Consider the following 72,089-nt stretch of genomic DNA (forward strand, 5'->3'; position numbering starts at 1 on the left):
ATTTGAGTAAAAAATGGCTCATTTTCTCAATTTGATATCAGTTGAACGGTGCATCAAAAAGAAGAATCATCCCGTGAGTCAACCGGTTGGTCGACCGGTAAGGTAATTTTTTTTTTTTTAAACCTGTTTAACCTGTTTGAACCTACCTAACCATTGGTTCAAAAATTTTTTAAACCGTTTGAACTAGTAATTTGAACCATTTGAACCAGTTGGTCAACCAGGGGGTCAACCACCATGTGTAAAATTTTCACAAATTTCTGTTTTAATGACTATGCACAGTGAATTGGTGAAAGGAGCAACCCGTACTCAGTTTGGTGAAACGTTTAATGTTTTCTCAATTTGATACTGTTTTGGTGCAACCGTTGGAGCACAAAAATAACTTTTTTTCATCAAATTTAAATTTGATGTTGGATTTGGTGAACCGTTGGAGATGGCCTAAGCAGTGATTTTCCCCGAATTTGGAGTTAAGGAAGCAAGTACTAGTATGCTCCACTTACAACGTCAAATTGCAATTTGAGTGAAAAATTGAGAAAGAAATTGCAAATCTTTTGGGAAAAATTACACATAAGTGGAAATTGGAGAAAACATTTACAAATTAATGAAAAAATTTATAAATTTAATTATAAATATTTCTAAAAAAAAAATTAATTAATTTTTTTATTTTTTTATTTTTTTTTGAAAAACTACATTGATGTGTAGTTTCCCCAATCTTTTATGTATAATGTATGATACATATTCAAAAAGTGGGTGTTGGTGTGTGTGGCATATAATTGTCAAAATTTGAATAATCAAAGTCAAGTCTATTGGGGCAGCATAAACATTTATGTTGTATTTGATTGAGGGATTTGAGGAGGGATTTGGAAAGGAAAATGGAAAAGGTAAGTGAAATATGAATAAAACATGCTTAAATTTCACATAGTTTCACACACCTTTTCCCTTTTTCTTTCCAAATCTCTCTCCAAACCCTCCAACCAAACACACCATTAGGTATGATTTTCTTGCCCGCTTCGCACGAAGGATTAAAGTTAAGAATTGATTGATGGCTTCTTGCCAACTGCATGCCGTGAACGTAGGTGAAGTAAATTGAGTCAAGCAGTACTTTAATAATAGATTCTTTCATTTAATATGTATAATTAAAATTATTTTATAAGTCTAGTTTTTCTTCAGTTCAAATCTTAAATTGAAAGGTATTATTCGGACCCATGAGGTTCATTACATGTCACATTTTAATGATGATGTAAATTGTTCATCTTGTAGGGACCTTCATGTATATCATCTACACAAAAAGTTAGGTCGATTAGATAATCATATTTGTTCAATTTATTATTTTTGTCACCAAAGTCTATTTTTAAAAACGTAGTTATCGTCTCTTTTTTTTTTAAAAAAAAAAAACAAATAAGATAAATTGTACATGTTATAATTATCAAATTAATCTAACTTTTTTGTATGGATGATGTACACGAAAGACTCCATAAAATAAATTATTTGGATCATTGGAAAATGGAAGGCATGGTGAGCTCCACGGGTCTAAACAACACACTCTTTTGGATTAGAGAAAAACCCAACCCTATTTTATATAAGGGTTAGGCTTCTCTCCAATCCAAAAGGTGTTTTTCGGCCCGTGAGATGCACTATGGGTCATGTTTATTTAATCTGAACCGTTCATTCTATAGAGACATTCGTGTATATTATCCACATAAAAAATTAAATCAATTTAATAATTGTAATTTATTCAATTTATTATATTTGTCTTCAAAAATATTGAGAAGTGTATTTTTTAAAAAAGATCATTAATTTTTTGGTAATAAACGCAATAAATTGAACAGATTACGATTATTGGATCGACTTAATTTTCTGTATGGATGATGTATGTGAAGGACTCTACAAATTGAATGATTCGAATTATCAAAACGAGACCCGTGGCAAGCCCCACAAGTTGAAACAACACCTTCCAATTCAAATTTAGACTAAAGGCAATCCAGATCTTCTGTGTAAATTTGTTGTCGTATATGTTAAAGAAGGGGGATTGTAGGCAAATTAAAATAAAGAAAATTTTACAATACACATCCCATTTTGGGGTGTGTACCATATGTTCTAATTATGATATTTGTAATATTTTTTTATGGCTTATTATAGCATTAGTTATGACTTAATTATTGATTCTGTTATGACTCATTATGGTTGAGCTGTAAATGAGCCGAGTCTAATCTAGTTTTAGTATGTTTGAGATTGTTTATTAAGATTTTAGTAAGCACGAGCTGAATTGGCTTAGGTCTGGCTTGAGTTCCAACTTGTTCACAAACCTTCAATGAGTCAAAGAAATTATAAATTTATACTTGCGTATGAGGCTAAAATTATAATTAAAATTTTGATTATGTAATTATAATACAATATATATATATATATAAACATATTAAAATAAAAGTCAATATTTTACCAAAATAATAATATATACTACCACTATTACATAAATATATATAGTTAGCTATTATTTACATATATATAAATTTACCTATTATTTACATTATTTAAATATATAAATAACATATTTATCATATTTTTATACATATTTTTACATGATACTCGGGTAATTCATATATTTCATCAATAAAAAAAATTAAATCGATCTGATAACTATAACTAATTCAATTTATCGTATTTGTCATAAAAGAAAATGTATGGTTTATTTTTTTTTTGTTGTCTATTTTTTTGGGGGGGATGAAAAATGCGATAAATTGAACAAGTTACAATTGTTGAATCCACCTAATTTTTTGTATGAATAAAATACATAAAATATCAAACAAATTGAATGTTTGAATTATTAAAATAAGACCCATAATGGAGCTCACGGACTGAAACAGCCCCGTCCAATACAAAATGGTTATCTTTTGATCTGGTGCTTACATTATGGTCTATCTCTTTCATATGCATCGATCTGCCATGATCTTATTGGTCATCAATTTGACAAAATTGAACCTATAATTCCTAGTGGAGGATCCAAACCAAAACTATCGAAAGATATACCTCTCCATGTTTGATAAAAGAAAATACCTCTCCATGCTCTATTATCTATAAATACCTCTCCATGCTCTAGCAGCTCGTCATCCCTCCATCCTATTACTGTCTTTCATAGCTTTCTATTAATAACAAGCCTACAATGACATTCTTGGCCAATACACTTCCCAACCAGTTTCTTTCTTTCCCAGCCCTTTTAGTCTGTCTCATCATCCTTGCATTGGCCACTTTTTTTTATTATGGTGCTTTTGCTTCTCCCTTAACTGGAAAACAAGGAAGTGAAGCCACGGCTCTCTTGACGTGGAAAGCTAGCCTTCACAACCAAAGTCAAACTCTCCTGTCCTCGTGGGTTGGAAGCAACCATTGCAGTTGGCTTGGAATTGGATGCAACAAGGCCGATAGAGTTGCCCATATAGACCTTCAGGGTTATGGTTTGAAAGGTACTCTTTCTAATCTTAATTTCTCATCCTTCCCTCGTCTCCGCACCCTTGAACTTTTTAACAACTCACTTTATGGGACCATCCCCCCCCCCCCAAAAAAAAAAAATTTGTAGCCTTTGGAGACTCACCTACCTTAGCTTGCCTCTCAACAATCTCTCTGGAACAATTCCGACCGAAATAGGCCAACTAACTAAGCTAAGGATCTTGTACATGAATAGAAACCAAATCGGTGGTTCCATCCCTCAACAGATAGGATTGCTCAACTCTCTCAATGAACTTGGCTTGTATACTAACAATCTCACGGGTTCAATCCCTTCTTCAATTGGAAACTTGGGCAACTTAACCATTTTGTACCTTTATGACAATCAACTTTCCGAATCAATCCCTCAAAAAGTTGGGATGCTGAGGTCTCTCGTTGATCTCAAACTCTCAGGGAACAAGCTCACGGGTTTGATCCCTTCTTCAATTGGAAACTTGGGCAACTTAACCACTCTGTACCTTTATGACAACCAACTTTCCGGATCAATCCCTCAAGAAGTTGGGATGCTGAGGTCTCTCGTTGATCTCGCACTCTCAGGGAACAAGCTCACGGGTTTGATCCCTTCCTCGATTGGAAACTTGGGCAACTTAATCACTCTGTACCTTTATGACAACCAACTTTCCGGATCAATCCCTCAAGAAGTTGGGATGCTGAGGTCTCTTGTTGATCTCGAACTCTTAGGGAACAAGTTTACGGGTTCGATTCCTTCTTCAATTGGAAACTTATGCGACTTAACCACTCTGTACCTTCATGACAACCAACTTTCCGGATCAATCCCTCAAGAAGTTGGGATGCTGAGGTCTCTCATTGATCTCGAACTCTCAGGGAACAAGCTCACAGGTTTGATCCCTTCTTCAATTGGAAACTTGGGCAACTTAACCTCTTTGTACCTTTATGACAACCAACTTTCCGGATCAATCCCTCAAGAAATTGGGATGATGAGGTCTCTTGTTGATCTGGAACTCTCAGGGAACAAGCTCACAGGTTCGATCCCTTCTTCAATTGAAAACTTGGGCAACTTAACCACTCTGTACCTTTATGACAACCAACTTTCCGGATTAATCCCTCAAGAAGTTGGGATGCTAAGGCCTCTTGTTGATCTCGAACTCTCAGGGAACAAGCTTACAGGTTCGATCCCTTCTTCAATTGGAAACTTGGGCAACTTAACCACTCTGTATCTCTATGACAACCAACTTTTCGGATCAATCCCTCAAGTAGTTGGGATGCTGAGGTCTCTCGTTGATCTCCGTCTCTCATGGAACAAGCTCACGGGTTCAATCCCTACATCTATAGGGAACTTGGGCAACTTAACCATGTTTTACATTAATGGCAACAAACTTTTTGGATCTATTCCCCCAACATTCAACAATTTTACACAGTTGACAGCGTTTGAAATAAGTGGAAACATATTCAATGGTCATATACCAGCAGACATGTGTTAGTGGCTTACTTAGAAACTTAACTGCGGATAATAATAATCTCAAAGGTCCCATCCCAAAAAGCTTGAAAAATTGCTCTAGCTTGTATAGAGTTAGGCTTGACAGGAACCAACTTTCGGGAAATATATCAGAAGATTTCGATATATACCCGAACTTGGTCTACATTGATCTGAGTCGCAACAATTTCTTTGGTGAGGTATCTCATAAATGGGGAAAGTCTCATAATTTAACTAGTCTCAAAATGTCCAACAATAATATTTCTGGAGAGATACCATCTGAAATAATGGATTCAACTCAACTATGCGTCCTTGACCTCTCTTCAAATGACATAGTTGGCCCAATGTAATTGAAAAGGATGGTTTCACTGTTCAACCTTAAGCTAAATAATAACCATCTATCAGGCAACATTCCTCCAGAATTTGGTAAGTTGTCCAATCTACAGATCCTTGACTTGGCAGCAAATGATCTAAAGTGGCTTAATCCCTAGAGCACTAGGGGAGTGCATGAAACTTTTCAACTTGAATTTGAGCAATAATAGATTGGGGGAAAGCATTCCTGCTGAAATAGGTCGTATCCATAACCTTCAGATTCTTGATCTTGGTTACAATTTGCTAATAGGTAAGATACCACAGCAGATTGGAGAATTGCAAAGGTTAGAAACATTGAATCTCTCCCACAATGAACTCTCTGGTTTCATTCCATCATCTTTCGATAATATGTTAAATTTGATATCGGTAGATGTATCTTTCAATCAATTGGATGGTGCTATTCCTAAAATGAAAGCCTTCCAAGAGGCTCCATTTGATGCACTCAAAGGTAATAAAGGTTTATATGGTAATGCCACTGGTTTGAAAACTTGTCCAGCAAAAATGAACAGTGGGGTAGCTAAGAAAAATAGTACCGAACTTGTGTTACTAATTGTTCTTCTTTTTGGATTTCAATTCCTTCATTAATCGGAATAGTACTCTTGGTTTTTTGTAAAAAGTATAGGAACAAGAAAAATGAGCCAAGATGACTAAACAATGAAATTTTGTTTGCAATTTGGAGCTATGACAGAAATATGGTGTATGAAGGCATCATTGAAGCGACTGAAAATTTTAGTACCAAACAGTGTGTTGGGGAGGGAGGATGCGGTACTGTTTACCGAGCTGATCTCACAAGTGGTCAGTTAATTGCTGTGAAGAAACTTCATGTATCACCCGATGATGACTTGGCTAATCTGAAAGGCTTTACGAGTGAGATCTGTGCATTAACAAAGATTCGCCATCGCAATATTGTAAAACTTCATGGCTATTGTTCACATCAGAGGCACTTGTTTTTGGTTTATGAGTTCTTGGAAGGGAGAAGCTTGGGAAAGATATTGAGCTCGGAGGATCATGTATATACTTTGATTGGATTAAGAGAGTGAATGTTGTCAAAGATGTAGCAAATGCTTTGTCTTAAATGCACCATGACTGTTCATCAGCAATCATCCATCGAGACATATCAAACAAGAATGTTTTGCTTGATTTACAGTATGCAGCTCACATATCCAATTTCAGCACAACTAGATTTATGAAGCCTGACTCATCCAATTGGACATCATTTGCAGGGACCTTTGGGTACGCTACACCTGGTATGTAATGTTCATTTTATTTTGTCAATCATTGCATATTAAGAGATTTTTAATCTTGGATGTTATTTCTAGGGGTGTTCGCGGATCGGTTTTGTGCGGTTTGCGGTTTGGTTTTGACCCGCCCGCATCTATGCGGTTTAGGAAAAAGTCAACCCGCAACCGCCCGTAGTGCGGTTTGCGGTTTGTGCGGATAGGGTTTGTAAATGTGCGGGCGGTTGCGGGCGGTTTGCGGTTTACACTTTTTTCTTTAAAAATTAATTTTTAAGTTTTTTTTTCCCCATCGAATTTAGGCATTAGATTCATTTTATATATTTGTGATCAATTGATAACAATTTTCTGATGAGTTTACAAATAAAAATTGAATATCACTAGCATTTTTGTCATGAAAGAAATGTATATCAATGCATTAAAGGTTGTACTCAATTAGAATTGTCAATTCAGTAATCAATAATCAAACTAGAAGCTTCATCGATCACCAGAAGAAAATTTTTATTAGGAAAAAGTGGATGAGTCATCAATGAAAATCATATAAGAAACCAAGTTTAGAACTTGATAATTCTACGATATTAAGAAAGTTAAGAAATACTTAAAAATAAGGATCCTAGTGTCATAGAGAACATAATGGTACTCCTGTTAAAGTTACAAAGTTGGTATATAAAAAATAATAATAATAATACTAATTAAAGTGCGGGTGGTTTTTGCGGGTCGCGGCAACCCGCAAATTTGTCATATTTCAAACCGCATCCGCCCGCATTATGTTTACAAAACCGCCCATTTATATGCGGGTTGGGCGGGTTGGGCGGTTCGGATAAACCGTTGCCCACCCCTAGTTATTTCACTCAAATTGAAAGGGTTGTTGAACTTCTAATTGTTGTTTTGATATGAAACATGAGCATGTACATGTTTCTTGTTTTTCTTTTTTCTTTTTCCACCATTGTTTTTTTTTTTTTTTAATAACTATTTTCTTATCTTGGTCATTTGTTTCATTTGGTAGAACTTTCTTATACAATGGAAGTAAATGAGGGATGCGATGTTTATAGTTTTGGGGTCTCACGATGGAAGTGATTATATGGAAGCATCCGGGTGATCTAATCGCCTCTCTATCATCATTGTCATCCTCTTCCTCATCCACATCAACTGTGCATGGGATATTATTGAAGGATATGTTGGATCAACGTCTCCCAACTCCTGAGAATCAAGTGGCAGAACAAGTAGTTGTGGTTGCAAAACTAGCATTTGCATGTTTGCATGCCAATCCACCATCTCGGCCAACCATGAGACAAGTTGCCATGAAACTATCAGATGATCGAACGTCACATTTGCGAAATGAATTCCACATGATCACATTGGGACAACTGATATCAACTGCTCAACCTCTTGAGTATTTGCCTTCTATCCTTGGACTATATGTTGTTCTTGTTTTCCATTTTCTTCTTAGACTGTTCAATTTCAACCCCCTTTTCTAGTCTATTTTTCTGCTCTTTTATACTAATTAGCATTTTAGAAAACTTTTTAATGACTAATTTAAAACCATCTTAAATCTTCATGTTGGTGTATTTAGTGGGCTGTTTTCATTGGATTTTTGCAAGCTTTTTAAATGAATAGTTTCAATAAAAAATTTCTACTTACTTGTATTGAATTTATTTGACATTTGAGCTGCTCATATAATTTATATATTTATAAGCTCTGAATTCCACTTTAGCTTTTCTTCGAACTTGCTTGCTTCGTTTCTTACAAAGTGGTGTTGTACTAAGCAGGCAAGTAATGCCCTTAGCCATCCAATCTAATTGAAAGCCTTTTGAGGTAATTTGAGATCGAAATAAATAAATTTGATTGAGACATTTTTATTTTTTAATATTTTTTTATAATTTATTTTTTTGTGATTTTGAGAGGAAAATTTACTCATTAAATCTTCATATTTAAGTTTTGCTAACATTTTTTTTTTCAATTTTTTTTTTTTTTTTTGAACAGGCTTTTTTTTCAATTGATAATATGGCTAATTTACTATTATTATAAAATATATTTGAAACTGTCATCATCTAGTGATTTTAATTTTTAAAATTAAATAAAAAAGTCAACAATTTCTTTCAAAGTTAGAAATTATTCAAACATGACTTGAATTGAAGAAAGCAAGCTGGAGAGAGGGGATTTATTTTGTTTGGCATAACTTTTTTCAAACTTTTGAACTTTCCTTTTTTCGATCTCAGCAAAGAGTTGTATCAGTAAAAGTGTTATATAAATTAAAGACTTAAGAAGGTCAGTGTAATTATGTCAAAAGTATAAAACTAAATGTATTTTCTTCAAATCTCAAGAGAAGTTAGCGTAATTTACCGAAAACAAATGTAAGAATTTTATGGAATCTTAATCACAACCTGCAGATTTTCAAAAAATGTGGGTCATCTTGGGTCTGCTTTTCCATGTGAACCGGCATGGCCTTATTTTCGGGGGGGAAAGAATGTTGAAGCTATATAGGGCCTTAATATATGGGATAATTACTAATAAGTCTTATTGATTGGATTTATTTCCTCATAAATCTAAAGTGATTTTTTTATTTTTTATTTTTTTTTATTTTTATGTATTTGCCTCTTATTTTAATAATGAGAAAATTTTGGAACTTTATACATATATTTTGTGTTTGTGAAATGATTATTTGGTACTCCTAATGATACTAATAAATTTATCAAAGTGATAAATGATTAGGACATTTTTTACTTTTGTTTGTAAGTTTTGGTTAATATCAGTTTATTTGAGTTGGTTTGCATTAAAATATGATGTGAGAGGTGTAACTAGTTAAATTGTGTTTTTTTATAAATATTTTTAATAAATTTATCACTAAAAGCTAAAATAGAATTTTTTTATAAATAAATTTGATCCATAGAATCTATCCCTTTCGCTGTGTTTGGTTGGGGGATTTGAGAAGGGATTTGGAAAGGGAAAGGGAAAAGGAAAAGTTAGGTAAAATGTGAATAAAATATACTTATATTTCACCTAATTTCACACATATTTTCCCTTTCCTTTTCCAAATCCCTCTCTAAATCTCCTAACCAAACACAGCATTAATGTATAGGCTTTCAAAAAATTAGGACCATAAAAAATTAAGGCTTATAGCAAGGGTTTTATTGGCTTTATGGTTAAGCCGCCCATGTTTCCTTGTTTAATTTTAATTTTTTTTTTTTCATGTTGCTTCCATTTCTTTCACAAGGTCATCTACTCATATTAAGGATTTCATGTTCTGTTTGGAAGGATAAAAGACCATCAAGATCAAGACCAAGAGCTAATGAGTTAGAAGAGGAATTGGCTGGTGCACATATGGTTTTTAGGATTGATATGTGACTGATTGCCTGGACCTGCATAGTGCTATTGCAGCTTGTCTTGTGTATTGGATTGTATGTAAAGGCTTAGAGTTGTTCTCTGTTTTGTCATTTGGTTGTTTTTTGCTTAGTTTCTTACCTACTCGTAGTGATGTGCTTGCATATGATTAGGCTTGTTTTTCAGTGTCAACTTAATTGGGATCCTGTAGTCTTGCTATGATGTAGTCTTGCACACGCCTTTTTTCACTTTATTGATGTTCTATTTGTTTATATGCTAGTCTTCATCAATAAAATTATCTCTTTTACTAATAATAATAATAATAATATAAAGAAAAAAGAGAGGAGCCTTGTGATGGTGTTGTAACGTAGGTATTTGATTTGTTTTTTTTCAAGTTTTTTGTTTTTCTTTCATAAATCTTTTCTTCAAATCCATAAAGTCTTGGTATTGGACAAACGGAAAAAGAATGGAAAGTAGGACACCTAAAGTCTTGGTATTGGACAAACGGAAGCGTTTCATTAAGATTCCTTGCCTTTTATACATGGCAAAGGCAAATCATTGGTCCTACACAATTATTTATATGATTTAGGAAAAAATTATTTTTGCTTCTGGGTCAAATTCATGTGATGTTTTTACTTGATACTTATTCGATAAAATAATGAAACTCAATACTTTTTGTTAAATTTTTCAAAAATCACTTGACAAATATCAAATGATGAATAATGTAGAGTAATGCTCCAAAACTATAAAATAATCACTCATGATTTAGAGTGTATTCCATTATTTTCCACACATTTAGATGTACTAGCATTTGTGCACGTGCTTTGCCCGTAAATTGTTTTTTGAAATTTTTTTTATTAGTTACTTTTTAAGTGTAAGATGCTTGTATAAAAAACACAAGAAAAAATGTTCTTAACAAAATAAGAAATAGTTCTTGTCGTCTATAATGGTGATAATAATAATCTTCTAACAAATTATTTGTTATGAAAAAATTTTAGAAGGAAAAAAAAGAAATAAACAAAGCAGAAACAATACACAATCCTACCACAAAATTACATATATTGAACACAAATTTGTGTAATTCATAAAAGTGATTTAAGCAAATTTGTGTTCAACTTACGCTTCTCTGTGAGATCACTTATGTAAGTTTATGAAAATTTACGTAATTTTGTAGTAGGGTTGCATACGGTATGCATGACACACTAGAACATTACCCGTTGGTTCCCAAGTTTTTGATCTGGAAAAGGAGTTCACAGAGTCTGAGGTATGGAGTGCTCTGAAGGTTAGTGATGGGAATAAGGCCCCTGGGCCAGATGGTTTTAATCTTTTGGCTATTAGGAAGTGTTGGAACTTTATGAAAGGGGATATCATGCTATTTTTCAAAGAGTTTTTTGCTAATGGAAAGCTGCCCTCTGGTCTTATCTCTTGATTTATTGCTCTTATCCCCAAGAATGATAATCCTAGTAGCCTTAATGACTACAGACCAATTAGTCTTATTGGTTCCATGCACAAGATTCTTGCCAAAGTGCTTTCTAGAAGGTTGAAGTTAATTTTTCCATCCATTATTAGTCCTTCGCAGTCAGCTTTTTTAGGGGGGGGATTCATTCTTGATGGGATGCTTGTAGCAAATGAGGTGTTGGAGTAGTGAAGGAGTAAAAAGAAGAAAGGGGTGATTATTAAAATCGATTTTGAGAAAGCGTATGACTGTGTCAATTGGAATTTCTTATTTAATTTGATTAAAAGTTTTGAATTCGGTCTCAAATGGAGGAATTGGATTAAAAGCTGTGTTACTAATGTTAGAATCTCTATCTTAGTTAATGGTAGCCCTACAGAGGAGTTTATTGCTGAAAGGGGTTTAAGGCAAGGGGATCCTCTTTCCCATTTTTTATTTAATATGGTTATGGAAAGTCTTAATATTTTGATTTTGAGGGCTAGAGAGTTGGGAATTTTCAATGGGGCTATTATTGGGACTAATTTGGTAAAGGTGTCACATCTTCAATTTGCAAATGACACCATCTTGTTCAGTGAGCCCAATCAGTAGGAAATTCTTTGTATCAAGAGGTTGCTTTGATGCTTTGAAGCTGTTTCTGGGCTTAAGATTAATTACAGCAAAAGTTCAGTTATTAGAGTTGGAGTGGAGGAGGACATTCTGGATCAGTTTGCTGATATACTCAATTGTTCCAAAGCTGTGCTTCCTATTTCTTTCTTGGGGTTACCTCTTGGTGCTAGTCCTAGACTTAAATCAACATAGGCCCCTGTTATTAGGAAGTTTAAAGTTAAGCTTGCCAGCTGGAAAAGAAGGCATCTGTCTTTTGGTGGGAGATTATCCTTAATTAAATCTGTTTTAAGCAACCTTCCTGTCTATTATTTATATTTGTTTAAGATACCTAGAGGAGTTGCTAAAGAACTTGATCGAATTCAAGCTTCAATTTTATGGAGGGGATCTGAACTTAAGAAAAATGTGGATCTGGTCAAGTAGTCTGAAGTTACTAAAGATTTGAGAGTTGGTGGTCTTGGTATTAGGAGGATTAGAGATGTGAATCTATGTCTTCTGGCTAAGTGGTGGTGGAGGAGGTTTGGGTGTGTAGAGAAGGTCCTTTGGAAAGAGATTATTTGCAGTAAATATAAGTATGCTCCAAAGTCTTGGTTGCCTCCAACTGATCTTCAAAGTAGTGGCTCTAGAGTTTGGTTTGACATACTGTCAGTGGTTGTCTCTAGGCTTATTTTCTTTGATTTCTTGCACTCCAATATTAGTATTGTTTTAGGAGATGGCTTTAGATGCCCCTTTTGGAATGATTCCTGGATTGATGTTGCATGTTTGAAGCTAGCTTTCCCTAGACTGTATATGCTTTCTCAGGATAAAGAAGCCTCTGTTTTTTATATTTTCAGTATAAGGTCCTCATCATCTGGGTGGGTGTTAAACTTCAGAAGAACCCTTTATTCTTGGGAATCTGTAGATTTATCTGCTTTTGTTCATGTGCTTAATTCTGTTCCAGAGTTAAGACCTGGCGTGGAGGATAAATTGGTGTGGAATTTTGGTACCTCAGGGGTATATTTAGTGAAATCAGCTTATGAGTGGCTTTTCTCCATCGACAACTCAGGTTTAATGGTGCCTAGGTTGCTGTGGAAAGGTATTTCTCCTCCAAAAATGCAGTTCACATGTTGGTTGGCATGAATCCAATGCTATAAATGCTAAGGTTTTGGCCACTTTGCCCAAGAATGTCCTAATCGTTTAAGGAAAAAGAAAGCTTTTGCTATCACTATCACTATCACTTGGGATGATGAATTAGATTATGATAAGGATGAAAGTGACAACGAAGCTCAGGCATATCGGGTTTGCTTCAATTTGAGAGTGGATTCGCTAGGTAATTGAGAATATACTTGTGTAATTCCTTTTTGTCTTCTTAGGAGGTGTTTGATTGGAATGATTAGGGTGTGGGATTGGATTGTAATCCATTGGAAGCCATGTATCCGATGTTTGTTTTTTTTTTTAGTCCGCTGAACATGGAGTCCAACTGGACTCCTTATCCCCAATATGTGGGATTACACTGTCCGGGGGGAGGGAGTGGGACAATTTTCATAGGATAACAATCCCATAAGATTAGGTAGTGAAATTACCATTTTGACCCCATACTATTTAATTATGTATTATATTTAGTAAAATTCAATAAAATTTAAATGTCTCAATTTAAAAATAAAATAATTTTATTTAACTTTTTATTGATGTTTTATTTATTTTATTTTTTTTAAAATAATTTTTTATTGATATTTTATTTTAAAATTTTATTTAATTTCATTATTTAAATTTTCATAGATGTTTATTTAATTTCATTATTTAATAATTATTATTTTTTAAAATAAATTTATTTAAAATTTTAATTTAAAAAAAAACATATACTTTTATTGATATTTATTTATTTTTTTTAAAAAAAAATAAATTTATTTAATTGTGTAAAAAATAAAATAGAATAAATTTTTATTTAATCTAGCTAAAAATAATTAAAATATTAAAGATATATTTAATATTGCTATTACGTATTAAACAATTGAAAAAAGGTAAAATATTCTTTTGCTCATTTATCCTTATCCTGTCCGTCCAACCAAAACCAAACATTAGATTCATTAAAAATAGTCGTTTCCAGACATCTAATCCCATGAGGAAACAAACACGTGATACACATCCAATCCAACCAAATAGTTCGAACGATTCACAATCCCAAAATTCAAGTCCGACGGATTCTAATCCCCCTTATCCATTCTATCCAATCAAACACATCCTTAGTGGATTGTTTTGTAGCTTTGACTCGTGATTTTTTATCATAATTGGAGGTTCTCCAATTGTAATTTTTTCACGTTAAATTGTTGTGTCAATTTGCCTTGATTGTTTTGTTAGGATTATTATTTGTTGTTTTAAATTAGAACATAATTATTAATCAATATATCAGGGATTTAAGATTTTTCAATCTTCATCTTCTTCTATCACTTTTACCAAAGCTATACCAAAAGGGTTTTATATTTGTTTATTATTTTATATTTTTGTTTTTTGTTTTTTGTTTTTTGTTTTCTGTTTTTGTTTTTTTTTTTTTTTCGTTTCTGGGATAAAAAAGAACTTCATTTCATGTGAGATATATTACAATGGATAGAAATTGCCATACAAGCAAAGACTACAAATAAGCCATAAACATGCTAGCAAGGCCTCGTTTGGAAATAAGTTTTTTTAAGTAACTTATTAATTTTTTAGCTAAAATATAATGTACAAAAAAAACTAGTATATTTAGAATGATTTTTTGACTTTTTACGAAAAGATGTGCAAAAATAGAAAGAAAAGAAAATATTTAACTTTTTGATATAAATTGTTGATTTTTTAATTTTTTTTAGTAACTTTTTACTTTTTTAACTAAAAAAGTGACTTGGCAAGCACTAGTCTTGATTGGGAAATTAACAAGTTCGAACTAAACTATTTTAATAGTTTGATTCTGGTTTCATTATATAAGTTAACAATTCAGTTATGACTTTAATTTTTCTAAAACCATAGGTACTGGTTTGTTTCTTGATCTATTCTAAAACCGAACTATTTCGATCACTGTCCATACACATTCTCCATTCATGAGTAGTTATTGTTCTTCATTAAAAGCCCAGCTCTTGCAGGCTTGTTTCAATGTGTTTTACATGGTAATTAGGGAGTGTGCAAAAAATCGCTAACTAGTTAACATTGCTAACCTAAACCAACTCATTATTAGAGAAAACCATATACTCAAAATTATCTTGTACTTGCACAGACAATCTTTTCCTAACATTAATATCATTTACTCCCAAAACTAACCCAAACCAACCAACGCGCACCCCTAGTTCCAATACCAAATTAGTTTCAGTATTGAATTTCTGCTCTTTCCGCAAGCACATTGGATCAAAGGGAGGGCATGGTTCTGTAACTTGAGAATCATCATTTGACCAAAAGGCCAACAGCCCAACGGGTTTTTACCCTGCCCGAGGAGGGAGGGTTGGGCTGGACTGGACCTACTATTTCAAGCTTTCCTTGCAGGTTGGCCCAGCCCATTGGCCCGTTGGAGGCAGCCTATTGGTCTAGTCGGCAAGCCCATCAGCAATTATGAAAAAGTAAGGGGAAAATTTTAAAAATGAAGCCGCCAAAATCCAAGCCTCAAATCATTATCCATTGGGCTAAGCCGCCACCTACAAGACCATCTGAGCCAAAACCTGTTGGACAGGGCTTAAGCCTAAGGTTTAAATGATGGCCCGACCTGCCCTAAACCCCCCAAAAAAAAAACAACCATTGGCCTTAGCCTGCACGTAGGCTTGGCCTCCATTCTGTTGCCTGCTACGAATGACTATAAAGGAAAATCCAGTTTATGTATGACATTATAATTTTTCAAGAATGAGACTATTTTGAATAGATTTTGACATAAATAATTTGATAATTGCAAATCCAACAATCATCAAGTAGTTTTGATACTTTCCTCGTGACAAGGTACAAACCTCAAGTAAATCCAGATAATAAACAAACCCACAATAAATGCAAACCTAAAATATCATCAATAACAGCAAATATTCAATTATAAGCCATTAGTAGAAATGAAAAATAAGTTCCAAGCTCATGAAGATGACAAACATATCCGGTTTATCACTTCATCTCAAAATTTGAGTACATAACAGATGAATCAGTACTACAAACTCGAGAAGACAAAGCGTTTGAAAATGTATTATAGAATAATCCACACCTGATTTGCCTAAGTATTAAATATGACTTATGCTACTTCGTAGTTTTCCGTGGATAGAAGTGTCCTCTGAGAAAACTTGGGAGATGGTCCACCTCTAAGAGGCAAGATATTTGTGACCTGCCAAAACATTTACAGTCAATTATGCACAAACATATGAAGGTGTCTCTCAATCAATCCTAGACAACATTATTTCGTTAAAATCTAATGAACATGCACATCTACTGGGACAAAAATACAAAAATCTTTCAGATTTAAATGTTCTTCAAGAACTCAAATGATCTTTTAGAACAACAAATCAAGTTGGTTAAACAAGTGGGATTCAAGCTTGAATATATAAGAAATGGAAACCAAATAACCCCTTCTTTACACATGCTGTGGATCTGTTGTACTTGTATCACCGCATGTTACCTAACCATGGAATCAAATATTCCCCTGTAACTAGCTCTACTTTCCACATTTTTGCAAATTATATTAATGGAGTCGCAAGCTAATACAAAATATGATCTAAGTTTCAACAGTACTCATCCTTCTATGTAATAAAAAAAAATGCAAATTGGAGTGGAATTAAAACAAGAATTTAGGCCATAAAATCAAAATGGACACTTTAAAGAGTTCTTATTTCACTAGGATTTCATTCAACTCTTGCATTTTTTGCAGCTACCTTCTCATCTACTCTAATACAAAGTTCACTATTCAAGGGAGGCACATTTAGTGCATCAACAGTACACACTGCAGACAATATAGATGCATCATGCATATAAATGTCAAGCAAAGTTTAGGCAGTAGTATAACCCCAATACCATATTATTGGTTGAAAAAATAGCATGAAGCAATTATAAATGGTAAAATAGAAGTGAACCTTTAGGTCACTGAATGTATTTGCAGCAGTGAAACGCACTGAAATCGGGAAAAAGACTGATGAATCTGCAGGAGGGACAACAAACTCCATAGATCCACTGCCATGTTTTCCAATACGAATTAGAAACCAAACAAGCATTGCAAATTACAGTTTGCGTATAAAAATCAAGTTCCAAAGATAAGAAACTCCATCTTATACTGACCTACGGTTTGAGTTATCAATGAGAAGTATGGACCATGCCAAAATAGAATATCTGGAGTCATACCTGTGAGAAGAAGCCAGTGTTGTAACCCAATATCGATTACTGATAAGCAAATCAAATTGAACTACATACTCTTGAGAAATTCTATTAAAGGTGCAATCATAAATGGAGGTGTTCATGCTTATATGTGAGGCTGTTTGAGTAATTATTGCAGAGGAAATATCATTTTGTCCCCCAGACTATCACTTAAAAATCAATTGAACCCCTGTTTTTTTAATAATATCAATTTTACACCTAAACTATTTGATTTTGGATCAATTTTACCCCTGCCGTTAGCTGCCATTTATGATCAAACGAAAGTTGTTGACGTGGCACCAAAATTTCAGTTGAAATTTTATTTTCCCCCAAACTATCTCTAGAATATCAATTAGACCCCCAAACTTCATATTGTTCAAAGGTCTAATTGATATTTTGGGGATACTTTTTTTTTTTTTTTTTTTTGGGGGGGGGGGGGGGGGGGGGTGGTTGTTTAAAATGAAATTTCAAATAAAGGTTGAGTGCCACATCAGTAACTTCAGTTTGATTATAGACGGCAATTGACGGTAGGGGTAAAATTGATGCAAAATCGAATATTTTAGGTCTAAAATTAATATTATTAAATGAACATGGATTGAATTGTTTTTTTAGTGATAGTTTGGGGGGCAAAATGATATTTTCTCATTATTGCAAGACCGTTGAGCTATATTTTGAAGAAATTACATAAAAGCTTGATAAGCTGGTATGTCTATCAATTTCCAAAAAGGGTCATTTTCAACGCATTTTGAAGCAGCACAGATGCAATTGAAAATGTACAGATAATTCTGCTGCCAGAACAACAGTAAGTTGTCTGACAATGTTTTCCAGGTTTTACCTTTGTTCATATGCCAAACAGAGCCAACCGATGTGAAAAGTGGAGCAATGTCAGACAAAAATGAGCTTACAATAAAAAAGATAGCCCTTATTTCAATGTGCAACTATGTATGCATATTATAGCTCTAAACCATGTCATTCTAATCTAACCATAATCACTTTCTCCTTAACTATGATTCATTGGAATGAGATGGAATGGAATGATCATTCTATCAAAATGGCCATTCCCACCTTTGGTTCACTAAAAATATTATGAAAAATGCATTGCAAATTGAATCAATATTCATCATTGTAAGGGAATGGCCATTCCGTAGAAAAGCTAAGGAATGTTCATTCCATTCTAATCTACTTTAATTCCAATGAACCAGACCAAACACTACCTAAAAGTGAGATCACCTTTAACTTTACTCCCAAGACTCCATCAAATCATTGCTCCACTCTGAAACACTGATGATCTCCGTACAAAACTATATATACTTTGTAACTATATAAGTTGAACTACATAATACTAAAGTTGTAATTATATAAGTAGGAATTTTACCTCCATTCACCGTCAATCTGCCTGACACTTGGTGCCTCTCTAAGAGCTGGAAGAGGTACTGAAATCACAACATTCTGCAAATCAAACATTGAAGAAGCTTCGTACTCGATACTGACATAAGTTTCATTTCCAGAAACAGAAGGCCAGCAGTTGACTGCAACAAAAAAGAGATCATAGTAAATAAAAAGGGCAAATAAAAAATAAAAACCAGAAAGCTATAAACCAGAAAGATAATTAGCATGAAACATGAACCCACTCGTCAATGGGACAACTGACTCATCTACACTTTGCATTCTCCACTTCAACAGGCCAACACCATCAGTAGATTGACCAGTAGGAAATGGCCTGTTAGAATCTTTGAGGCCTAAAATATTTTCATTGGAAAACAACTCTTTGTTGATGTTAGGATGCGTCTTGAAGAGGATACCTGGATTGCCCCCAGTCTCAATCTGAAAGTAAAGCCGCACAATGTTATAACATGCCATTTATATAAAGCATCAGAATGTATTTCCAGAAACAACACAAAAGGTGGTCTTAAAGTGTAATTAATCTTTGACAACATAAATAAAATTGAGGCAGAAATACAGTTTTCTAATGGGGGAAAAAACTATGAGCCTCAGAGCCTGTCTGAATCTCCACTAGAAATTTAAGGGGCCATTCCCATTTCACATAACATTTCAATGTAAAAAATTCATCCTCTTGAACAAAAGTATTTAGGAATACGGTAGCAACCTTAGAATGATGGTTAAAGTCCTGAATTGTCATCCCATGAAACCTAAAAACAACCAAACAAGAAAAAATATGATGCAGTTGCGAATCTTTTCCTATTTTCCAAATGGCTCCATTCAAGCTGACAGACATTCACACTAAAAAGACCATATACCTTGTGAAAGGGACCATTCAAATTCAAGGGATGTCCAAACAGGCCATACATTATGTACACTACAAAAAATAATCATTTAGCTCTCAACTAATATATCTTTGAACAACTACTCACAAAGCTTACTTTATTGTTGACAATCCATCAAACAATTCTCAGCAACTGAATCAATTAACAGCAGCAAGGGTAGTGCCAAACAAATGTTGATGCCCCCTTTGGGTGACAAATTCTAATAAATTCTCTAGAACACTTCTAATAACATCTAATGTGACAAAGATTTAGAGATTTCTCACATCAAGCAAGGCAACATAAATTCAATCTAACATTAACATGTAGCCCAAATACGCCTAAGAGCAGATATAATGTAGCTTATGTTAAAAAATTCACCACAATCTTTCCCCAATAATTCCCTCGTGTTTAGATTCATTACTCTCTATCTTACACCCAAAAACAAGTAACGTGTACACACACACAGACACACTTAGCAGTCTGTTACCATAAAGAAATACACAAGACCAAAGTGTGTTTCCCCACCCACATTCTCAGAGACTCGCATGAACATGCACACAGGCACACAGGCGCACACACACACACACACACACATACACAAAGAGAGAGAACCTGGACTTGGATGAGCCCATCTTCCTGATTAAGAATTTGAAGAGACAAGGTTCCCTGAACATCAAAGTTACTGACACCACCATCTCGCTTTAGAGTCACATTGAGCTTCTCTTCAACAGACAATGTGATGGGATCAGTTAGTGGTGGCGCAGCTGATCTAGACAGACCAGCACTTGGACGCACATCCTCAAGAATAACTTCACCTTCAGCTTTCAAAGATTCCAAAAACTGGTTTGCCTTTTGTGTTTTACCAAGCTGCATACCAAGACCTTTCGGAGGGGCAGTAGCAGATGAAAGTGGATGACCTAATGATGCAACTACAAACAGTCAATATATCACTAGTAGAGTTTCAATAATTCCATATCATATTTCAGGAAAGAAATATATTTGGCAAATTAAGGGGCAACCAACACAGTTTTGAAAGATGAAATGGCGCAATATAATAGTTGCAAGATTAGGCAATGACTTCAAGTCTAACACAAACCAATATCAAGAACGCAATTTTTAAATACATTCAAGGTGGACGTGTGAAGAGTGGTTTAGTTGTCAGAAACAACAAGAGAAGTAGAAGTTGGAAGCATTGTTATCAAATCACGAATCGAATTGTGAATCGTTCTGCTAAATTAGTGAATTGTGAATCATATCAAATCATGGATCATAAGATTCACTTTATTTAATATAATATATCATTTTATAAATGTATATGCATATAAAATTATACAGTGTTTAAAATAAATAGATATCAATATAACTAAATTGTACATATATATGTACAAATTAATAACATATATTAATATAACTAATTAATTTCTTTTTTTATTTCTTGCAGATAGGCGTACTGGATTGACCAGCATATGCAATATAACTAATTGATTTCTTTTTTATTATCTTTATAGATAGGCGAAAAGAACATTTCATGCATTATGCAAACAAAAACAAAATATAACTGAATCGTGGTGAATTATAGTGAATCACACTGAATCGTAAATTGAATTGCATGATATATGCAATTTCTGATTCAGCGGCATGATTTGAGTCATTTTGTTTGAAACTCATTGAATCACACGATTGTAACAACCATGGCTGTGAGACCTTCAAACATCCTCAAGGGGTCAAGATCAGAGGAAAGAAAATTCATGAAAAAACATAGAATCAGTAAAGGAAAACCTGAGACATGAATCTCAAACATTAAGATCAAGATACTCAACATCAAGATTTTAGAGAGAGAGTTTCTTTGGCAAACAGGCAACAGATCTGAAGAATAGAAATTTAAAAAGATTAGACAAATGGGTCTTTGGTATTTTAAGCCAAAACCCCCAAATCAGAACCTGGAGAATCGAAATCTACCAAAGAAATCAGAACTCAAAACAAGAAAAGCATAAAGAAAGACATAGGAAAACAGGGCCTCAAGTCTATAAAACGATACGAAGAAGAAGAGAAAGAAAAGGAGAGAAGGGGGTGGCGGGTGATGAACATTGAAGGAGAAGAAGACTGCACTGCGAGGGTGGGGTTGGTTGGTAATGGAGTCTCCGGCTTCTCTTCTCTCTCTCTCTCTCTATTATTTTTTTTTTTTTTTTTTTTGCTTAAACAAAATGATGCGTTTAAATCAAAACGACACTGTTTCGATCCACTGCAGGGAAACCCCTCTCCAGTGGACTGCAGAGGATCCGAACACCATACATAAAGGAGATTGCTAAAACCATAGCCCTAAGGGTTGTATCCACATCCCTCAACATTGTGGGTCCCGCATACAGTAAAAAAGGCTGTAGATATAGCAATCTCCTCTAAGAGTCAACAAATTGTATCTTTTTATGATTCACTTATAACCATATAAACACCAGTTGCTCCGTCTGCCTAACAGCTTTAACTCGTGAATGTTGCATGTGCTTTGTGAAGATACATTTTACCATCAGTAAATTGTTAGGCAAGTATGAAAATTACAGCTCTTACATAGTATTAGTATACATTGAAATTAGCCATTAAAGTCATACTACAGAAAGTCAATTATCAACATTTATGTAAGATACACTTCAGAGTCACACTAAAGTTAACCCAGCTTATCAACCAAGAAGGACAATAGCTTTCAATTCTCATCTTCATGTACTAAAACTATTTGTACAACTAGAAAAGGAAAAATGAACAAGAAGTCATCTTGGGAAAAAATGGACAACAATTACGTAAAGAGCCTCAAACAAATTTTACTCTAAAAGTAGAGCATCTTCCAAATAAAAATTAATATCCAGACCGTTTTCCAAATAAAAATAAATATAGGAAAGGGGGAAAAAAGGCAGACAGATCACTATCTTACTCCATTCTATATTATAGAGGGTTTATCAAAGCACTGGTATTGTGCAGCCTTTGCTGTCTTTTGGACTATTTGGCTGGAGAGGAATGCACAGATCTTCGAAGACAAGGATGTGGATTTGGATTCATTATGGGACAAAGTGTGTCATTTGGCTTCATTTTGGGCCTATGTTTCTCTCTCATTTAAAGGGGTCCTACTATTTTTAATCTCCAAGGATTGGGGAGCTGTTTGTCGGTCTTAGTTTTGCTTCTTTGACATGTTAGTAGTTTTCTTTGTTTTTTTTTTTTTCTTTTTCCTTGTAGGACGATTTCTTGTCCTCACTTTGTTCTATCATTTCTTGAGTAATAAATTCCTTTTTGTTGCTATTCAAAACATAATAACAATAATAATAATAATAATAATAATAATAATCGCATCAACAAACTTGGATCAAGATCGCATATTTCTAAATTCACCAAGATGAACAGGGACAAACCTTTCGGCTTGCTAGAAAATGACTCCACATCAGTGCTTAATCCATACCCAGAACCATTTCCAAAACCAGTTCCACTACTAGAAATGCTCATATCACTACCAAAACCACTCTCAATTCTACTAGACCCCATCGACTGTAAAGACATGAACCCTCCTTTTTCACTTCTGTTCTTTTCAATCTGCAAAGCATTTATGCATGTTTTTAACAAGTTAGAACATAGCTTAACAAAAAAACAAACAAAAATAATGAGAGGAGGGGCACTTGCACACAAATGCCTGGGCACCCAGCAATTACCCTGGTTTTATCAATCTCACTAGCTTTACGCTTCATGACATCTTTAGTCTCATCGATCTTGTTCTGCATGACCAATTTATGCAATCTCTCCTCATGACTCTCCATCTCGCAGTACTGTTTAACCTGCGCAACAGTTACATTTTCCTTGTGCCCAAGGGACATGACTTCATCGAATGCAAAAATCAGATCAAAGGCTGTCTTGCAAATGCCATCTTCATCCAGAGAAACAGAATATTCAGGTACCTACACATGGTTAAGGAATCAACCCAATCGACTATGCCTATGACTGATCAATATCTTGATAACCATCACCGCTAAGAATAATTGCAAGGTGATTAGGAAGGTTCGCACGAAGATGCAATGATATAACTTCAGAAGCACACGAGGCGTGACTGGTCACAAAAAGATACCTCTATTCACTATAAAAAAAAATGGACATATGTATCGACAAAACGGTTAGTTCAATAACACAAATAACAGCTGTATATTGTTAGAGAGGATACTAGTTTGGAAAGCACCCTCAGTGTCTCCAGATCTTCAAGAATGTTGCTCTGTCTGTTTGTTATAAGCAGTAAATATAAAGACTCGATTGGCTGGTAAACAAAACGCACACTTTCAGCCTCAACATATGTATGTTGTTTTCCTGCTTCAACTAACTTGATGAAAGCTGCAAGAAGCCCCTCAATTCTCGTCCGCGTCATATCCACATATTGTCTCGAAACAAGTGCTGCCAAAAAAAAAAAAAACAAATAGAGATAAAACCATCAACAGCAGTACCACAAACATGCTCTGGAAGCAGAAGACAAGGTCTGATCCTGATAACCAATCCAACAAATGTCAACTTTCTAGATAATACTCAATGCCAAGTCAGTTTTCCAAAATTGATGCCGAAACTTCTATTCAAAGGCGATGCGGGCTATCATAAACGAATACAAATTCACAGTATAAAACATATGAAACAACAAGTCCAACAAACTATGGTACTACACCTAAATGACAAATCCAGGACAGAGATCAAGAGAAAAATAGACATAGAAGAGCATGAAAAATCCCAGCAAGTTACGACCACAAGACCATCCCATCCCATCCCAACCATCAGAAAGGCAATAATTGTACCATAATGACCAAACCAGGAAATGGTATAAAAGGCAAATAAACTATAAAAGAATTGGATGAAAATTCTCCTCTTTCTCTATGTCCTCGTAATTATGGTTGTTAGAATCTTACGATTAACGATTCAATATGAATTTCAAGCAAAACGATTAGATTTGTGCATTTGAATCTTGAATTGAGAGTATCTTACGATTCAATTGTTATTCTGTTAAAATCCACCTACTCTCCACCTACTTCACCCACTTAAACCTACTCCACTAAACCTAACCCACTACACCACTACCACCTCACCTACTCCACTAAACCTTCACCCACTTAAACCTACTCCACTAAACCTAACCCACTACACCACTACCACCTCACCTACTCCACTAAACCTAACCCACTACACCACTACCACCTCCACTTCACCTACTCCTTACCTACTACACACTCACCCTCTTCTATATATAGGAATCATGAATCATTGTAATAAACATCAATCAATAATACATAAATTATTACATGGTATCAAAGCAAGGTTAAGACCTTAGTATTTCTCGCTTCACCGGCGGGCGGCAACCTTGCCTTGGCCGCCCGCCGGACCTCAACCTATTCCGCTTATTTTCTACACATACCTTGACTTCTTCAACATTTTCTTACACCCCTCCTCCGCTATGTCGGCGGCGGCACCCGCATCATCGTCTAGCCTCTATCGCCGTTCACCTTGCCTCTCACATATCCGTGGTTGTACTCTTACTCGTCGTCGTCGTTGGCGTTTCTGGCGCTGCTTTTCTGCTCGTCACTGCTGTTTTTTTTTCCCGATTTGCTCTCTCTCTCTTAGCCATGGATTTGGGTGTGGGGTGTAGAGCTGTGGCTCTGTTGTTGGTAGCCATGTTTGCTGGCTTGAAGGTTTCAATGGCAGCAGTGTACAAGGTTGGGGACTCCGCTGGTTGAACCATCATTGGGAATATTGATTACAAGGCCTGGGCTGCTTCCAAGACGTTTCATGTTGGAGATGTCATCATTTTCGAATACAATTTTCAATGTCACGTGTTGCAAGTGCCCCACAAAGAATACCAAGCCTGCAGAAGTGTAACACAGTAACATGCATCTTCACATACAGCTTGGGTAATGTGTAACTATCAAAAGCACAAGCTTCTTGGACATCCCTCTCTCTCTCTCTCTCCATGGACCCAACATCATCATCATGCACCCACTCTATCTCCCTCTCTCTCATCTTTTCCCACTTTCAAACCCACTTTAATCATATCTCTCCTTTCTCTTAATTTATTCCATCCACAAATATTTTTCTCTATTTTCTTTATCCATTATTTTCTTTTATTTTATTTTTCTTATTAAACAACACCACAAAATAACACCAACAACATTCCACAACCTTGTCATTTTATTCATATCAGGGGATCAACCCCGATCACACTTTTACATCAAAAAAAAAAAAAAAAAAAAAAGAAAACCCACACAAACAAAAACAAAACTACCACACCCACAGTGGGATTTTTCTTCTCTACTCAACTGCAGGTCTCTTCTTCTTACTTTTATCTTGGGTGTCCCGTGCCAGTCCGGTCTCCGTGTTTCCTTGTCCACCGAGCACGTTCACTCCCCCATACTCCTCCACTGCAGCATATGGCGGACCTCCAAATCGGAACATCACGGTGGCCTTCCGCTTCAGTTCCTTATTTTCTGCCTTTAGCACACTGATCTCTGCTCGCGCATCCTTATACATGCGTTGGAGCAGAGCCAGCTGGGAATTTAAATGCTGCACCTCATTTGTCCTACTCTGCAGCCGGTTCGACAAATTTGTGACCGCCGTCATGGTTTCCACGCATGACTTCAGAGTATACTGATTAGCCTCAATATCAGTTTGCACCGCCATTTTTTGCTCCACCGACCGCATCGGAAAGTTCAATGGAGCAAAACCAGAGGTGTTTGGTTGAGGTTCACTGGCCACCGCACCAGTTATTTCTCTTGTGGGCTCGTTCAGTTCTGGAAAGAGCGTGAGCAGGTTCTGGGTAGCTGGACGGGAAGAAGAGGCCATGTTTTTGGGTTGCTAAGTGTTTCAGCGAAATAGCAATTTCCAACTGGTAATGTTCGGAAGGGTTGGTGACAGAATGGCAACAAAGTGTTCCACAGTTTCTCTCTCCGCAGAGGCAGAGTTTTTTCAGCGAAGGGTTGGTTTCAGAGGTTTCAGAATGGTATGCCTCAGCCTCAGCCTTCGTCTTGGTTAAATAGCCGAGGCAGCCACGCGTATCGCGCGCCTCTTGCCGCCCGACAAACTGGCACGCCTTTTCATGGCACATCTTTTGACAAAGTGGACACGCCTTTTGATGGCACGCCTTTTGATGAATTGGGCACGCCTTTTGATGGCACGCCTTTTGACAAAATTGGGCACTCCTTTTGAGGGTGCAACTTTTTATGGGTCCGACAAGACTCTATAAACTGTCCCGACATTTGATACCGGTTAGCTCCTTTATGGGTCCGACAAGACTCTGTAAACTGTCCCGACATTGATTCCGGTTAGCTCATTTATGGGTCCGACAAGACTCTGTAAACTGTCCCGACATTGATTCCGGTTAGCTCCTTTATGGGTCCGACAAGACTCTGTAAACTGTCCCGACATTGATTCCGGTTAGTTTCTACAAGGGTCCGACAAGACTCTGTAAACTGTCCCGACATTGATTCCGGTTAGTTTCTACAAGGGTCCAGCAAGACTCCGTAAACTGTCACCACAACTGTCACAACATTGTCTGCTACAACGGTCCGACATGACCCCATAAACTGTCTTCTACATCGGTCTGACACCGCCATCCAGTGTCCTCTACACCGTTATGACACCACCATACAGTGTCCTCTACATGGTTCTGACACCCCCATACAGTGTCCTCTACAACGTTATGACACCACCATCCAGTGTCTTCACCAATGGTCTGACACGACCATACAGTGTCTCTTATCCTCTTTTATTTTTATGTATTTTCTTGTTTTGTTACTCTCTCCAAACTCAAGTTGGTTAGTTCCTATCCCCCTTGAGTTTGCGGGGGGCTGTTAAAATCCACCTACTCTCCACCTACTTCACCCACTTAAACCTACTCCACTAAACCTAACCCACTACACCACTACCACCTCACCTACTCCACTAAACCTTCACCCACTTAAACCTACTCCACTAAACCTAACCCACTACACCACTACCACCTCACCTACTCCACTAAACCTAACCCACTACACCACTACCACCTCCACTTCACCTACTCCTTACCTACTACACACTCACCCTCTTCTATATATAGGAATCATGAATCATTGTAATAAACATCAATCAATAATACATAAATTATTACATATTCACTATGTTTCATTGCGATTCATTACGATTCACTATGATTTAGTTTTGTTTGCATAATGCATGACAGCATCATTTTTGCAAAATAAAAAAAGAAATCAACTAATTGTATTGATATATGTGATTTTATTTGTATATACATATATACAATTTAGTTATATCACACTGCACATATTTTTATGTATATGCATATATAAAATTATATATTATGTTAATTAAAGTGAATCTTACAATTCATGAGTCACTATTTCAGGAAAACAATTCCCAATTGATGTTCTTCCTTGGTGCATGTTGCACCACCTCCATCACCTCATCTTTTAATAAATTTAACTTATGAGAGAGACAGACAGACAGACCAACCAATGAAAATAGTATTAAGGTAGTGACGTAGGACAATTGCGAAGAACACTACTAGAAGTTGTGGCAACAATTTTTGATATAGGGCAGCGGTAAAAAGGGTTTTAGCAGCTGATTTTAATCAGTTTTAGCGGAAATAGGCAAAATTTTGGAAGTCCCAACTGTTAGTAAGTATGCGTAAAAGGGATACTGGCATAGGACTTAACTGAATGCGGAAAGCCAATATTTAGGGCCTGTTCTAGGGATATGAACTACCCCTCCCAGACTCCCATATAATGGGGACCAAACTGGGTGTTGTTTTAAATAGGGGGCCATTGGTTCAGTGGTTAAAACTCATCATGTCAACCTTTGAGGGCAACCATTTTGTGCAAATTATGCCAAAGGTTAGGTCTACACCCAATCTTCCCCTCCTACACCCCCATCAAATGGGAACTAACCTCAGTGTAGGGTTTTTTTAGGTGTTTTTGAGTATTAGGTTTGATCAATCAAAAAGGGAAGTAGGTTTGTTAAATAAGCTTTTCAAGATTCAAGAGTAGAATAAAGGTTACTCAGATTTACATCAAAAAGTTTAAGACTTCAAAGCACAAGTTAATTAAAGGAGGAGGGGGAGAAGAAAGAAGAAGAAAAGATTGTGTTTCACCCATGGTTTTAAAAATCGGCCACAACCGTGCATAACATTTCGATAGTCACCGCCACACGTTACAACCGCTATAGCGGTGTGATAGAAATTCAGAGTCATAATGGCTACCACTGCTACATAAAGGCTATAACAATCATTGCAATGCCATTATGCAACCGTCCCAACCATTACACTTCTATTTTCTACAAAAATTTGTATGTGGTGCCATTTTTTCTAGTTGTTCAAATCACCAGACATGCACACGCGCGCGCGCGCACACACAAACACAATCTATGTGAAAATCTTAGATCTACATGCTTTGAGTGTCCAATCTTCAAGTGCTACAAAATTTGAGTTGCTATCAAGGTTAAAGGAGCTTACTTTTCTTTCTTTTCTTCTCTTTTTCAACTTTTCATTACTTTTTTTATCAATAAGCTTTCATTAGTTTCTCACTTTATTCATTGATTGTTAATTTATATCTATCTGGTTTTAGGTTAAATTTAAACAAAGCTTTGATATCATGCTATGTATTCTTACATTAGAATGTTGACTGTTTTTATTATGAACTTACATTTATGAGACTATTCCTTTTAATATTTAAATATACTTCATAATTTTTTTACTTAACAAGTGGAAAGTTATCTATAAGTAAAAAGAAAATTAAATACATGTAACAAAAGAAAAAATCTCTACAACGACTTAAAACTAATATAAAAATTAGTATATATATTGGATCACATTTATAAACTAAATAAAACTCACCAACAACTATTTTGAACACATTAAATGTGATTTTGAATTAAAAATACGGAAATTTGGTCAAAACTCCCTGATAACAAAATTTTCATGCATTAAAGACAAGCACAAACATTTCCTCTTAAAAAGGCCAACACACACAACTATTACCAACATATCCTTTGTAACTAATTTCATATTTCAAACTTTAAAATGATATAACTTTTGATCTAAATGTCTGTTTTTAATAAAATTAGTATTTTTAGAATCCTCTTATTGAGATCTAACAAACAAAATCAATGTTAGTCATAAAATTCTTAAATAATAATAATAGTAGTAGTAGTAGTAGTAGTAGTAGTAGTAAAAATTTTATTGTCAAAACTAATGTCGTCAATAAATTATACTCTGTTTCACAATAAAAATTTACTTTGATTTACAATAAATTTTAATGTGAAATTTTAGCATTTAAATAGTAACATACCATCATCATCACTAAACACCATAGTCACTATAACTCTTACCACCACAAGTACAAATATCGAATAAAAGATTTGTTAAAATAATGAAATGATGATGTTAACAGAGTAAAATATTACTATTAATTTAAAACAGAGTATTAGCAAACAAAAGACATATTACATATTGCCATAGCAAACCAGAGCAAAATTTTACTGTCACCTTTAAACAGAGCACCAATAAACAAAACATTAGCCACATATTACTAGAGCAAACCAAAGTAAAGTTAATCTAACAACAAACAAAAACACCATTATTCAATAGATTCAATAAAAAACAATCATAACAAACGAAATACACATTGTTCAATCTTCAATCTCACTGGAAAAAGCCTTTAACAATTATTCATTCTTTCATCCAAAGAAACAAACAAAATACACATCTCTTGTACGACTCAATCAAAAGCTTCAATCCAAACAATCATCGAAATACAGCAAACAAGGTTCAAAATATAGCAATCATCGAAGTTCTACAACTTGATTTTGGAACCATCTCTTGCAAACTTGTAGAATTTTCAACTTGGAACGTTGAAGACGATATATATATATACAGATTTAACTATATATGTATGGAGAGAGAGAGAGAGAGAGAGAGAGAGAGAGAGAGAGACTTTATCACAGACTTATCGCGGCAAGGAGTGGACCAAGAGAGAGAAAGGGTAAGAAGTCTCTCACTTCAATTTCTTAATGTTAACCAATCCCTCTCAGTTAATTGGCACATCAGAGTTATATATATATATATACATGAATAGAGTATGTATTCAATTGATATCAATGAGTATGCATTCATTCTATTGATAGAAAGTCTCTTTAAGTACGGTTGCTAAGATTAGAAAAAAGAGATGAGATGAAGGAGACAAGTCGTAGATATAGTAGAGGCAACTTCGTCTTCAACGTGATCAAAGATGATTACGACCATACGATTACTATTAGAGGGTATTCTGGTCTTTTGGAACGATATTGTCCTTTCTGACCTAATAAAGTCCTTGGACTTATCTATACTATTATACAAAGTGAACATGTCTTGTGGTGTCCTGAAGACTTTGTTTATCCTCATGCCACGTGGCATATATTTCTCTATTTAAAAAAAAAAAGTTTAGATAGTAAAGTGCACAAGGCTTGAAACCAAGACCTTAGTCCTGGGAAAAAAAGTTCTTACAACTTGAACCCCACACATATTATGATATTAATTTATTTAGCATTTATTTTTATTTTTATTTTTACATACTTGAATTGCACACGCATCACATGTGCCAACCACTAGTTGGCCTATAAGTCCTATGGCCTAAGCTCCCAAAAAAGTTGATTTATAGCCTGTGCTCCAAAAATAAATCCATATGTTCAATTACAGAATTATAGAAGATTTTCAACCAAAAGCAAAGACAGAAATGGTAATTAAAGAATGATAGTTGAAAAAATAAGAAACAATGGTTGTTCCAAAATGGCATTTGCATCAGTAAAGCTACATCACTTAAATTTACCATTTGGATGCTATTATAGCATCTCCACTGGTTATTGTCATTTTAGCAATGCCAAAACTATAATTTGGTATGCATCAGCATCGAAATGCCAAATTTTGGCAATGTTACTCTACTAGGGTAAATGATAGCAATGTTAACCTATTTTCACAACCACACTAGGCCAAATTTTGGCAATGTTACCCTATTTTCACAACCACCATTCTTTCACTACCATTCTGCAATAATGTTAGAATGATCATATTTGTTTACAACTAATAATTTGAGAAACAAAAATGGCACCAACTAAATTACTGCATAAATCACTCCCCTTATTTTTATTTTTTTGTTTTGATAAATATAAATCACTCCCCTTGCGAGTAGAGAGTGCTTTATGCAGTGGTTTAATTTGTGTCATTAGACTTATCCTTTGGGAAAAGAAAATCAAAATCACAATTAGAGAAAAAAAAATAATTGGCATTATAGGGTGAAAAAATTCAACTATTGTGGCTAAAAGGTTGATCTCTTGAAAAGTGTAATCCCTGGACAAAGGCAAATCTCCTTTTTCTCTCACCCTGCTCACTCGTCAATCTCTCATCTCTCTCAACATTTGTTCCATCATCCCTAGTCCCTAATCTCTCACACCCGTTGGTGAAAATGGTGATGGTTGATCTCTCTCTCACCTCAACATTCAGCAGCAACAATTGTCAATCCTCTTGGTGACCCTCTCTCTCACCACCCGCAACCCTCTCAGTGGCATCTTTCATCGTCAATCCATTCAATGTTGGCAACTCCACTCTCTCACGACCCTCTCCTCTCATTGACACTCATTGTCAACCCTTTCAATCTCCTCTCTCAATGGCAATTCTCTCTCACTTATCCACCCTTCATCACAAACACAAGTCGGTGATTTCATGATTTTTCTTAATTTATTGCTTTTATATATATATATATATTATATATATTTCTTCTTTATGTTAGTTTAGTGTAAATTTTTTTATATTTCTTGCGTAATCTATGTGAGCTTTATGTGAAATTTGTTGTTTTGCATCATTAATTTGTTCATGAAAACTTGTCTCATTCTTGTTAAATTTGTTAGTAAATCTCAGTTTTAATTGTCATATGCGTGTAGTGTTCTGGGTATGAAATCAATTGTGGTAAATTATAGCATCGCCAAACCTTGGGTAGTGTTGGGTCAATTTTTGTCTTAAATCTTCAGCCTGCAATGGCACTAAATTACAGCACTTAATCTCAGCCAAACATGCACGAATTACTCACTATGAGGTTTGTAAATAAGCAAACAGGCACGAACACATTACACAAACCATTCCCAACCTTTATTACCACCAGATAATAGAAGGATACAAGAGCATTCGTACAGATAACACAATCTGTCTAAAACTCTCTATGCCTGAACATTTTATAGGCATTTACAAATCAATTATGAGCAGTTGACACCCCCAACTGCTAGGGTAAATTCAAACCAACAAAAGCTGCTACAGAATATAACTGCTGGTAATCGCCTGGAACTGTCTTGGACCAGTCCCTTAATTCTAGCACTCTTTGTCATGGCTTCTTGCAAGCATAACCGCCAATAACTGCCTTGTCTGTCAGCCTTGCATCATGACAGCATAACTGCCATGAACTGCCATCCATGTCAGTCTTTAACCCTACTAAGTTTGACCAGCGAATTTGTGAGTCTTGGTCTGCCATTAAGTGTCAAGCCCACTGATCTGTCTGACCCAACAAGTCCATGCTGCCAGCAGCATTCGGACTAAGTATAGCCTCACATTTGCCCACATGAAGCACCACTTGTCTTTGAGTCTTGTGGCATTGCCACTGCCACATTGTTACCTTGACTTAGGCATGCCTCCCTCATGCCTGACTTGGACGGTTGACATAGGTGCAAGGTGCCACCGCAGGCCAACCTAAGTGTCCAAGTCCTAAGGTGCTAACAGGTAGCCATTATAGCACACCACCAGCAGCTGTTTTAACTGACCATTGGAGAGCAACTCCAGTGGTGGTTGCCATTTGGCAATGCCAAAGCCGTAATTTGGCAAACTACAATATCCAAATCCCAAATTATAGCAATGTTGTTCTAGTGGTTCAAATGTCATTTTGGCACAACTCTTCCCCCTTGTTTTCCCCACCATTCTTTATACCTACCATTCCCTCTAGAAAAGTGCAACAATCAAACCAACAAACTAAACATGTTGGTTCTACAAGTGGAGGACACATCACTCGGGGTAGAATCTTCGGCAACAATCAAATATGTATAGATTACTTTGCTTGTGAGGCTTCCATAATTTCTATCTAAAGAAATGGAAAGAAGCTATACATTCGAGAAGTTTTGCTGGAGTATAATATGATTTTATCGAGTGAGTGTTGTATGTATATTTATAGTCGTTCAAATCAATCCATTGGAAATTTACTGTTGAAGAAAATGAATTCATTGAAATATATCCTATGAAGCATGGACATGGCAAAATCGGAGCCGTGGCAGTGTCGGACACGGAGACATGCCGGGGACACGTACGGGACACGCCATCTGGCATGTCCCTTTAATTTAATTATTTTTTTTGTATGGAACACGCAGGGGACATGCCTGTCCAGATCTGGACACGGCGAGGAGAGAGAGACAGAGAGAGAGTGTGAAGGAAGAGAGTGAGGAGACAAACCTTTGACTCCAGTCGTCGTCGTTGAACATCCAGTTGACTCAAACCATCGATCGAACCATCGATCTCGTCTCGCTCACATCAAACCATTGAACCATGTCTCGCTCGCGTCGTCTTCTCTCTCGCTCGTGTCTGTCTCTCTCCCTCTTGCCGTCTCTGTCCCTGCTTTCTTTCTTATCACTTATATATATATATATATACATATATATATAAGTATATATAAGATAATATTAATAAAATCATATTATTTTATAAGTATATATAACATAATATATACTACTTATACATATTAATAAAAAAAACATGTATATAAAATAAAATAAAATAAAAAATTATCAAAAACATATTATTTAAAAAAGGAAATAAATAAATAAAATAATTAACGTATATTAAAATAAAAATATTTATAATTGAAAAAAAAAATGTCGTTTCCCCTGCCGTGTCCGTGTCCGTGTCCCCATTTTTTAGAAATTGCCATGTCCCGTGTTCGTGTCTGTATCCATGTCCGCGTCCATGCTTCACAGAATATATCCATTACAATTTTACTGTCGAAGAAAATGAATCCATTAGATTATCTTAACTTTGAATGGATCTATTCACTAAATGATGTGTTAGCCGTTGGATTAAATAAATAGACTCAAACACAAAACTTATATTTCACCCCATCCCTCCCTCATCTCACGTACACACGATTGTTTCACTCTCTTCATTGTTCAAACACTAATTGCTCTCCCTCTCACCGAAAGTCGTTCCACACACAAACTAATTCCTCCCTCTGTTTTCTTTGTCTCACCCAAACCCAATGTTTCTCTCTCTCTCTCTCTCTCTCTCTCTCTCTCTCTCTCTCTCTCTCTCATCCTAACTTGCCAAACCCTAATTTCTCTTTTTCCCAAACTCAGAGTTCTCTATCTCAAACCCAAATATGGATATCGGAGATCATGATCTTCAAATAAAAAATCACGATTCAGTTTTATGAGATCACGATATGGGTTTCAAAACACAAATCTAGATTTTGGAGAAGATGATCGAAGCTCTCTTGGTCAGATTTCTCATGATCGGAGTTCAACCTAAGGTGCAACAAATGGAGCTCACAGTTCTCTCTCTCAAGGTCTAGTAAGATCTAAACTACGCATTTTCTCTAGATATTGATTTATTGATTTGTTGTTGAATGTTGTTTTGTTGATTTTTTTTTTTTTTTTTCAAAAAATGCTTGAAATTTCCTCAAATTTCCTAAAAATAGTGAACTTTCTGTTTGTGGGGTTTTGTCAAAAAATGTGAAGGGATGGCGAGAATACAGTTGGGAAAGGTGATGTGACAGCTTTGGCATTGCCAACGTTTGGCAGCCACTTGAGACCAATTTTTTCCCCAACCTGCCATATTTAGTGGTTGCCAAATTTGGCACAAGCTTTGGCATTACCAAATCTATCACATCATCATCCCCAACAGTATTCTCACCATCCATCCATTCACCTTTCCTAAAAAAAAACCCCAACATAGATTTTACCAAAATTTTCCATTTTCAAAAACTTTGAGCAAAGTTGACCCATTTTCCAAAAAATAAAGAATATAAATAAATAAATAAATCAACAAAAAACCAACATTTAAGAAGAAACCAATAGCAAAAAATAGTAAGTTTTAAATTTAGCCAAACCTTTAGAGAGATAACTAAGAGCTTCAATTGTCACACCGATTGAACTTCGATTGTCGCAACTCCAGTTGACCTCCGTTTTCCAAACCTTTAAATTCGAATGTCTCACCTCTGGTTGAGAGAGCTCCGAATGTGAGAAATTCAACCAAGAGATTCAATCGTATCTATGAAACCCAGATCATGATCTCATTAAACCAATGGGTTTGGGAAATAGAAAAACTAGGGTTTGGTAGGTTGGGGTTGAGAGAGAGACCATAGTGACCAGGTAGAGAAATATAAGGTTTGGGTGAGAGGAAGAATGTGCATTTGAGATCAAAGGGTTTGGATGTGAATGGATCGTATGAAAGAAAAGATGTAGTTGAGAGTGTTTGAGACAAAGACAGATGTTTTTCTTTGCTTATTTGATCCAATGACTAACACATCACCCAACAAATAGATTCATTCACTCAAAACTATGAATATCCAACATATATATTCTCTTCAATAGTAAAATTCCAACAGATAAATTTCAACCACTATAATAATACATATTACACTAAATTGATAAAACCATATTGCAATCTCTCAACATCTTCTCCAATATACAACTTTCCATTTCTTGTCACACAAAAATTATGAAATCCTCATAGGCAAAAACAAAGAAAGGGAAATCATTCACCACCAATGAAGATTTAAGGCCCAATTGTTAGCAACTCAGAATCACATTCTCACTTTAGGGGAGAATATTTTAAAATTATATTGCCACTACGAACGATCAGTCAAGGTCACAAGTTTCTATTCTATCCAATCTTCTTAGGGTGCAATCATAAAGTGTTGCAACAAAATTTGTGGGTGTTCAACGCAAGTCGAAAATCTAACACTTTAATTCTCTAATTATAATTATCAAATTAATATTTTTCCAACATTTTACTCACACAAATTCTTCCAAGCAAATTGCATGTATATATAGGATGAGAAGAAACATGTCATTTTGATCATTGTTGGCCAATCTTGCAAGATACTATTATGTGGCAAGATTGCTCCACAATCACAAATAAGTCAAAACTCCACACCAACTACCAATTCAACCACCCAGTCCCCTGTTGATAACTTCATTTATCTAGAACCTCATAATCCTTACACATTTTATCAGTGTCAAAAATTCTATCATGATTAATGTATCATCAACCACTTGAAGAACCATATTTAGTTTGTCAGTTTGATCACTGTGTTTGCCTTCTATGAAACTCTCATGATAACATTTGCATCATCATTTCATATTTCATCGGATGAAGAATCATTAAAATTTCCACTAAAAAATTTTTTTTTTAATTGTTCATTGCAATAGTATAAGAGCAAGTGAAAATCTTCTTATTTATAGAGAAGAATGGTGAATACTAGATGAAGATGGTGGTTGAGAATAGTAGTTAGAAAATGAGAAAATGGTAGGTATAAAAAATGGTGGGTTAAAAAAGAGGGAAAGTGTTTGTACAAGATTTGACAACTGCATGGTTGACTTCCACGTATCTTGTGGGTAACCGAAAGTGGGTTATTTTAGCACAACAAATGGTGGCAGTTTGATTTCCTTGATTATGGTGATAGGGGTAATCGTGGATGGTCAAATCCCATGATTGACACAATCCCTAAGAAATAGGCAATAATACCTATGCATATCTATATATATTACATTTTATATATCTGCATGTGTATTTAATGTCAATTGCAAAAAAAGGCCACGTGGCAATCATCAGGCCAACAGCCATTACTCCTTCATCCAACAGCTATAATTCAAATCCTCCAGCGGCACTTATTTTGGAGAAAGACACTTTGACCAGAGAGGGAAGGAAATCACCTAATTCAAATCCCTTCCTCTTTGGCTGACTGCAACCTTCTTCTGATTTGAGCCACTTTCCCTCTCTGGTCAAATCACATAGATTTTCACCTAGGTGATTTCCTTGGAGGAAGAAACTTTAACCAGAGAGGCAAGGAAATCACCTAATTCAAATCCCTTCCTCTTTGGCTGACTGCAACCTTCTTCTAATCTGAGCCACTTTCCCTTTATGGTCAAATCACATAGATTTTCACCTAGGTGATTTCCTTGCTACTTTCCCTCTCTGGTCAAAGTGTCTTCCTCCAAAATAGGTGTCTTTGAAGGATTTAAATTATAGTTGTTGGATGGAGTAGTGGTTGCTCCTCCTGCAATTGACATTAAATACACATGCGTATATATAATATGTAATTAATATATATATATATATATATGCATAGGTATTATATACCCTATTTCCTAAGGATTGTGTCAATCATGGGATTTGACCACCATGGAAATCAAACTGCCACGATTTGCTGTGTTAAAATAACCTACTTTCGGTCACTCACAATACACGTGGCAATCAACCATTATCTAGTGATCATAATTGCTTTTGTTGATATGGCAAATTTGGGAAAGCCAAATCTTGTGGTGCCAAATTTGGCCCAAGATTAGGGTTTTGCCTAATTTTGGCTCAAGGTTTGGCACACCATTGGAGGAGGTTTTTTTGTGATGGTATAGCCAAAATGGCTTTGGCTCAAGAATTTGGCACACCATTGGAAATGCTTACATCCAAAGTATAGCTTTGGCATTGCCAAAATGGCAAACATTAAGCAATAAGTATAGTATGCCCAATGGTTCATGCTATTTTAGCATTGCCAATGCCATAATTTGGCTAGCTACAATATCAAAAAGCTAAATTTTAGCGATGTTGTCACAATGGTCACATGTCATTTTGCCACAATGCCAACCAACTTTCCCTCTGTTTTGTAGGTGGTGTTTGGGTTTGGTTTTTTTAGTAGTTTTTTTTGTTGACTTTTTTTCATCTTTGGTTTTTTTTTTTAAAAAAAATTTCAAAAAACTTTACACTTTTACATTCTACAAGACTAAGATGAACCCAAAAAAGTAAAAATAAATAAATAAAATATTGATTAAAAAAAAGTTTCTTCTATTTCACCCATCTTTAAAAAAAAAATTGAAAAATATTCAAAATGTGATTCTTTTAGTTGGATGCAAGACCACACCATCATTCACATACAATTCCCTCCATTTAACTCACCATTCTTGAAGACCTACCATACCCACTATTTCTATTCTTGTGCACTATTCCTAACCACGTGGGGTCATCTACCATTCAACATTGTTCTCTACAAATTAGAAGACAATATTCACATCTTCTATACTTTCACATATTCATGTATACTACTACAATGAACAATTGCAAAGAAACTTTTAATAGAGAATTTAAAGTGAAGATTCAATGATGATGCAAATGTTATCAATGGCGTTTCAAAGAAGACAAGCATAACAATCAAACCATCAAACCAAAAATCTTGGTTCTATAAGTGGCCAACAACATCGATCGTGACAAGGTCGGAGGCAACAATCAAATACATAAAGATTACTTTGCAGAGGTTGCTATCTACTTGGCCAGAAAGCATTTTCTAATGAATCGGTCAATATATGTTAGTATCTTAAATGACATCCAACAATATGATGACTACTTTATCCAAAAAAATGATGTTGTCGCCGTGTGTCGTCGGTGTGGCTAGATTATCTGGTATGCAGGAGACAAATATAGCACTTCGGATTCTTCCATACGGCATGCCTGCCAATGTTATGGATGAGTACATGAGAATTGGTGAAAGCACTACAATTTGATCCATGAAGAATTTCTTCATCGCCATTTACGAAGAAGTATATTTAAGATCGCCAAATGAGGTAGATATATATCCAGATTATTACAAGAGGGAGAGTATGAACTGGCATTAGGAGAAATGTTAGGGAGTGACCTCCTATGACTTGTGGATTATTACAAGAGGCAGATATAACATTTAAGGAATTTCCTAAAATGTTAGGGAGCTTGGATTGTATGTGTTGGCGTTGGGAGAAATGTCCAACTGCATTGCATGGTTCTTTCACCGGGCATGTAAATAAACCATCAATTGTACTTGAGGCAGTGGCCTCCTATGACTTATGTATTTGGCATGTTTTTTTTTTGGCATGCCTAGGTCTCGTAATGATATTAATGTTCTTAACATGTCTCATCTATTTTCTCAACTAGCTGAAGGACGTGCCCCTCCTGCTAATTATACCATCAACAATCACCAATACAACTCGGGATATTATCTTGCTGATGCGATCTTTCCGCAATGAGAAACCATCATTTGAACAATATCTCAACCTCAAGGAATGAAGAGACAACTATTTGCGAGAATGAAAAAGGCACGTCACAAGGATGTCGAACAGGCATTTGGAGTGCTCCAAGCACGTTTTGCTATTGTACAAGATCCAACAAAATATTGGTTTCAAGAGGATCTTTGCTCTCATGATCTCATTAGATGGATTTCAAATATCCTGAATTGGTTTTCAAACCTAACTCTATCTCTCGAAGATCACGATTTGGGTTCTGAACTTGCCATTAGTGTTATTTTCTCATGATCGGAGTTCACACGATCCAATCAGAGTTCACAAGATCCAAGCTTTTAGGATCGGAGTTCAACTAGTGATCTCACCACATCACTCAAGGTATTTTTTTTGTTGTTCTTCTTCTTCTTTGTTGTTCTTCTTGTTGCCCAAAATATTTTTTTTATGATTTTTGTTGAAATTTTTCTTCTTATTTGAAGGTTTTTGTTAGGACAGATTGAGGGAAGGTCAAATTGCAGCTGGGGATGGTGATGTGGTAGTTTTGGCATAAGCTTTGGCTTTGCTATAATTTGGCAGCCACTATGGCATGTGTCACGGGGCTAATTTTCAAACAATAAAATTTTCCTGCAATGGCACTAAGTCCCAACACTTAGTCTTAGCCAATGTATAGAACTCACGCACACAAATTAAATTTCATCAAGCATACAAGATAAGCGACACAGCAATTACGGGAACAACCCAACCCTTTATTATTGCACCAACAATTACAAAGGAAGGCCAAATGCCAAACTCTCAAACACTTGATGAATTCGAGTTTGCATGGTCATGCCTATATATAGGCTACAATCAGAACATTTGAAATTCAAACAAGCTACAAAACATAAGAGACACATGCCACCTGGCATGGCAGTTGACACCCCCAACTGCCAAGGGGTTACCACAAATTTAAAACAAGCCTACAGAAATAACTGTCACCAGCTACTCCTTTATTTCAGCCTTCCTTATTCCTTGCCAGCATTTCTGGTTCTGTGCATAACCGGCCCCAACCGCCCCCATATTTTAGGAAGCCTTTGTCTTGCCGTAGACAAGTCGCATTTCTCAAGCCACCAACCAAATAGAGCCCTGAGTGCCATCTGTTGACCTTGCTCAAGACTAACTGCCTTGCTAACCAGCCAAGTTGTGCACCATGCCTTGCTGTTTAGAAAAGTCAAGCCGTCTGATTTTGTTAAACCCCTAAGTATTCTGCAACGTAGCATTAAGGTCATACTAATGCCTTGTACGTGCCATGCTGTCTATACTTTGGCCAAGGGTTAACTACTGCTGCCGAACGACACAACTGATTACCCACCTTCTTGTTTTGGCATGCCTCTCTCATGCCGCAGTCCAAGCCTAACATAGGTGCAAGGTGCCACCAAGTGTCAAGCCACCAGCTCCCAAATATCAAAGTGCTAACAGACCACCTCCACCAGAAGAAGCCAACATCCTCATTGGTAGAGTCTTCAAGTACTCTTGAACTTGTTTTTCAAATTGCCATAATGTTACATCTTTTTTCCAACTTGCATCAGATTCTGGGGAACCCTTCCACTTCACTAAGTAATGGGTCCTTTGATTCTTTTTACTCTGCCCCTCGGTCTTGTGATCAAGAATCCATTCTACCTCTTTGTCGAACTACTTTCTGATCACTGGAGATGCCCTCCGAGTTTGCGTCCTTGTTAGGTTAGTCTGATCCTCATGAAAAGGTTTCAAAAAACTGACACGAAAAGTTGGGTGGATTTTCAACTGATCAGGCAACACCAGCCTGTATGCAACATTTCCCACACTTTTTAAGATTTCAAAGGGCCCATCATATTTCGAAATTAGGCCAGGATGCACTACCTTACTGCTTACCTTCTTCCAAATTTGAGGAGTAAGCTTCAGTAGCACTTTGTCTCCTACTTTGAACTTTAAGGGTCTTCTCCCTTTGTCAACGAACTTCTTCATTCTTTTGCTTGTTTTAGCTAAACTATCTTGTGCTTCCTCAAGCAACTGTTGTTTAGCCCTTGCAAAGCAGTATGCTGCTGGATATCTACCACTAGAGCCTGTTTTAGCCACTTCACGAGGAGTTAGGGGCTGCGGCCCCCTGGCCAACTCAAACGGACTCATCCCGATTGCAGATGATCTATGCAAATTGTAACAAAACTGTGCACTATCCAATAATTCGACCTAATTCTTTTGACTTGCAGTCACGTAATGTCAGAGATACTCCTCAAGTAACCTAGTCATCCTCTCGGTCTGGCCATCCGTCTGAGGGTGATTTGCTGTGGAGAACTTTAATTCTGAACCCGACCAATTAAAGAGCATAGTCCAAAACCTTTCCGAAAACCGAGTATCCCTATCACTATTATGTCCTTAGGCAAGCCAAAGTATTTTACAACATACTTGTAGAATAAATTAGCAGCAACATCAATGAGACAAGCATGAGGAGCAGGAATGAATACAGCATACTTAGAAAAAGGGTCAACAACTACCATGATGGAACGCATCCCATTGATTTTAGGGAACCTAGAGATGAAGTCCATGGACTCTTAAATCCAAGGCTTCTCAGGGACCGGCAATGGTTGCAACAACCCAACTGCCTTCTTCCTTTCTGTCTTGTCCAATTGGCACACCATGTAAGTCTTGACATAGGTCTCCACATCATCTTCCATTTTTGGCCAAACATACTGTTAGAATTTCCCATCTTTACCTTCACCTACTCCACTACACACTCCACTTCACCTACCTCCACTTCACCACACACTCCACTTCACCTAACCCACTATCACCTCCACTACACCTACTACCACATTTTCTTCTATATATAGATTGTATAGGAATTGTAATGTATTAATCTTGTAATACAACAATCTTGTAATCAATAACAATCAATATTACATAAATTTCAACATGGTATCAGAGCAAGGTTAAAGATCTTGATGTTCTTCGCCTTCCGGCGGGCGGCGACCTTGCCTTGACCGCCCGCCGGATCTCAACCAACTCAACCTCTCTCTCTCTCTCTCTCTCTCTCTCTCTCTCTTAACAATTCATGGCAGCTACAACATCCACCAGTTGCACAAGCTTCTGCAACCTCAGACGAAAGTCCCAACTCATTTCTCCAATCTTCGCCAAGAATCATCATTCCCAACAATGGGTTTCACATGAACCCTTCTTCTCCTTCCTCTCCTTGGTCTGTTTCTGGTTTTTTCGGTCACTCTCTTTCTCACTTTGTGTTGGCTTTCTCTTGCCAATCGGCCACCAAGAGATCGGATTCAGACACTCGATTTTCTTACCCACAAATTCAAACATGAAAATCTTCGTCCAGACGTTCAAAGGCACTCACTTCGAAACCGAAGTGAACCCTCAACACACTGTTGCCGATGTCAAGACAAATATGGAAACAAACTCCAGGAATCGACTCAAGGAATCGACTACTGGTCCAACCCTGAGCGCACCGGTTGGCTCACCAAACAAGGCGACTACATCAAGACCTGGCGTCGACAGCAGGATTCGAACCTGCGCAGGCAAAGCCCAACAGATTTCGAATCAGAAAGTCGTAGGTTCGCCCCCTACCTGGCGTCGCCGCTGGTTCGTCCTCCAACAAGGCACGCTCCTCTGGTTCAAGGACTTCTCCGTCACACGCGCCTCCCTCCCCCGCGGCGTCATCTTCGTCGCCACCTGCCTCCCCGTCAAGGGCGCCGAGGACGTCCTCAACAAGCCCTTCGCCTTCGAGCTCTCCACCGCTCGCATCACTGAGAGTTGCGGCTGCCAAGAGGGACAACCCGGAGTTGTTGACGAGGTCAAGGAAAAGGCATTACCTCACTCAGGAGTCCTCATGTGACCCACTTTACAATAAATAAAAGAAAAAATAAAATAAAATAAAAATAAAAAAAATAAAAAAAACTTTCATCATTCCATTCACGCTTTACACACCACCCCCACTCACCTTTCTTTTATTTTATTTTTATATATATATATATATGGGGCAGTGTAAAAGATGGGTTTGAAAAATAGTGGGTATGTGAAGGATGTGATTTTAGTGGGAGTGATGATTATGCTGGGTGTGTGTATCAGTGTGTGTGACAAATGAAATAAAATAAAATAAAGTGTGGAAAAAAAAAAAACAGAGGTGATGGAATCGGTGGGCTCGAGGTGATAGATATATATATATATATATAGATATATATATATATTTTCTTTTATTTTATTGTTTTTGTTTTGTCAAGAAGGGGAACACGTAAACAAAAAAAAATAAAAAAAAAAATAAATAAATAAATAAAAATAAAAATAAAAATAAAAAATAATACTAATAATAATAAAAACACACACACAACCCACAATTTCCATATTTGCAGCACACCCATCTTTTATTCATCTCCGGGATCAACTCCGATCACCGTTTTACACACCAAAATAAAATATAAAAAAAAAAAAAAAAAAAACAAACAAACAAACAAACAAACAAACAACCACATTCACAGGTGGGCTTTTTCTTCTCTACTCTGCCGCCGGTCTTTTCTTCTTGACTCCGTCCTGGGCGGCCCTTGCCGGTGTTGCCTCCGTGTTTCCCATTCCACTGGGCACGATCACTACTCCCTGCTCCTCCACTGCAGCATATGGTGGCCCTCCAAATCGGAACATCACGGTGGCCTTCCGCTTCAGCTCCTTGTTTTCTGCCCTTACCACGCTTATCTCTGCTCGCGCATCCTTATACATGCGTTGGAGCAGAGCCAGTTGGGAATTTAAATGCTGCACCTCATTTGTCCTACTCTGCAGCCGGTTCGACAAATTTGTGACCGCCGTCATGGTTTCCACGCATGACTTCAGAGTATACTGATTAGCCTCAATATCAGTTTGCACCGACATTTTTTGCTCCACCGACCGCATCGGAAAGTTCAATGGAGCACAACCAGAGGTGTTTGGTTGAGGTTCACTGGCCACCGCACCAGTTATTTCTCTTGTGGGCTCGTTCAGTTCTGGAAAAAGAGTGAGCAGGTTCTGGGTAGCTGGACGGGAAGAAGAGGCCATGTTTTGGGTTGCTAAGTGTTTCCGAGCAGGGTTTACAGAGTATTTCAGACTGCCAAAATTCAGAGGTTTCAAACTGGTTTGCACAGCCTCTGCCTTCGTCTTGGTTATATAGCCAAGGCAGCCACGCGCATCGCGCGCCTCTTGACGCCCGACAAACTGGCACGCCTTTTCATGGCACATCTTTTGATAAAGTGGACACGCCTTTTGATGGCACGCCTTTTGACAAAATTAGGCACACCTTTTGAGGATGCGACTTTTTAAGGGTCCGACAAGACTCTGTAAACTGTCCCGACATTGATTCCGGTTAGCTCCTTTATGGGTCCGACAAGACTCTGTAAACTGTCCCGACATAGATTCCGGTTAGTTTCTACAAGGGTCCGACAAGACTCTGTAAACTGTCCCGACATTGATTCCGGTTAGTTTCTACAAGGGTCCAGCAAGACTCCGTAAACTGTCACAACATTGTCTTCTACAACGGTCCGACATGACCCCATAAACTGTCTTCTACAATGGTCCGACATGACCCCATAAACTGTCTTCTACAACGGTCCGACATGACCCCATAAACTGTCTTCTACATCGGTCTGACACCACCATACAGTGTCCTCTACAACGTTATGACACCCCATACAGTGTCTTCACCAACGGTCTGACACGACCATACAGTGTCTCCTATCCTTTTTTATTTTTATGTATTTTCTTGTTTTGTTACTCTCTCCAAACTCAAGTTGGTTAGTTTCTCTCCTCCTTGAGTTTGCGGGGGGCTGTTAGAATTTCCCATCTTTACCTTCACCTACTCCACTACACACTCCACTTCACCTACCTCCACTTCACCACACACTCCACTTCACCTAACCCACTATCACCTCCACTACACCTACTACCACATTTTCTTCTATATATAGATTGTATAGGAATTGTAATGTATTAATCTTGTAATACAACAATCTTGTAATCAATAACAATCAATATTACATAAATTTCAACACATACGAACGAGACAAGAGTGCCATCATGCGTTGTTGTCCTAGATGACCAGCCCATAGCGGATTATGTGTCTCTCTAAGAAGTTCCAATCTCAGTCCCCCAACACTAGGGACATATAGTCCGTCTCCTTTGCCATGGAGAAGACCATCTTCAAGCCAATACCGACAAACAATACCATCTTTTACTTGTTGCACCAACCGTTGATACTCTGAATCAATTGCAGCACTATCCCTGATCCTTTCCAGCAACTGTGTTTCAATGTTGGAAATAGCAACCACATATTCAACTATCTTTCCAGCTTAAGGCATCAACGACTAGTTATGTCATCCAGGTTTGTATCGCCACTCAAAGTCACATTCTTCAAACAGGCCTGCCTTGGAGACAACTGTTTCTGAGTTTTGAAGAATGTATTGGCCACATTATTAGTAAGAACTAAAAATCTAGTCCCCAACAGATAAACGCTCCAAGTGAGAAGGCAATGTACCACCACTGTCATTTCCTTCTCATGGACCAAATAATCCTTCTCAGCAACATCCAATTTTTTACTTTCAAAGGCCACAAGGTGTCCCTCTTGCACCAATACCCCTCCAAGCACTTTGTTTGAGGCATCTGTGTGCACTACAAAAGGCAACTCAAAATTAGGCAGTCGCAAGACCGGTTCACTTGCCACCGCACCTTTCAATTTGTCAAAGGCCTCTTGACAACTAATGGACCAATGCCATTTGTTATCTTTTTTCAGCAAATCAGTGAGGGGAGTAACCTTCTTTGAATACCCCTCGATAAACTTTCTATAGTAATTTGCCAAACCCAAGAAAGATCGCAACTCTGCAACATTGGTGGGTGGAGACCATTCCATAATAGCCTGCACCTTCTTTCCATCCATTTTGACGTGGCCTCAGCAAATAATATGCCCAAGAAACTTGATTTCTTTTTAAACAAACTCACACTCCTTTAAATAGAGTTTATTTTCTAGCAGTCGGGAAAACACTTTTCTAAAATGGGTCCAATGGTCTTGTAATGTTTCACTATAGATTACAATATCATCCAAGTAAACAACTATAAACCGATCAACAAAATCATTAAAAACATCATTCATCAAATTACAAAATGTCGTAGGAGCACTAATAAGGCCAAAAGGCATAACTAAAAATTCAAAAGAACCATATCTAGTTACACAAGTGGTCTTTGCCTCGTCCCCTTCCGCAACCTGAAGTTGCCAGTAACGTGAGCGAAGGTCCAACTTTGTGAAGAAAGTGGCCTTGCTAAGACAGTCGAAAAGATCAGCCACTAAAGGGACAGGATACTTGTTTTTTTATTGTCACTTTGTTCAGGGCCCGATAATCCACGCACATCCGCAATGATCCATCTTGCTTCTTTTTGAAAAGTATTGGGGAAGCGTATAAGGCTTTGGTAGGCTGGACTAAACCGGCTTCCAACAACTCCGACAACTGCTTCCTTAGTTCAGCAAGTTCCAACAGCAACATTCAATAGAGTGCCTTCGCAGAAGCCTTAGCACCAAGCACCAATTTGATTTTGTGATTAGTGGCACGTCGAGGAGGGAGAGATTTAGGCAACTCTGGAGGCATTACATCAACGAACTCCGCCAAGACATCAGTCACTGCATCCGATACTTCAATGATAAGGGCAAGTTTGATCTCAATCAACGCTACAAGAAATGTCTCCTCGCCCTTCCTTAGCCCATTACGCACTTGCATGGCCAACAGCATCTCATCCTTCTTTGCCCTTTTATTCTTGTCTGGTCGCCTAGATCCAGACACAAAACAAGGTTCCTTCTCATCTGAAATCAACAACCCATCCAAATATGGCATCAATGCCACTTTTGCAGCCACAAAAAAGTCGTTCCCAAGAATAAAATCACAATCATCTAATGGAACTTCCATCAGGTTCAATTGTCCAGTCCATTCACCCACTGTTACCTTCACATCCCGAGCCATCCCATGCCCCCGTTGGGCTGCAAAATTCACAATCTTGATTCTGCATGGATTTTTGGACAATCTTTAACTTTAGGGACTACACTACCCTTTCAGACACAAAGTTATAGGTGGCACCAGTGTCAACCATTGCAAACACTTCAATGCCATCCATCAACACCTTTATGTACATCAAACCAGATAAAGAGGTCCTCTCTGCTTGATTACACTCAGCAATTACAAGGGGTTGACTCGAGTAAGGCCATCTGAGTCAGATCCCGCCTTATCATCTTCAGCAACTATAGCATTTAACTTCTCCAGCTTTGGACAGTCTTTGGCTCGGTGAGGTCCATCACAAATGAAGCAACTGGAGTCAGATTTTGTTCCCTTACTTTGTGATTCCTTACTTATCTGTTTGGACTTGTAGCCCTCTTTCCCTTTCTTGTAGCCCTCATTTCACTTCTGGTCTCCCTTTTTCTCCTTCCGTTTCTGTTTAGAAGATTGGGATTCAAAAGTGGATACTTAACTCAATTTGTAGTCAAGTAAACCATCCGCAGCAGCCACGGTAGAGGGCAAATCTTTCACCCCCAACCTACAAAGTTCTAACTATGCCCAATTCTGAAGGCCAAACATGAAGGTGAACAACTTGTCTTCCTCTGACATGTTTTTGATGTCCAACATTAGCGAACTGAATTGCTTCACATATTCCCTTACTGATCTACTATGTTTCAATCGCTTCAAAGCATCTCTTGCAAGGAAGGAACTGCTCTTTCAATTCCTTTAATAATTCCCACGTCTCGATCACAAGACGAGCATCATCCTCCATCCTTGTGGGCCACCAAAGCTTAGCATCCCCAGAGAGATACATGCTTGTGATCATGACTTTCTCCGCTTCAAGAAGATGAGCGGCCTTGAAATATTGCTCCATATCCTATAAAAAGTTCTCAAAGCTCCTTGGCATTGCGAGCATCGCCCAATGCCTTAAGGTCAGGGACTTTTACTTTCGAAGGGACTTCACCATAACCAGAATGCCCACAAACAGCTTTCTTGACGATAGACAATTTGTCTTCCACATTCTGCAACTTGTCTTTCCAAGCATCAGCCATGGTGGCCATGTCTTCCAAGACTCCCTTGAACCGATCTGTCGTCGAGGCCTTGAGGGCAAGAAACCTAGAAACCACGGCATCCAATCGATCCGTCAAAGAGCGACTTTCATCAACTGGCACCCCCACCAAATTCTCCAACTGAGTCACCCATTCTTTTAAAGCATCCATACCAGACACCATTTACGAGCAACCGTGCTATGATACCAATTGTCATAGGGCTAATTTCAGACTATAAAATTTTCTTGCAATGACACTAAGTCTCAACACTTAGTCTCAACCAATGTATGCAACTCACGAACACAAATTAAATTTCGTCAAGCATACAAGATAAGCAACACACCAATTACAGGAAAAACCCAATCTTTATTATTTCACCAACAATTACAAAGGAGAGCCAAATGCCAAACTCTCAAACACTTGATAAATTCGAGTTTGCTATCAGAACATTTGAAATTCAAACAAGCTACAAAACATAAGAGACACATGCCACCTAGCATGGCAATTGACACCCCCAACTTACCAAGGGATTAGCACAGATTTAAAACGCCTACAAAAATAACTATCACCAATTGCTCCTTTATTTCAGCCTTCCTTGTTCCTTGCCAGCATGTCTGGTTCTGTGCATAACCGCCCCCAACCGCCCCTATATTTTAGGAAGCCTTTGTCTTGCCCTAGACAATTCGAATTTCTCAAGCCACCAGCCAAACAGAGCCCTGAGTGCCATCTGTTGGCCTTGCTCAAGCCTAACTGCCTTGCTAACTAGCCAAGTTGTGCACCACGCCTTACTGTCTAGCCAAGTCAAGCTGTCTGATTTTGTTAAACCCCCAACTATGATGCAGCTTAGCATTAAGGTCATATTTATGCCTTGCACGTGCTATGATACCCATCCTTTGACCAAGGGTTGAGTGCCGCCGCCGAACGACACAACTGATTGCCTACCTTCTTGTTTTGGCATGCCTCCCTCATGCCGCGGTCCAAGCCTGACATAGATGCAAGGTGCCACCAAGTGTCAGGCCGCCAGCTCCCAAATATCAAAGTACTAACAGCATGCCACTTGAGAAGAAGCTTTTGCCCAACCTACCATTGGAGATAAGAATGGTCACAGGTCAAGTTTGGGGTGGGTTTATAGAAATCCACCCCTGCCCCATATCATATTGGGGACGGGGCAAATCGAGGGGTGACAGAAGCGAGTTGAGAGGTAGGTTAATTTTTTAAGTTCAAAAATGAAAATATTAATAAAAATTATAGATAATTTAGTATATTACGAATAATAATTTATACTTGGTGAGAGTTATATTATATAAGATAGAAAATAAATGAATAAATATATTATATACATATAAATATATTTAATAAATACAATCGAGGTCGGGTATGCGTGGAATGGGGCGAGGGAAGCAAAACCCATCCCTGCCTCACTTCTTAATCGGGACGGGGAAAATCCGTGCAGGGCAGGGGGGATACGGGTGCTAAGCGGCGCAGGAGAAAACGACCATCCCTAATTGGAGACGCTAAAGCATCTTAGTGCAAATTGAAAAGAGAAAAACAAATTCAATTATAAAGGTATTGAACATTTTCTTCGCAAGCCATACCTCCTTTGGAGGCGTGTAAGAAAAAAATATTTCTCATAACAGTCTTGAACCCTAGTCTATTGTAAGAAATCAGCAAATTCAAATTGCCCAGTGTTTAATGAGCAAGGGGAGATTTACACGATAAAGGTATATATAGATCCAAAGGGAAGAAGGGCTCACTACTCGTGTTCAAAAGAGATTAATGACGCGGATTGCTTCTAACACAAGATTGAACATAACAAGCTCGTATGTACTCCTGAGATCAACCAATAATCGCTCACCACCCCACCCAAACCAACACCTCCAGTAAAGAAAAGAAGAAAAAAAAATTGAAACATTCAATATAAGCCAAATGTACCAAACTTTAAACAATCATTAAGGACAACAAAAACCTATCTCCATTTCCAAGCTATGTTGTCCTCATAAGTATAATTAAAAATTAAATAAATAAAAAGCAGAAGAGAGTGAATGGGATTGGAACGGTTGGAACGAGGATCCTAGGATCAGCGAAAGGGTCTCATGGATCAAATAGTAGGATTGGAACGAGGATCATAAAATTCTACTTTCTATTGAAAATAAGATAAAAGACAAATAAAAATCATGCATATTAAAAATAAAGTGAAAATCACAAAGAAAGCAATCCTACCTACTTACGATCTACGATGATATTATACAATCCCCCATGATCCTATACAATCCTACCTGTGATCCTACTATAACACTAATCCTACCACAATTTGGATTGTTTTGGCAATTCAGTATTTTGAAAACCATGGGGTAACCCCAAAGTTTAACAATTCATGAGATTAGTGTAGGATTAGTTATCCAGCTGGATTAGAGAGATACATAATTCTTTCTTGTGCGTATTTGTTTTGCAATAGATATGGAAATATATAATTTCAATTATATGTATGTTTTGCATTATTAGTTATAGGATTAAAACATCCATCAATTTTATTGGATAGAATGGTTATTAGAAGGGACACTTTTTCATAAATCTCTTTTTATCTACTTATGTTCCATCTAATTCACATTATTTTCTTATATTCCAATAAGTCCTATGAGTAACATATTTACCAAAATACCTCTAATAATATTTACATTTACAGTGTGAATATTCTGTGATGTGAATATTAACATGTCAATGTAAATATTCATATTGCCAATGTGAACATCCACACGTCAATGTGAATATTCATATTGTAAAATATGAATGTTCACATCACTAAATTGTTACCGTTCAAAAAATATTTGTAAGCGTAGAAATGTCCATAAAATACCTTAAATATGAGAATTAAGATTTGATAGATCAAATGTTTAAATAATAGGACTTATTGGAATACAAGAATATCTTTTGGGCTAATTGGGATAGAAACACTTGAAAAAAGATTTTCTAATAAATCTTCCTTATTAGAATCTAATCCGAATAATAAAATTTGTAATCAAAAAATAGAATGTGAATCTCATGAATTAATAATCTCAATCATATGTTATAATCCTCCTAATCAAGCAAGCCCTAAAAACTCTAGATTTTGCCCCACTGCTACGTAACCTAACAGGATAAGTTAGTTATCAAGAATTAAATAGAAAAACTCATGCAATCTAAATTATTTTCAAGAGAGATAGCGAGAGACAGAGACAGAGACAGAGACAGAGACCGAGACAGAGACAGAGACCGAGACAGAGAGAGATATTGACCTTTGCCAGATTTACTTGTAATAGAAACAGCAATAACCACCTGCATTGCAAACAATTACCACAATTAACCCAAAAAATATTCAAAGATGTAATCAAAAATAGGCAAATTTGTCAGAGACCAATCCAAGGGTTTGAATTTAGCAGCAAGAAAAGTAACTTCAACCCTCAGTAAACTTCTATATCGGATCAATAAATACAAATAAAATACCAAAACTCCAATGGAAGCAACAAATAAGCAAAAATTACCATTTTTAACCCAATTGAAGTGCGACAATCACTGGTGAGAAAGCATCAACACGAATTTGTATCGCGCACCTACATAACCAAATCAAGTTAACACACACACACACGCATATATATATATACATACATGTGTGTTACGTATTTATAGATCCAAGTAGTGCAGATGTTATTAGGGTTAATCGATCTGATCCAAAATTTGGCAGCACTAAATGGAATCGAAAACCAATGAATAAACTAATACGAATGGATCAGACTGGAATTAGATCTGTAACACCTACCGGTAGAGCGATAACTCTAGAGAGAGAGTATGAATGTTGCGGAGAGAGAAGGTGGAGAGATCCAAACATACCTGAGATCGGAACGTAAAGGGTTGGTTTGTTAGCGTTTTCATTTCTTATTTTCTTTTTTTGTTTTTATTCTTCTTGAAAATTGAAACCGAAAATTTTGAGAAATTATTTTCGGTTTTAAAAAAATTTGAAAATACAAAAAATATATATGCTTTTAGTTATATTTAAAATAAATTTTCACTTTCTCCTTTCACTCACCACTACCACCCCGTCGATGGATGGCAAGCTTCGGCCCATTTCAGTGACTCTCCGACAAACAGGTGGTAACCGTCATGATCTTTAACCTCACCTTTTACCATTCGGCCGACCACTATGTGACCTTTGAAGACATTTGACCACCGTCGGTCACCACATTCGTTTAACACCCAGCCATCAACTCTAACAACTCCGCAAATATATTTCTCACTTTTTATTTTTATTTAGTTTCAAAATATTTTTGCACACCAAACAAATTCCATTAAGAGATTTATTTTCATTTAAAAGACTTATAGCCCAATAAGTCCACAAAGTATTTTTGTATTCCACCTAATCCCATACATTTGAACTTGTATTCTAATAGGTTTTGTTTCCTAGATTAAAAGTATTATACGGATTGTTTACCGATATAAATTTTTATTATAATATATATATATATATAGTAATGCTAAGAATCATGAAAAAAATATCATGAAGATAATAATGAAAAATTCTCTACATTTAGATTACCCATACAATAAAATACTACACGCTAATCAAGAGATGAAAAATCTTCATGATGAATTTCATGATATATTTTTCATGATCTCTATCATTATTGACATATATATATATATATTATACTTTATATCTAGGAGAGAAAAAATTATTATTAGATATATTTCATTTATGATATAGATAAAATACTGTATATAAATATAGAAGATTATTATTCTTAGTATTTTCTTTGCTTCAATGTAAGAGATTCACTTGATCAAAGACCTTCATTAACCATTGTTTTGCAATCAGGTCCTACCATGGAACAACATTTGGAAAAGAATGTTAGTTGTACATGTAAACTAATGATAGGGATGATAATGAACTCGCAACAGAGATGGTGGTACAGATGATGAACAATCGCTTTTTTGCTATTGTTATACATAAACTGTAGTCTCTTCGTCGGTTTGTATAATTATCAATATTGTGTAGTTTATTCGCCAATTTTATGTCGGGGTTGACTATATACAGATTTTTCTAAAAAGGTGTGTCAATATATATGAACTACTTGATGATTTTTTATATATTATTTAATGATTTGTTATATATTGTTTGTTACTATACTTGTTGGTTGAGCAATCATTTTTATTGCCATTAAACAATCAAAATGATTCAAACTTTTTTTAATCTTATTTCATGTTTTCACGCTACAGTGTAAATGTTCATATTGATATGAATTTAGTTTTTTTTTTTTAAAGCTAGTTATATGTTAATTGTAAATTATGAACATTTGTATTTTGGCATAAATTTTATTTTTTAGAAAGTTAGTTATATGTTTGTTGCTTTTGTTACTATGTTTGTTGATTGAATAATCATTTTTGTTACTATTGAACAATCGAAATAGTCGATTTTAACTTTTGTTTTATGTGTTCACATTACAATGTGATTGTTCACATTGGTATAAATTTAGTTTCTTAAAGGTAGTTGTATGTTAATTGTAAACTGTGAATATTCACATTATATTTTAATATGAGTTTTATTTTTTTTAAGATTAGTTGTATGTTTGTTGTTTATTATGAACATTCACATTGTACTTTGGTATATGTTTTGTTTTTTCGAAGGTTAATTGTATATTATTAGTCATACTAGAACAAACAATAATGTGTTATTTTTGTCACAAACATAGTGTATACATAGAGATTTGAATGTTCACATTAATTCTATAATACAAATAGGTAGTTGCACTCCATATTAATTTTCACATACTCATATAATATGAGTGTGTGTATGGTTCCATGAGGAGATATTATTTATCAACATATATTTGTAATGTAAAAAGTTCACATCAACATTTAGTAAGAGATTTTCAGAAGGTAGACAATTGAGGATTTTAAGAATGTGAGATTTTTTTCCTATGGAATAAGGGAGAGATTTTTTCTCATGGAATGAGGAAGAGATTTTCTTCATAGAATAATAAATTATTGTTATTTTTTTATTGTGTATTAATTTCAAAATAGAAATAAGCACAGAGAATTAGAAGAGTGATTTGGTCGTATTATATTAAATAGAATTTAATAAAAGAATATGAGTCTGAAAGAAAAATAAGACCTAAAATGGAATTTACTAAAAAAAACTCTCTTTTCTATTTTTATTTTTTATAAACAAAAAACTGAAGCCATAACAAAGAATAAAAGATTGTAACTTATCCTATGTTTATACACCAAACGAGATTTTTTTTTTTTTTTTAAGACATAAAAATCTAATTTTTATTTTTTATAAACTTAAAATTGAAGACGTTAACAAAAAAATAATTAAATAAACGAATGTATAGTTTTGCTAGTGGGTTGAGTTAGGAGCAAATTATCCTTGTCGTTTGTGGTTTTCAACTTATCTTTGTCGTACACATAATTTTTTTTCATAGTGGACTTAATTTTTTGAAAAAATAAATTAAAGCTAACATAACAACAAAATAATTTTTCTCCATCTTCTTTGAATTTAAAATTAGATTAAGATATTAATTAAAATATAATTAAGAATTATTTCAAAACATAAAATATAATTATAGATTGATCTAAAATATAATTAAATTACAACATAAATAAATAATAATTCAAGACTGATCAAAAATTAAATTAAATTAAGATGTTAGGAATTACAATAAATAATAAATAATTAAGAATTAGAATTAATTGTTAGATAAAAAATTTAGAAATTATAATAAATAATTAAAGATTTATTAGTAATTGTAATTTAATTTAATTAATGTCATGAATTAAAAATTATGTACATGAGAAATGAAAAAGAAAGAAAATAACTAAAAAAGGCATATGGTTTAAAAATGTTACCATCATTTCACATATGTAGGTTGTACTTGATCCACATTTGGGTTTCTAACCATATTTGAATCATAAGAAGGTATAAAGTGCTCCAGTCTCAAACTATAAGAGGTAAAATCATTTTTTATGTATTTATTTGAAGTTTAAATTATATTTTTTGAAAAATTACACTTAAATGGAATAATTCAAAATAATTGATTTTTTATGAATGTGTAAATTAGAGCAAGAGTAATTGTGTAACACCCTTTGTCGCGTGAGATTTAAGTTTAATTCATGTGGAAAGGAGTTTGATACCTTTTGTGATGGTTCATTTATTTGTCCCGAATTATGTAGATTGTATGTGATTAGTAGTAGTTGTTAAGACTTTGTTGACCTTCTAATTATTATGAATTAGCGGTTTGTTTGATGATGTAAAATATTTTTCATAATTAATGTAATTACTCACCTATCTATTGACCAAAAAAAAAATGTAATTAGCAGTGGTTGTTGGACTTAGCTTAATGGGCTTCGTGGATTGATTGTTAAACTTTGTTGACTTTCGAACTATTACGGGTTAGTAGTATGTTTGATGATGTAAATATTTTCTATAATGTAATTATTTTCCTATCTATTGAGCAAATTTTTTTTTTAGAACAACAGAGTTGTGTCTAGTTCAAGTGAGGTTTGTGGCACGAGACATAATTCTCACTTACTCCGACTTGCATTCTTATAAAAATAGAATTATTTAAGAATAACTACAATATGATTGTTAATTTAAGTTTTTTTTTTGGACAAAATTACCTTTATGGCATGTTTGTTTAGATGGACATGAGCTTGGGATTGGACTAATAGTCCAATAAAATTATTAATCCGATATTTGGTTAAACAATTGAAGTAGAGACTAATTATTTTAAACTTGACTATTAGTTAAGATAGGATACATAATCCAACGAATTCATAGTCCTAGGACTATTAGTCATGGGAATGCTAATCCAGTCCGCCCAAACAAACATGGCCTTAGTGTACTTTCATTAATCATTGCCACTTCTAGCGACCACCTCCAATCGCCATCATTGATGGCCACTACCAGCAACCTGCGACAATTTTTCATTGACTATCGTCGCTTGTCGACAATCATTTTCCAATGACTCTTCGGCGAACATCAGCGATGTAAAATTTCACTTAGTACAAGAAATTTTTACTTTGCTGAAAAGTCATTGAAATTTTTAATTTCAAATGGAATTTTTGCTATGGTAATTTAGTAAAATTTCATTGTTTTCAAAAGAAAAAAAATAAAATAAAATTAATGGATAAAAATTAAAAATTTGAAAAGTCATTTAAAAATTCAATATATTAGCATAATGGTCCGTGACTTCAGTCAATTTTACTCTAAATCAATGAATTTTCAATGGTTTCAAAAGAGAAAATTCTCAAATTGACTAAAAATTATAAAATTAAAATTCAATTGAACTTTTACTGTATAAGCACAGTGTGGTTAGAGAAATTTCTCTTGTTTGGTTAGAAAAATTTCACTGACTTTTACTCTAAATTAATGAAATTTGTCAATTAAATTCAAGGATAAATTATAAGTACATCTCTTGTAGTTTGAAAAATTACAAATATCTCATTGTCAGAATTTTTTATTTAATAAAATTAGCTGAAAAAAATGAAATTACTAACTATTCTCCTATACAATGATAAAATTATCTAAATTATTAATTAAAATAAATTTCTGATATCATTAAAAACTATTAATTGACTTGATGATTTATTAATAAAATAGACCATTTGTTATGAAATTAAAAATCTTATGGGCAAGATGTAATTTTCCAAACTATAGGGATTAAATCATATTTTAAGCAAACCTTGTAATTTACCCTAAATTCAATGACTTATTAATAAATATTCGAATTTAGACCAAAGTCCATGAAATTTCACTAATCAAAGGCCCAAAAAATATTTTTTAAAAAAATAAATGCACAGACGAAATCTACTAAAATTGCAAAAAAGTCGATGGAATTTCATTAACTTATTAAATTAAAAAACTTGGCACCAATTTGAAATTAGTACTTTCAATTTAAAGGGAAAAATGACGTGTGGGTCAATCAAAGGCATATTGAAATTTGGATAATACGTTAACAGAATTGTGCCTGCACAATTTTTGAATCTCTCTATGTACACAAGTTACACCACCACCTCCACAATTGTTGTATGTGTATTTTTATGTTCAGTCACCATCCAAACAACGACGATGTCTTAACTCAGTGTGAAATTACATTTTAGTGACACAATTTCATTTGATGAAATTGCATATTGAAGACGCAATTTCATTATGATATCGTAAATTCAATATGCAATGTCAACTACTACAATATAGCCCTAGATAGTTTCAAAACTGCAATATTTTCAAAATTTGTTTTTCAGATACAATATTTTGAAGGGAAAAAACAAAAAACCTCGATATTGAAAAAGTTCATATATTACTTCATATGGTGTATCAATTTTGTGGGCAACTTTGATGCTTGTTCATATCCTTTTAGTAGACATGAACATTGAATGAGAAAGACACTGAGCACTTGTGTTTGTGTCATAGAGCCATTTTGTTCTATTAGTATCTTCCTTAACATGAGAAAGGGAACAAGAAGCTTTAGAAACTACTTCTAAACACTAGCAAACTCGACAAAAGGCAGCAGAAATTTGGCAGATGCATCCCAAGAGAACATAAGTAAGCTATTCAGAAAAATGGAGTTCTCACTAAATGCAGAAAATTAAAATTAATCACAACATCAACCACTTCTAAATACTAGAAAACTCAACAGATAACGGTACATCCTCCAAAAAAGTTCTCTGCATACACACACAACACACTGGGCAATGTAATCAACCTTTCAGCAACCTCCATACCGTGAAGTGGTTTGACTTTCATTATTAACTCCTCCAGCATTATTGCATCCAAACAACCAGAATTACAGTTACCAGCTAATATATATATCAACCATAATGTGAACAACCCAGAGTAGGTTTTCCTCACGCCTGTTGTTTTTCTTGAGCCATCATCCGTACAAATTCCACAAAAGCTGCAACCAGATAACTAAGCGTTAACCAAACCAAACCAACCTAAGCATTAAGGTGAAAGAAATTATTTAACCATATCTACACATTTGTCCTGTTCCATACACAATAAATAAATAATAAGAATTTGTTTATAAGTTATTGACATGTAGCTCACCAAAGATAATTGGTTGGTTGAGAACTCGATAGGTTAGGTGATGTTTTAAGTGAGAAAACGATTCTCCATAAATTTCCCGACAACTATACCATACACGAAGGAGCGGAACGGCATAAGCTCTATTTTATATCACATAATAACATCAATTTCTTGCGACTGTAAAGCCGTGTTAGCTGGGGCAAGCTTCTTCAAAAAACCAGCAGCATGATGGCAACAAAAGCATAGCAGAAAATCAGAGTGCTCTGCTACAGTACCCAAGCTATGCCACTTTTATATGGTTATATATATATATATATCTTGTATTACCATATCTATATACATTCTTCATAAATATTGCTGTATACAAATGACTTTTCCGAAGAAACTAGAAATCACTTAGTATATTATTAACTATCCATCATGGAAATGAGTTCGATTTCTATAAATTAAAAAAAAAAAGGTCCATAATAAGATGCATCTAATCTGGTATTAGAGGCCCATGTTTTGCCATTACTGGATACTGTTATCTTGCTGCTGATGGTGTGTGCATCATTGAAATATGTGACATTGACATCATATATTATCCACGTTTTTTTTTTGGGGGGGGGGGGGGGGGGGGGTTCCTGACAAGTACAAAAAATTATTAGCAAAACTGCCGCAAGAGTTTCATTACCAGGATCCGAATCATGAGGTCCAGGAGATGCTTCAGGATGATATTGAAGAGACATAAGCTTTAGTTGAGGGAAGGCAAGACCAGCACAGCTTCCATCATTGAGATTGACATGTGTCACTTCCACACCCTTGGGAAGAGTTGCAGGGTCAACAGCATAGTTGTGATTCTGCCAAGGGACGAAATTTGAAAAACAAATGAACCAAATATTTGGAAGAAAAGTATTAATGAACATGTGCATTAATTTGAAGAAAAATGGCTTTTGAAAACATTAGGCACATCAACTATAATGCATCAATAAAATGACAAAACATAAAATATTATTATTAATTAAAAAGAGATGTGTCCAAAAAAAAGCTACAGTTTACTAGAAATGAAAAAAAGAAGAAGAAGAGTATTTACAAGGACTGTAAGCAGATGCAGATCACAATCAGAATCAGAATGAATTCTGAGAGATCCTAATCCAACCCAGCAAGAAAAACAGACAATCTGCATCCTATCCAATAATCAATGGATAACAAAAACTCTTGTCTGAACCTTAATGTCATGAAAAAATGGATCTCTGATCTCATAGTCGGATTTGAGCTGCTACTTTTAATGAGTTAGATACATTGCCTTCAAAAAGGCCCCTCTTGATGTAAATCAATAAGCAGGGGAGGGGAGAGAAAATGGCTCCAAAGCATGGAAAAAAAATCAGTAATTGTTTTAGGCATTATGTATGTATCCTAATTTTATATGAAAATAGAGAACCATATTGCAGTTTTTGGAAAATTTGACAGTCAAAATCAGATTTTGAGTTTTCAAAATTGATAAATCTGGCATGTGTGGATGAGAGAGAGAGAGAGAGACTACAAATCAGACAAAAACTACTAGCCATAGCAATTGATTGACGACATCTATGAAGCATGGATACTTCTAGCAGAGAGTTGTATCCGTATTAAGTACCGATACTCCTCCAATATTCGCAAATTTGCATTTGAAACTCCCTAAATGTATCCTATGTTACATGGACTCAGGTGCCGGTGCATGGACATCTTAAATAAAAAATAGAGAAATGGAGAATACATGTAAATGGATCCAAATTTGGATATGGATACGGGGATATGTTATATAGTTATTGTTAAATATATTTCTTGGATGTTGTTACAATGTGTCTACGATTGTAAACAGTATATGTATCTACGTTTATGATGTGAATATTCATAATTAGCTAATCCTATGCATATACAAAGCAATTATTCAATGAACTAACAATATGAATGTCCACATTGTATGTCACATATATGAAGCTTATTTGAAAATGCAATTTGTTAGTTTGTGAATGTTCACATTCTTCGACAGACAATGGACGTCCTGCCAGATCCCCGTGGGTTTTCATCGCTGTGGGTTTCGCAGAAATCGGAAGTCGTCAACTAGACTGAAGTGAAATCGTAGTAGTAATCAATCGTTGTGAGATTCCCTTTTTGAGAAACCGTAAAATTTTCTTATAAGTTAGGATATATGCTTTTGAAAACCAGATTTAGCGCAATTAGATTGTGTCGGTTTTTCAGTCATTTTCATTGCCACGGGACTAAATGGGTTTTGAGAATACAACTAGGACTTATTAATATATAAGTCCTACGAATGGGATTTATAAAAAAAATCACCCTTCGATTTAATAATGAATAGACCATCCACGAGAAAAGAAAAAAAATGCACGCCATGTAGCATGTCCGACACATGTCTGAGGCGTGCCGAACACAGCTACAGAGACTAACTTGAAGTGTCTGTACTTCATAACCCCCCCTCACCGTATTCAGCTCCTTGAGCCAGATTCAGATCAAAATTCAATAAATTGACTGGGTTAGGTGTTATGCACATATATATATATAATCATACTAGTTCAAATGAGATGTCATTTTAACATGAAACAAACCTGAGCACTGATCTCAACCCGGCCACTCCGGAGGTTACGAACCGGATGATTTCCTCCGTGGTGACCAAATTTCATCTTAAAGGTTTTACCACCCAAAGCTTGACCAAGCAACTGATGGCCCATGCAAATTCCGAAAACAGGAACCTTTCCAATTATTTCCTTGACAGTTTCTACAGCATATGGAACTGCAGATGGATCGCCTGGGCCATTGCTGAAGATAACTCCATCTGGTTTCATCTTTAAAGTCTCAGATGCTGGCCATTTTGAAGGGACAACGGTGATTTTACAGCCATACGATGCCAAGCGCCTTAGTATATTATGCTTGATACCAAAATCATATGCGATGACCTTCATTCAAATAAAGAGCTACACATGAGTAAATGCAACGACCTCATTCAAATATAGAAATACATACAAAGTAAACGTATAAACACACATTTGTAGTACTGTCTTTAAGCACAAACTCAGTATAAGCATACTAACATGAAAAGTCTCTCCTCTCCTGTTGCAGTTAAACTCCCACTCTGAATCCGTTTTGTCAATCCATTCATAAGGGGCATTACAGGACACACCGCTTATTAAATCCACACCTGCAACATTGTGTCAAGAAAACAAAGCACATCAAATTACTAACGTTCCAAATGCCTTTTAAAAGCTAAAAGGGATCCTTACCAACAATGTCCCATGTACGAGACATTTCCAAAAGTTCTTCATCTGTTTTGGTTACTTCTGTGCTCAACACACCTATAAGGCTTCCATCTTGTCTTAATCTTCGGGTAATTGCACGTGTATCAACATCATCTATTGCGTAACAAGAAAGCACAAAAAGCAACTAAAGGTCAACAGCCATTGAAGTTAATAAATTAAAAAACAACTGGTATAGTACTGTCTAGAGAGCCCAATGATGCAAAATAGTACTCACATATTCCCATAATATTCCTTTCAGCCAAATAATGTCCAAGTGGTTTTGTGCATCTCCAATTTGAAGTACTAAGAAACATTTATTGTAAACTATATTAACAAATAAATAATACTTAAAAAGGAAAAATGGTCAGTTCTTAAAACCACGTTAACGGAAGGCAGCATACCTGATACTTAAGCTTCTAATTACTAAACCTGCCAGGAAGCATTGTTGTGACTCTTCATCATCTGCGAGCAAAGGAATCCTAATTCAGATTGCACGTAGTTCTCCAAGACCAAATATGTAAAGACAAAAAGTAAGAACATCACCCACCAAAATTAACACCAGTGTTGCCAATATGGGGGTTTGTCATAAGGACAAACTGGCCAGCATAACTAGGGTCTGTAAGAATTTCCTGATACCTGCAATGTAACAATCATACCAGATATATGATCGTGCACAGCATGTCAATGTATCAAACTGATTAATGAACATAGTTCATAAGTTTACTTCGCTTGAACATGAATACTTCTTACACTTTAGTGGGAAAAAGAAAAAACAAATAAAATATATTGTTAAACCAATTTTAATTTCTGCCACTACCAAAAAAGAATTTAATCGGATCAGCTCACACATTCAAGAGCTATTAACTGATATAAAGCTCCAAGAACAAAGTTCGCTGCAATTAAGTGTCCGTCACCCAATCTGAAAAAGTTATCTGAGGCATAGGAGCAGTAAATTGCCAGACCTCAATCTGCAACTGTAAAGATTCTATATTCTAGAGTAACATTTATTGTGAAAACACAGTTATAGAACTGCAGCCATTAATTTTTTTTTACGTTTTGAGCCTTACCCTCCTGTGTGATATTATATACCTTGACCAGAAAACTTAGGCTCCGTTTAGTTTAGTTTTGGAATTATGATTTGAGTGTGTTGTTGTAATTTAAATGTAAAATTATGGCTTGAGTTTTGAAAAGAGAAAGTTTGTTTGGTTATGAGTTTTGAGAAGAGTTTTTAAAAGAATTTTTGAATTTTGAATTTTAAAAACAATTTTGAGTTGTATTTTGAAACTTTTTTTTATTTAAATATTTAAAAATGTTTAAGAAAATTTTATTTTTTTATTTTAAATATATAATTGTTATTTAAATATTTTTTTGATTTTAAATACTTTATTTTATTTTGTAAATATTTTAATTTTTTAATATTTTAAACTCAAAACACAACTCCACACTCAAATCGTAACCAAACACATAACTCAAAACTCAATTCAAAAACTATTTTCAAAACTCATAACCAAACATATAACTCAAAACTTATAACCAAACTCTTTTCAAAATTATATTTATGAAAAAAATTAAAAATACTTTTAATTTTGTCCTTTAAAATTATTTTTTATTTTATATTTTTTTGAAAAACTATTTTTTTCAAAAAAATATTTTGTTTATTTTTATTTTTGTCAAAAAATAATTGTTGTTATTTTTTTTAGTATTGGCCAAATAATTTGTTATGATTTAGATATATATGGCAATCTAATTTTTTTTTTAAATTTAAAAAAATTAAATATATTTAAAATATTTAAAAATATAAATAAAGTATTTAAAAATATATATATTTAAAAGGGGAATGCACCAATAAATCCCAAATTAATAACTTATGCACTGTTTAGTCCTAAAAGTTTTCTTATAGACTGAAAGGTCCCATCACAATGTTAATAACATCAGATACAATGTTAATAACATCAGAGTCATGTTACAAACATTGGATTTCAAACATCTAATGTTCATCAAATTTCAATAATGTTTGAAAATATATGATGAAAAACATCTAATGTTCATCAGATTTCAATAAATTTTGAAATTATAGAATGAAACATCAGATCATTTACATCATTCACATCATGTTGATGTAAAAATGGGACTAAGTGGAGCATAAGAAAACTTTTAGGACTAAATGGTTCAACGTTTCAAAAACTAGGACTTATGGGTAAATTTTCCTATTTAAAATTAAAAAATAAAATTTTATAAATTTTTAAATATTTTAAAAATATTTTTAAAAAAATATAGCACACAAATGTATGAAATACAGTGCACATTAAAATAAATATTTAAAATATAAAATATTTACCCTAAGAAAATTTTTAAATATTTAAAAAAAATGAATTCAAAAAACTTCAAAATACAACTCAAAACTCTTTTCAAAACTTATAATCAAAAAAAATTTCTTTTTTCAAAACTCATAATTCAAAACACAACTCCACACTCAAATTATGACTCTAAAAATAATTTTAAAAAATAAAATAAAATAATATTTTTTTGATTTTTTTTTTTAAATAGAGTTTTGAAAAGAGTTCAGTTTTGAGTTTTAAAAAGAGTTTTGAGTTGTGTATTTGGTTATGAGTTTTGAAAATAATTTTTGAATTGAATGTTGAGTAGTTTTGAATTGTGTGTTTGGTTATGAATTTTGAAATTTTTTAATTGGAATCACAATTCCAAAACTAAACCAAATGCAGGCTTAGTTTCTAAGTGACCACAATTTGGATACATAACCCAAAAAAATATAAATAGCTTCATTCTATAGTAATATCAACTATCCAGATAATTTCTTCCTCCTTCCTTCTTGTGAAGCTATAAAAAATGTTTTAGGATACCCAAAAGAAATTCTAAAATCTGGTCAAAGGTTACACTGCTGAGTGCTGACAAAAGAAAATAAATTAAGTAATTAAAACATATTTCCTTCCTATTAAGTCTGACATTTTCACTCCCAGTAAGTGATAAAAAAATAAGATTTAGGGGTTGTTTAGGTGTCCTAAAGTATACTTTTTGTCTTTTTTGGCTAAAAAATTGAGAAAAAAAATAAGAATATATGGGTTAACTTTTTGACTTTTTATGAAAAAATGTGTATTAAAAAATTGTATAAATTAGTGTGTAAGGAAAAATTAGGATTGGAAGTTGTGCCGCCGTAATTTTTGACTTTTGGTAAATAGTGATAACTTTTTAACTTTTTAACTTTTTTTTTGTAAATTGCCAAACTTAACCTTACTTACCAACGCAAATAAAATAAATAAATAAATAAAAAGGGTGAAACAATCAGACCTTGATGTAGTAGAATAGATAGATTAAGTGATTGTTAAATGGCCTATTATTATAGTCTATAAATAGGTGAGGTAATATTCTATTATACTTAATTTTTTATTAATAAATATACTTTGTGATTGGAGTAGACCTTTGTTTCTCTCCAGTCCTTAGGGTCGTGAGTCAATTACTTGGATTTACATTTGGATTCCATTATTTGGTATCAGAGCTAAGGCTAGATCTTTTCCCATCAGTCAGTCACAGCCTCAATTGAAGGAGTTCAGTGAACATTCACTAAGCCAATTCGATTGCGATTTTTGAAGAACTGGTTTTGAGTCTTCGCAAGCCCTGATAGCAACATTTGAATGGAGTTGTGGTTGACCTTCGAAGTCATCTAGTGAGTCAAACTCGACTTGCAATCTATGTTTGCGATCTCTTCGGTTGACCTCAAATCTCTATCTTGCGATTTGATCACTATTTGAGTTGCGATTGACATTTTTACCTTGGTGGGTTTCGTTTCGGGACCTGAGGATACTGGATCTGGAATAATTACGCAAATCCAAAACACTAGAATATCAGTTGTGAATCTGGTTCTTCGATTTTGGAAGGATTTGACTCTAGTCTTTGACTTCAGACCACTTCGCCCTGTGAGTCTCCATTTTCTGCTTGAGTTCTGGTTCGATAGTTTGAATCTGGTTCAATTTTGTTGCTGCTGGGACTGACTTGAATCTGGTTCAAAAGTAAGTTCTCATGGAGCTTTGGTTTGGGATCATATTGGCTGTCATTTTAGCACTATGACCTTTGATAGTGTGTTTCCAAGGCGGCCAAAGTAGAGCTTATGCTGCGAATTTTTGTTAAGAAACCGAGATGAATTTCTCAATTGGAAGGAGCAATGATGTAAATCGAAATCAAACTCATAATCAAAGAGATGAGTTGAAACAAATGAGTAGATCACTTGTTGTTTTGACAAAGATGGTGCAGTGATTACAACCTCTAGCAAGCAGCTAATGATAACTTTGCAAACTTCAAAGAGACTCTTGAAGTTACATGATTGGTACTCCTTTGTTCCTCTTTAGGAAGTTGTTTTTGAGTTCAGTGGGTTGCTTGTTGTGGTGCTCCATTACTGATTGTGTCCACAGGAAGGAAGGAAAAAAAAACAAAGTGCAATGCAAAATTCCATCTCTTGATTAGCTTCTTTCATGATGCATAGTCGATCCTTTCATCTTTTGTCACATTCCTCAGTCTTGCTTTGGAAGCTATCCTTCTTGCTAGTCTATTGATCTCATTCTGACAGAATGAGTACATCTCTGCACTAGTGTGCTGATCAGAGGTGACGGGCTTGAAAAATTGGGGGTTTGTCCACACTTTAGCAGGAGGGTATGGGCATGATGGGAATTGTCAATTTGCACCTATGATTGTTTAGCTAAAGATGCAGTTCCATGTATTCAAGGAAGGATGTGGTGTGAGAGCTATGCTTGTGTTGAACATGGAGATTAGATGCAGCGCCTATTCCTCACCCAAGGATTCAATGCATGGTTTTACATTGAGCTCACTTAGTTGTTGCTTAAACTTGAGGACAAGTTTCTTCAAGAGGGGGAGTCTAATGTAGTAGAATAGATAGGTTAAGTGTCTATTAAATGGCCTATTAGTTGTAATCTATAAATAGGTGATGTAATATTCCATATACTTAGTTTTTTTATTAAAGAATATACATTGTGATTGGAGTAGAGCTTGGTTTCTCTCTCCAGCCCTTGGGGGTTTTACCCCTGATTGGGGCATTTGTCTTCTCTCTCTCAATTTGATGATTGATTTGCATTTGGATCGCATCAGACCTAACTCTTATTGTATGATTCTTTTTTGAATGGCAACGTACCCCAATTTCTTCTCCCTATCCTCCTAACAAAGTGATATATGATCTGCTCACAATTTAATTTATTCAAATATTCATCATCAATACGAAAAATCAAGGATGTATATACTAGTCAAAAAATTATTAAGGGTGTATGTGCGTACGAGAGGAGAAGAGATTATCTTTCTCAAGATAAGATAAAAATTAAGGCAGTAACATCTCCAGTTGTTAATCCATCATGGCCATTGTAGGCAACTTCGAAGAAAAGAGGTGAGGAAAACATGCCAATCATTATATTGCAACATTGGCCAACTTAACTATGATAAAGGGGGGGGGGGGGGGGGGGGGGGGGGGGGATTGAACCAGAAATTTTGTTTAGGGAGGCCAAGCCAATGTAAGTTTATCAAAAAATATGAAGTTAGCTTTTGGTACATTATTATTCAAAGATCATTTCTTACATAAGTATTATGAAGATAAAAAAAAATTAATAAGGAAAATCAAAAGATACATTCCAATTACTTCTGAATACATTTTCAATTATTTCATATACTTTTTAAGCTATATAATTAGGATCTTAGTGTATAATTAATTAGACCTCTATTTCAAGGAAAATTATTGGTTGATATAATTTACATAAATAAAAAATCAACTTCATGATTTTTGTTATAGAAAAAACAACAAATGACATTTACACCATGTAAACTCAAATTAATAGAATTGATGTTGTTGTGAAATATGTAAAATTATAAAATTTAAAAAAAAAAGAAAAAAAGTTAACCGTCATCTCATATATATTGTAGGAATGCTAATGAAATAGAGGTCCAATAGAATAATTTTTCAAAAGCTTAGGGGGCCATTTCATTCATTGTAAAAATATTGACAAAAAAATTCAGGGGGACCATCACAGGCCCCGGGTTGTCTTCCCATAGCTCCATCCTTGGGTATGGGTTATGAAATGACAAAGAATAATTTTAAATAAACTTTCTCTTTATATATATCTGTTTGTTGGAGTATGTTGCACGAATCCCATGAATATAGCAGAGCCAGTATCACATGGAACAAGTAGCAATACAATGGGGAAGGCATGTGGCAACACAAGGTGATTCAATGCATAAACCAAATCAAGCCTTAAGTCCCATAAAATGGAGTCGACTACATGAATCTTCTCCATTCGGCTCTATGAAGGGCTATTTGGTTAGTCAAATTAAGGAGGTTCATATATCAATTTACTATACTATCCCATGTCAATCTAGATCTACCCCTTCCCCTAGCATTTTCATCTACCGTAACTGTATCGTATCTCCTCACTATTGTCTCTGTTGGTCTCCATTGTATATGACTAAACCATATTAATCTATTCTCTCTCAACTTATCTTCTATCAGTGCTACTCCTACTTATTCATGAATATATTTATTCATGACTCTATCTTTTCTAGTCTTATCACATATCTACCTTTGCATCTTCATCTCAGCAATACTCATCTTATCTACATGTTTTTTAGTTGGCCAACATTTTGTCTCATACAACATCGCTAGTCTAATAGTCGATCTATAGAACTTTTCTCTTAATCTAGAAGGTATTCGTTTATCACAAAATACCCCAGACACACTCCTCCACTTGAGCCAACCCATCTTAATTCTATGGACCACATCTTCTCCAATCTCCCTATCCGTTGTGATAATCGAGCCTAAATAACGAAAATATTCACATTCAGGTAGTTTTTGGTTCTTAATCTTCACTTCTCCTCTATTTCCATTTCTACTGTTACTAAAATTACAAAATTACACTCCATATATTTGGTCTTAGTTCTACTTATCCTAAATCCTTTAAATTCAAGTTCTTCTCTCTCTCGAACACACAACAAATCCAGTCAAATTATTCAACTTTTGTCTCTTTCAACTTTGACCAACACTTAGCACTTAGGCAATTTCATTTACCATTTTCTTCATCAATATTTTGGTTGTACTCATTTCATTTCGCCAGTAAACTTAGTTCTTTTACTTTTCAATGTTGTCCTATGCTACCCTTTTACTTTCAATTCACCATGCAACTAAGAAATAGTGGAGTCCTCTTCATTGAGGCAAAACAAAAATCAATGGTTGTTCCCCTTAGCCATTCCAATGTTAATAGAGGTGATAGGCGCACCAAGGTGCCAAGGTTTCCTGGGGCGTAGGCTCAAGGTGCAAGGCAAGGCACAGGCCTCACCGAAGTGAGGCGCACCTTATACGTAGAAAACAATATAATTTAATATAGGGTAAATTACACTGACCTCCCCTGAGGTTTACCTTAATTACAGGGACCTCCCCTACAGTTTCAAAAATTACACAAACCTCCCTTACTTTTGAAACTAATATACAGATTCCCCATTCCCGTTAAAAGAGCCTTAACGACGTTAACTTAACAGTAGAATTTACCATAATACGCCTCTCATTCATTCCTATATATATATATAGAGAGAGAGAGAGAGAGAATACATATATATAAACACATACATATCTTATATATATATATATATATCACTGTACCCATTCCATCTCTCTTCCCTCTTACTCTCTCTGTGTGCTCTCTCTCTCTCTCTCTGCATGTGCAGGTTAGCAATTTGGGTTGAGTGGTCTGGCGAGCTGGAGGCGAGGGAGGCGGAGCTTGCTGGCCATCAGATCCTTGATGCAGATCTTCAAATCCTAATGGAAGCTGCTGATGTTGATGGAGATGGGAAAATGTGGAAAACGGAGGGGTTATTCTGTGTCTTATTCCACCTTTTGGAAGGATGATTTGTTCTTTCTCTTTCCCTTTCTCTTTCTCTTAGACAATTTGTTCTTTCATGTCGATTTTGCAGAGTGAAAGTGAGAAAAGGTGAGGAATTTATCGAATTTAATTGTTAACATTGAAAACCCACTAGTAGAAATTCACACACACACACACACTAGAAATCAGTTGCATTAACTTCTGTTGATGGTTTGCATGCAGATAATTGAATCAATTGATTCTTGTTCTTGCTAAACAAACAAGACCAAGAAACAAACAGAGAGAGAAAACAAAAAAGACAAAAATATAAAATAAAATTGAGATTGAAGTTCCAGTTGACATGAAATCTGCTTGTAATCTAGTTGAGAACTCCACCACCCTCGTCTCCTTGAGCCTCACATCTTCTCCTCATCGCATCGCCACCATCGCACTCAACCACCACTGCGATCTCTCTATTTCTCTCTCTCTTTCTGCAACTATCGCAATCGCCATAATCGTCATCGCAATCCGCCATCACTGCAACCCTCAAGATCAGATTGCGACCACCGCGACACCAAGCTCCTCAGATCTAGGGTTTTTGGTGGTGCTGGCGGCGGGGAGATGGATGAGCTGCGAGAGCGAGGAGTTCGGTATGGTGGTGGTGGCACTGGGCGGGGGTTTTGAAATGGGAGGCATCGGGGCAGCGGAAGACGATGGGGGAAGAGGCAAAGCATAGAGGGAAAATAGAGAGAGTGAGAGGAAAGAACCGTGTAGTGATATATATATATATATATATACATATATGTATGGGGAGATAAGGGCAGTATTGGAATTTGAAGAATAATTTTGGATGACATCAGCCAAATCTGATTGAATTTGGACGGGTGGATAACAGAGGGGGTTATTTGTATATTAGTTTCAAAAGTAAGGGAGGTCTGTGTACTTTTTGAAACTGTAGCGGAGCTCCCTGTAATTAAGGTAAACCTCAAGGGAGATCAGTGTAATTTACCCTTTAATATAAGTAAATAATTTAGGGTTCATTATAAGCAAAATGAAATGTTAAGCATTTAAAAATATATATACCAACAAACACTACTATTTTAATATAGACAAATGAATAATATTTCAAAAATTAACATAAAACATGAATAAAAAGAAAGGGGAGAAGAATAAGAAGAGGGGGAAAAAAATAGATCAGTCTAAAGAATGAAAAGAAATAAAAGGAGACCGGAGAATAAGCAAAAGAAGATGGAAGAAGACGAAGAAGGCAACAACATCACATCCATGTGAAGAAGAAGATAGCAACGTAGAGAAGACAACAACGTAGACAAGAAGAAGAAGAAGAAGAAGAGAAGAGAAGAGAAGAGAATGAGACAAAAACGTAAGAAGAGAAGAAGAAGAAGGCAACAACGTGAAGAAGAATTTTTGGATCCGCTAAACTGGATAATGGAGGCATGTAATAGTAAAGTGTTCTTTGAAGATTAGAAATTAGGGCTACTTTTTCTTCTATTGTTGATTTAGGGTTGAATGCCCAATGTATTGGCATATGTAATAAGAGTAAAGATCTTCTATGACTGCACCATATTAAATCAATGGTCAGATTTTAAACAAAACCAATTAAAGCAACAATAAAAAAGCCCTCAAGACACAAGCCTAGGGCCTAACTGCGCCTTGGCCTAGAACACTACAAGGCGCAAACATCCTTATTAAAGTCGCCTAGCTTGGCACACTACAAGGCACAAATCTTGGGCCTAGGCACACGCCAAGGCACGCCTTTAATAACACTGAGCCACACACAACACATTTATGAGATTAGAAGCACATTCGTGTGCCATCACATTCGAACTATACTTAGGCTGTGTTTGGATTTAGAATTTTGATAGGGATTTGTGACGGAAAAAAGAAAAGGTAAGAGAAACATGAATAAAATTTAAGTTAGTTTTTATTCACATTTCCCTCTCATTTTCTTTTATCCAAATCCATAATCCAAACAAAGCATTAGTCCTAGCACACACTCACACAGCCACACACTTCGGTTG

The 72,089-nt window shown here is 35.5% G+C and overlaps 2 protein-coding genes and 1 long non-coding RNA gene across 6 annotated transcripts in view; 1 reads left to right on the plus strand and 2 right to left on the minus strand.

The window, feature by feature from the left end:
• Positions 1-4,696: 4,696 nt before the first annotated feature.
• On the plus strand, positions 4,697-8,408 carry LOC145790099 (uncharacterized). Its single transcript, XR_014328739.1, has 3 exons — positions 4,697-5,750; positions 5,982-6,549; positions 7,544-8,408. It is a non-coding gene; the product is annotated as an uncharacterized LOC145790099 (long non-coding RNA).
• A 7,516-nt stretch (positions 8,409-15,924) lies between these two features.
• Positions 15,925-52,822, minus strand: LOC145790606 (coatomer subunit delta-like). Of its 4 annotated transcripts, none has more exons than XM_082868766.1 (13): positions 52,727-52,809; positions 52,381-52,449; positions 52,135-52,174; positions 33,998-34,539; positions 23,684-23,907; positions 23,181-23,423; positions 22,887-23,064; positions 20,107-20,411; positions 18,862-19,054; positions 18,606-18,759; positions 17,156-17,218; positions 16,954-17,050; positions 15,925-16,211 (listed from the first exon to the last, which is right to left on the minus strand). In XM_082868766.1, the coding sequence occupies exons 5-13, from the start codon at positions 23,879-23,881 to the stop codon at positions 16,122-16,124; spliced, it is 1,521 nt and encodes a 506-aa protein (XP_082724892.1). In that variant the 5' UTR covers positions 23,882-23,907; positions 33,998-34,539; positions 52,135-52,174; positions 52,381-52,449; positions 52,727-52,809; the 3' UTR covers positions 15,925-16,121. The 4 variants fall into 4 exon arrangements, with proteins under 4 accessions (XP_082724892.1, XP_082724891.1, XP_082724890.1 ...); XM_082868765.1 differs by having other exon boundaries at positions 52,656-52,801; XM_082868764.1 differs by lacking the exon at positions 33,998-34,539 and having other exon boundaries at positions 52,727-52,822.
• A 5,620-nt stretch (positions 52,823-58,442) lies between these two features.
• Positions 58,443-72,089, minus strand: part of LOC114263089 (carbamoyl phosphate synthase small chain, chloroplastic) — a 21,509-nt gene continuing 7,862 nt past the window's right edge. The window contains exons 4-11 of the mRNA XM_082868767.1: positions 62,739-62,827; positions 62,593-62,653; positions 62,427-62,494; positions 62,177-62,305; positions 61,988-62,094; positions 61,505-61,852; positions 59,593-59,758; positions 58,443-58,788 (exon numbers count right to left, since the gene is read on the minus strand). Of these exons, the coding sequence (XP_082724893.1) occupies positions 58,739-58,788; positions 59,593-59,758; positions 61,505-61,852; positions 61,988-62,094; positions 62,177-62,305; positions 62,427-62,494; positions 62,593-62,653; positions 62,739-62,827 (1,018 nt within the window). The 3' untranslated portion in view covers positions 58,443-58,738. The remainder of the gene's footprint in view (positions 58,789-59,592; positions 59,759-61,504; positions 61,853-61,987; positions 62,095-62,176; positions 62,306-62,426; positions 62,495-62,592; positions 62,654-62,738; positions 62,828-72,089) is intronic.

This window comes from Camellia sinensis, chromosome 5 (assembly GCF_055761805.1).
Source record: "Camellia sinensis isolate YWXY chromosome 5, ASM5576180v1, whole genome shotgun sequence".
Lineage (NCBI taxonomy): Eukaryota > Viridiplantae > Streptophyta > Magnoliopsida > Ericales > Theaceae > Camellia > Camellia sinensis.

Excerpts from the sequence above, each read along its gene's own strand:
- LOC145790606 (XM_082868764.1), bottom strand. Across the intron at positions 19,055-20,106 it reads ATGGGCTCATCCAAGTCCAG|ATTGAGACTGGGGGCAATCC; the intron begins GTTCTCTCTCTT and ends CTTTACTTTCAG. Across the intron at positions 18,760-18,861 it reads GTCAGTTGTCCCATTGACGA|TCAACTGCTGGCCTTCTGTT; the intron begins GTGGGTTCATGT and ends TTTTTGTTGCAG.